At 41.4% G+C, this 54,260-nt stretch overlaps 2 protein-coding genes across 2 annotated transcripts; both read right to left on the bottom strand.

Annotated features, from left to right (window-relative positions):
- Positions 1-6,025: 6,025 nt before the first annotated feature.
- ipo9 (importin 9) lies at positions 6,026-18,455 on the bottom strand. Its single transcript, XM_061069388.1, has 24 exons — positions 18,207-18,455; positions 15,335-15,396; positions 15,107-15,193; positions 14,800-15,001; positions 14,415-14,503; positions 13,876-13,962; positions 13,603-13,722; positions 13,260-13,360; positions 12,777-12,835; positions 12,529-12,680; positions 12,349-12,447; positions 12,167-12,273; positions 11,297-11,436; positions 10,896-11,058; positions 10,455-10,681; positions 10,059-10,207; positions 8,899-9,027; positions 8,544-8,819; positions 8,047-8,213; positions 7,663-7,796; positions 7,397-7,516; positions 7,057-7,164; positions 6,871-6,947; positions 6,026-6,568 (listed from the first exon to the last, which is right to left on the bottom strand). Exons 1-24 carry the CDS (start codon positions 18,364-18,366, stop codon positions 6,458-6,460), a joined length of 3,126 nt encoding a protein of 1,041 aa, XP_060925371.1. The 5' UTR covers positions 18,367-18,455; the 3' UTR covers positions 6,026-6,457.
- A 4,864-nt stretch (positions 18,456-23,319) lies between these two features.
- LOC132999710 (guanine nucleotide-binding protein G(s) subunit alpha-like) lies at positions 23,320-48,608 on the bottom strand. The gene is made up of 12 exons (XM_061069456.1): positions 48,416-48,608; positions 46,246-46,318; positions 42,758-42,812; positions 42,264-42,383; positions 36,434-36,531; positions 25,603-25,657; positions 25,338-25,411; positions 25,102-25,160; positions 24,795-24,915; positions 24,207-24,337; positions 23,764-23,831; positions 23,320-23,504 (listed from the first exon to the last, which is right to left on the bottom strand). Exons 1-12 carry the CDS (start codon positions 48,552-48,554, stop codon positions 23,358-23,360), a joined length of 1,140 nt encoding a protein of 379 aa, XP_060925439.1. The 5' UTR covers positions 48,555-48,608; the 3' UTR covers positions 23,320-23,357.
- Between the last annotated feature and the right edge of the window lie 5,652 nt (positions 48,609-54,260).

Here is a 54,260-nt window from a genome sequence, read left to right as displayed (position 1 = left end):
GGTGGAGCTAATATCAGGCTCGGATCGAGAAGTGGGCAGGGGTGGGCAAAGCCCAGCCGACTCTGTCCAATCAATTGGTCAACTTTATTCTGTGCCATTTGAATCTGATAATCACGTTTATTTCATTCACACAATGCCTGTTTGAATTTATATTGAGATGCGTTCTTTTTTTGATACATTTTATGGTACTTTTGGTGACTTTTTAGTGATCATGTGCAATATATGGAAAGCATTTGTGTGCATTAGTTTATGTTGTGATAGTTCACTGGTCTTTGTCTTTTATTCTGTTGTCACTGATGCACAATTTTCTTCAGGCACATATATACATAAACAAGTCATGTATTCAAAATTGTAAATATGCAAGTAAAAGTATAGAAGTATATTTATAGCGCCAATAGTAAAAGCACTCATGGCGTCACTCGTCACTTATTAGCCTCTTAACAATGGCTCCCAGTATGTTTTAGGGCTGATTTTAAGATTTTATTGATATCTTATAAACCTCTTCATGGCTTTTATCTCCCTCTTATATATCTGACCTTTTAGAACCCTAATCACTGGCTCATACATTGACATCCTCGGGCAGAGGCCTGCGATCTGTCCCAGACTCCCAGCTGAAAACTGACAGTGACAGAGTCTTTGCCGTCCAGGCGCCGAGGCTCTGGAACAATCTGCCTGAGGAAATGAGGTCAGGTGACGCAGTAATTTCTTTCAAGTCACTTCTGAAGACCTTAGTACGGTTTTAATTTGCTAAAAATGTTGTTTGGACGCTCTTTTAACTTTTATAGCCAATCTATTCCCTTTAGTTATAATTCCATATTCATTAAATATCAGAAAATATTGTTATGTGTCGAGCTGTGTTCTGCTAATATTTGCAAAGACAAGTGATACTGTGGGCTAAGCCTCTTTGTCCTGACATGCTGTGTGTTCTGTCTGTTTCTCGCTCCATAACTACTCTTGCACATCTAATCCAGTTAATTCTTATTGGCTGAGAGGAAACAGAATTACCCCAACACTGCTGGCATGAAATCGCATCAAGTGAGCAGGAGTAGATGATTTAGGAGCTTGTGGCACGAAACAGTTGACTTGCATATTATACGGTTAACTGTTGTCAGTCATGATGAGCAGAATCTATTTGTATGTCAGGTTTATTCCAGATGAGTGTTGGGATTAAGGATAAATAAAAGACACATTTTGGAAAATATACTTGTTTGCTCTGTTGCTGAGAGTTCGATGAGTTGATCGATACCACCCTGAGGACTGCAATATGAATATGAAACTAGCAAGTTTAATGTACCACGCTGTTTCTTAGCTGGGTGAAGTTACTTTCCTGGCGTGTGAGATGTTGCTTAGAAACCCCACAATGATGAACAGACTCCAGGAAGTAACTTCACACATGCAGCCAAGAAATAGTACGGCACATTAACTCCTGCAAAATTAGGATGTACCATTTCCATTATTACACTTTGGGTTTTCTATGGGTTAAACTAATATATAGTATAATATAGTAATGGGTTTAGATGGTTAGTTATGTTGCTTAGTAACCTTGCGATGAGGAAAAGACTCACAGTAGTAACTTCATATACCCTACAGATGTGAGAGTGGTTTGAACAAAGGGCACAAGCATATTTCCCAAACTGTCCTCCAACCTGTAGGACTTCAGAACAGTCTCTGGTCTTAAATCAAACAGTCTGGTGTCAGGTACTCAAACCACAAAGCAGCAACACATAGCGGAGTCTTTTATAAAAAAATGACTCCTCTCCAGAAGTATATTCAGACTGCCAGCTCTACAAATAAGATAAGCCTGAGGGAAAGCTGGGGTCCAGAGAAGAGGTCTGACAGAGGAATTTCTGTTGCAGCACGAATCAATCCAATGTGACGACATCACAAGCTGTGACTTCACCATGAGGTGAGTGCGTCCTTCAGAGATGTTCAAACACACAGGCCCTGCAGGCTTCTCCCAAACACAACAACGTCCCCCTAGCTCCAGTCTCCCTTCTCTCCCCTCTCTGCCTTCAGCCTTTTAGAATTACAGGGGCATTCCTCAGTTTTATTTTTTTTTGGGGGGGGGCTTTGCGAACAACTGACGCTTAGTGCATTTGACAGGGCCCAAAGGAGAGGAATCAGCATTTCTGTGCGCACACATGCACACAGACTATCTCTGTTCCCCTCTTTCTTTCTGTCTCATCCGCACATACAAGGTGAACAGGGGTGGGGGGAATGGCTACAATTAGAAGCTCTTCTGATTGATACCTCTGTGTCCATTCGAACCCGCAGGCTGTGATAGATTTTGACCTGTAAAATGGTTCTGTGTGACCGTGCACACATGTTGTCAAAGTCAAAATGCTGCCCATCTCTCCTGATTTGTCCGAATCAACGTCTGAATCACATTATAGGGGAGAGGAATGTCTATGCTCCCAGAGAAATCATTAATGATTGTCCATTATCTCACTTATAGATAGATTATTAGACCCTCTCCGTCTTAACAGAAATCAGAAAGAAATATGAATTCAAAAACATTGTTAAATACAAATATACATCCACCACTGTATCTCATGTTCTGCACCACAAATTTCCATTTAGAACCACAATTTTAAAAAGATCTAAAATAATAAGTTAAGCAATTTCAACAGGGTCTTCGCACTGATTGGTGCTCGGGCACTAAATATTTTTTTACAAAGTAAACATTTGATATATGTCATATCTACAATGCATGCAATGGTAAATGGACTGTATTTCTATATAAGCTTTTTCCAGTTTTCAAGTAATGTGAAATAGGTCAATTAATTTTTTTATTAGCGTTGAAATGTCCATTACTCCTCTCAGCTCCTATATGTGATTGTAATCACTGTCCTGTATATATGGCTGCTGCAGCAAGCTGATGAGTTGGCTCACCTCAGAGTGAGTTTAGATTTTTAACAAAGAAACTCTCCAGTAGCTCAATTCTACCAACGCTGGGTTATAATCCAAGCTCATAACTCAGCCTATAGCTGCACCATTCAGCTCCCATAAATCAAACAAGAGGATAAGTTTGTTTCTGTGTCTGAGTGCTGTGTGTACTCACAGCAGCAGCCTCGAGTTGGCCAAAATCACATCAATGTTGATGTTTGATTTACAGGAGCAGTGTATGAATCCGGAGGCAGTTTATGACAAAACCATCACTAAAATAAAAGTGTCTTTATGAGACAGATGTAACATGAAATGTTTGAAACGCCATTTAATAAAGATGACATATGAAATGAATACAGAAATAATAACATTTTCATCTGCAGACCTTGCAGTGGTGAAGAAGCTTTCAATTTCCTACATGAGCATGAGAGGAAAAGAAAAAATTTGAAGAAGTTAAATCCTTTTTGAAACCGTCTACTTCCCAATTTAATGAGAAAGCACAAACTCTCCTCTGATGCCCAGAGACTCAGGTTATTTTTCTTTTTCCGAGACACTACAGTCATTCAGCTGAGTGATCTTTAGGTGAGACTGACGCGGTCCACAAACAAACCTTTCAGAAAGCGTAAAGGCCTGGATGAAGGATGGTTTCATTATTAAAGGCTGGTGTATTGATCATGCAGCCTGTGTAGGACTCGCGAGCAAACAGATCAAGACTGTGAGTGACAGGTGAGGGAGGAGAACCTAAGCATCCACTTTCCCCCCTCAGTCCATTCATTTGTCATTTGACTCAGCAGCCTGTCTGATGTCAAATGATGGAGGCTGTGGGTGTGCTTTCTGCTGACCTCTGGTGGTGAGGTAAAACACAACACAAGTCGTGTTAATCTCTCCAGCCTTTGAACTACTTTTCCACATCAGAGAAATCTGTGAGTCAGTTCACTTCTGGTCATGTGCGAGAGCAGTCTGACGGTAGATATGACAAATTCAATAATTTATAGGTTGAGTGCACCTTGCTTCTGGTCATTCTCTGCTGCTTCACGTCATCCACCTCTCTCTTCCCGTCTCCTGAGGATGAGTCACAAACTGCTTCTCTGAGGTCATTGCCGAGAAAAAATAAACCTCAGGTCAAGGCTCCCATCATGCCTTTCAAAAAATAGATGAATGACAGAACCCCAATCACATTTGAATGACTTAGCTTTATACCCTTAAAGCAGGGGTGTCCAAACTACGGCCCGCGGGCCAACTGCGGCCCGCCATCCATGTTTAATTGGGCCGTATCAAAGTCTAAAAATATAATAGACTATGGGCAACTGTATTGCACTTTTCAGTTTATACACTAGGTGGCGCCAAACTTACTCCTGACCTGCCAGCTGTCCCTCAGACCGCTGGCGACACCGCCGCCACGCCACCCCCCCCCCCCCCCCCCCCGTTTTTATCAATTTTTTTTATTTTTGAAGAAATTGTCACCCTTTACTTCAATTGTTTTGTATTTGGCTGCAATGCTGCTACTTCACTCTCCCCTACATCAATGTAGTGGTGCGTAGATAATGAGCGAGTTTCCATTTTAGGGTGAACTATCCCTTTGATGTAAGGAAGTAAAATGACAACAACTCATAAATCAACCTGATGATTACAAGCGTCTACCTGCTCAGTGGGGGACAAGAGGAGAAGCCTCTATGACCAGCAGCAAAAGGATAAAAATGTAAATTTATTACAATAGAGTTCCATAGTATGAGTTGGGGGCATCAGTTTTATATGTATCATTATAATGTTAAATGTGCCCCGTCAGATGAGCCTGGAGTTAAAAAGATTGGACACCAGTACTGTGGAGTTGGCTGCTGTGTTGGCCAAGCAGTAATAAATCTTTGTTAGAGTAAAGATGGAGCACTTAAGACTTCACGACCCTCTCACTGACGGGTCACATCGGTTAATGGAAACAGTTTAGTGATGTTTTAACCTTTGTGGAGTTATAATTCGTTCGGCTTTATGAAGACGGTTATGACACGAAGCAGATGTATGAATTTTTCTCTCAAGAAGGACTTAACTCTGAGTGGTACAGTCCAGAAGCTGACATCGTCACACAACCCAGTGACCCTCCGTTCAGTAGGAGAGTCAGGAGATGGATTATTTTATCCTCCTACTTCTCCGCTTTGTTTTACTGTTTTGAACCAGTAGTCATTATTGATCATTTCAGATTCTGTGGAGAGGTTCTCACTCACATATCAGCTGAATAACACGGTTTGATGTTCGGCTTGTTCTTGCAAGTAGGCTCTACCCCCACTAATGCGGGCACTCCCGATCGGTTGTTCCAATCCCCGAGCTTCTATGACCTTCGGAAGGGAAAAACCCAATTTGTGAAGTGTTAGGGTTGCAATTAGGGTTAGGTTTTAAGGCTAGGGTTAGGGTTATGGATAAAGAAAGGTTGTAGAGACTTGCGAGTAGGCCCTACCCCACTAATGCGGGCACTCCAGATCGATTGGTCCCATCCCGAGTTTCTACAACCCTAATTGCAACCCTAACCCTAACCCTAGCCGTAAACCCTAACCCTAACCGCAACCCCAACCCTAACACTTCACACATTGGGTTTTTCCCTTACGAAGGTTGTAGAAGCTCGGGGATGGGGCCAATCGATCGGGAGTGCCCACTCTAGTGGGGGTAGAGCCTACCCGCAAGTCTCTACAACATTTCTTTATCCATAACCCTAACCCTAGCCATAAACCCTAACCCTAACCCTAATTGCAACCCTAACCATAACACTTCACACATTGGGTTTTTCCCTTCCCAAGGTCGTAGAAGCTCATAGAATAACTAAGTGCTGCGAATAGAGGCACTGTGTGAATGTGTGTGTGAATGTAAAACTGTACTGTAAAAAACTTTGAGTGGTCATAAAAGTCTAGAAAAGCGCTATATAAATACAAAACCATTTACCGTTTACCTTAACCCTAACACCATAACCCTAACCGAAACCCTTACACTTCACAAAGTGGGGTTTTTCCCTTCTGAAGGTCGTAGAAGAGAGCTTTTCCTTGAGTCAGAAACAGTCAATGTTTTCTGGAATAAGGCCTCCAACGTTTCCCTCCCTCTCCAAAGAGCAGGATGTAAATGTTTTCTAAACTTTCCTTCAATCAATGGTAAAGTCTCGTTTTCCATGTTGCATTAAACTTTATTTATACAGAAACACCAAAATAACGGGCTTAGTTACAAACTGAACATGTCAAAATAGTCTGTTTATATTTCATTGTCCGACTGAAGCCTCTGAACTCTTTATTCTGTCCTCACCTCCCATCTGAAATGACTCCAGAAAGGGGAGACCTCCGACTTTCAGTGCTGTCTCTCACCTCTTCATCTGCAAATCCTTCCTCCCAACACGTGTGTGGAGAAACGGAGGACTTCTGGGTAAGTGCATGTGTCTCTTCCCACCCCATCCACTCTCCCTCTGCCAGGACCGACATCCCAAACCTTTTATTTTGTAAATTCGCAATGAGAGCATAAGGGATGGGGCAATAGAAGAGTGTCGGGGCGTGGTCGGTGGAGGATTGTGTCTTGGAGTGGCAGACGAGGCGGGGGGGAGGGGCTAGAGGCCTATCGACTGCAGGGTTTGTCGCTCGGCGTTGTTGAGGTGGCCTGAGAACATGCTGTAACAGGGCTGCTGGGCGAACTGCGTCAGGAAGTCTGTCAAGTAAGCCTGCGGACAGACGAGACGCACACTGGTTAGGAGTTTGATACTTGATGATGTAATAACAGCTGTTCATCCACAGCTGGAAGGGCAACATACATGGTTCCATCTTTAATAGATCATATACACAATCTTCCTTTTCACTAGATATCACACAAGCACCAAGACAAATGCTTCATCAACCACACTTCCCCCTTTTCCTTCACGTTCTAGGGAAGATGTTGCTTCTCCTGATTTAATAATCCACCTGGTTGACCCATATGGTCATGTTTGAGAAAAGATACGTGAAATGACAAGTTTAGGGAAAGTACCTGTAAATCAATCTGATAAATGGGGTCTTTCAATGCGTCGGGATCATCCTCATCATCATCCTCATAATAATCATCGTCTGTAATAAAAAACAAAAGGATGTTTAGGAAATCTTCAATTATTAATCTGGAGTAAAACTTCATGGTTGAAATGTAGACATTGCTGATGCACGGTGGAGATTCTCGTACCATATTTGTTGGAGGCAATGAGATCAGAAAGCAGCTGCCCTGCTAGTCCGTCATCTTCCTCCTCGTCATCCTCGGCCTGTTCCTCCTCCTCCCACATGCCGCTGGAGTCTGAGACAAACAACAACGGCTGGTGAGTGAAATGTCAGCTCACACATTCTTTAGGTTTCAGAGCCAACTCCAACTATTGTGTAGCAAAACTTGACCAAGCGTGAACGTGTGACACCCTGAGAAACTTTATTCAGTCCAAAGCGGTTAATGCTGGCGACTGTGACAACCTGCAGTCCCTTGGTGATATATACAAAATGGATGTAAGAGAAGCACTTGTAGTATCTGTCCTCACCTTGAGTCCAATCTCCTGCGTTCGTCCGGCTGGCGTTCGCCTCCACTACTGTCGACAGCTCATTGATGATCAATTTAAAAATCTTCACTAGCAAAGGAATGTTGGTCCACCGCTCCGGGGCTGGGGAGGAGAAACACACAGTGCACGTGGTCAATATCTCTATCATATATCAACACATACAAACATCGCACCACTCAGAAGCTTCGTTTTCTACATGATAGATCAATGTATTTGCGTAAAGTAACAGGTTTGTTTTGGTGCTTTACTTTTGGCAGATTTGGAACGTGTTCGGATGCCGTCCTCATGACTGTAGATCTCCTCTCCCTTCACCACGATGTCCTGGAGACGTTTGTCGTCAGTGTTGAGGCCGTGCTGTAGCAGTTTGCACAGCGCCACCGTGCTGCAAGGAGGAAATACAACCCCACATTGACGGCAGGGGTTTAGGAAATGAGACAAAGGTTGAGAATAGAAATAAATTTCATCCAACAAAGCACGGCCAACTAGTATTATTTATTTTCAGAGCCACAGTACTAGTTGCACTTGATCTATTGGCAGGACAAATAATAAAGTAAACTAAGTATAGGTTACATCCATGTTATTGCAGGGGTTTGAAATAAAAATAACTACATGACATGAAGATGTTTTCTGACCTGACTTTACCCTCGTACTGTCCATAGAACAGGTGCTGTCTGCTCATCCACTCCGTCATCACAAACTCCAAAGCAGGTTTCCCCGTCGGCCCAGGCAGACTGCACAGGAACTCCAGCAGAGGCTCCAGCTGGGAGTGAACCAGGTGAGCAAACACCATGATCAGGGACTGCAAACAGGGAGGGAGGATAAGAGAACCGGGGCAGAGGAGGAGAAAGAGTGAGGTGCTGGAGATAACTGTACCTGTTGGGAGCTGTAAGCGTAAAACATTAGCAGCAATACATAAAAACCAAGGTTGTAAACTATTATTAATTTCAATTTTAACTACTTTTGATTTAGAGCAACTCCTGAACCAGCGCATCGACACCATTTGGTACAAAGATAAACATAAGTCAGCATGTCAGTGTTCTCTCACAGGAGGAAAAATAACCACCAAAGTAATTGTTATCGTTTCTACATATCCACCTGACGTGTATCAGTGTGTGTCTCCTCCTCCTACCTGCATGACGCTCAGAGTCTCGGCTTGCTGCATCTTGCTCAGAATTGCTCGGAGGATCTGGTCCAGCTGTTCCCCGAGCCTGGTTCCTGCCCGAGAGATCAGAGTGGAGACCAGCCTGCCCACGAAGGCAGCTGTGAACTCAGAGGTGCGGGGGTCCAGCAGTTGGTTGACCACCTGCATGACGTACCAGAGGCCACTGTTCCCCTGCTCGTCCCTCCACTGGGCGATCTGCTCCAAGCCGACAGAGACGTACGCCCGCAGGCACTCGCCACCGTTCTGGAGAGGGGACGGCAGCGATGTGTGAGGAGAGCGGTATTAAAAGGTTTAAACAGATCGTAGATGTGCCGATGTTCACCTGCATTATTGTGTTGTCATCGGTACGTAAGGTGCACTGTGCCACCACAGGGAAGGCCTGGCACACCAGCATCTCTGACGGGGGGGGTTTGGTGTTGCGTACGACTGTGGTCAGGATGTCTATGGACGTCTGACACAGACACAGAGAGGGGAGGAGAGACAAGTGGTCAGGCTCTATATCTGTCTCTCAGGAAAACAACTTGACATTACAACACGGAACAGATTGAGCCCGGTCCTTTCAAAGTTTCAGATGTGTACGATCTTGACAAACTGAGGCTTTAGAAACAGAGTGTTAACGTACTGAGTCATTAAAGAAGGAGAGGGAGAGAGGACAAGGAAGAAAGTGGAAATGAGTCAGTTCCTGTTTTTGTGTGGCTGAACGCTGATTAATTACTAATAGTAGAACATATTGTCATGTATGAGCAAATGTTAAAGAAGCACAAATGATAACATAACTACACAGCACTGTGTTCATCTGATGCAGGGTTGAATATCACTTTCATTGCTAAAGTTAAGATTTTACACACAACAATTACATTTATCTCTTGCTATGTGTTTGATGACTGAGGTAACTGCTTACAAACCAAGACATGTTTCTTTTTCAGCGACACACAAACACGCAAACACACACGTACACATCCATGTCTATTAAACTACACACTGTGAAATTTGATATTAACTGACAGTGTATGCAAGATGGCCGACATGCCCATGCTACTAAAAGTCTGCCAACTGCTGCAAATTCTGCTTTGGAGAAAAATAAATAGGCTATATTAATATATTTTTATTGGGATGGGTTCCTAATTCACTGTCTCAGACTGCGCTTTCCTCCTGCAGCTGCCACAGGTTTGATTCAGACAGTACATGCACACTCTCTCCTCACCTTTCACACTTAACTGTCCCATAAACAGATGCAGATTTGAGGATTTCTTTTTTGCAACACAATGTTGATCAAGGAGGAAAGTTTGACTTTTATTGCCACAAGACGGGGTCGTTACATGATCACATTCAATCTCATGTCACTCCCACCAGTCATTTAGAATAATTTTTCTGGACCAAATTGGACAAAGGTCAGAACTGAATTTAGGTTCATAAGTTCCTGCGGCCGGTGTAGAAACACAGTCTTTCAGAAACCTTTGTGCCTCTTTTCGAACCACTTACTGCGCAGAGTCCAGATGGGATCTTGTCGGGCGGAGCCTGCATGATGCTGACCAGCGTGGGGATGAGACGCATCTGCATGGGGCCCTGGCAGCCTTCGATCTGTGCAAGCTCCTTAAAGATGTCCTGAGCCAGAGACGCCACCACAGGGTCTGAGGAAAAGAGAGGGAGACAAGTTCTGAGAAAAGACAAGATACCAACTCAAATCTAGGTCTTTACTTAACACGTTTGTGTCCTCTCTGGGAAGAAATGTGGGTTTTTTGCTAATAACTGGGAAATGTCTATCCTCTAAGCATCCATTAAAAGATCAATAATTTAGTTAGAAAAGTTAAAGAGCACAGTATGAGTGCACAGTGACAATCAGAGGATGTGGTTAGAGGAGCTACTGTGTGTCAATACCATTGTTATATTTAAGGAAAATAGCGATGGTGAGGGGGCAGATCTTGTTCTCGGCGCTGGTGGTAAAGGCCGGGTCGACGGTGCAGACGATGCACAGCGTCTCCATGACGAGGGTCAGCACCTCTGAGCTGAACTGGGCGGCCAGTTGGACCAGTCCCTCGAGGATGCTGGGGAGGAAGGGCTGAAGGACGTGGGTGCTATCCGACAACTTCAGCTGATCACAGTACCTGCGGGATTGAAATTACAGTTATTGGGCATCCAGGAACATCCGGTAAATTAAACTTTTCATCTACTGTAAAGAGCAAGGCTGAGCAAACAGTCAATTTGTAGGTTAATGGCAGAAAGGTTATGATTGTAGTTTTTTGATGTACAAAAAAACAACAACAACAACAACAACAACACAGCACAGCACAGTGATGTTAAAAAACAAAGCCTGCTCACCCCCAGATGGCCCTGACCGCAGAGATGCGGACGGAGGGCGGCTGGCTGTCGTGAAGCCCGCTGACGGTGGCCTGGAGGAACTGCTGGATGAGCTCAGGAGACATGGCTGCTGTGAAGCGACTGGCGGCCCACAGAGCCCGACCGAGCAAGAACGGAGACGCCGCTGAACAAAAGACAAAAACAATAGACAGCAGTGAAGACCAAGATATGAGAAGACACAAGAGAGAATAAATATCATATAAATTAAAATGATTTCATTTTTTTAAGGAGTTTCTTATAAAGGAACTAAGGAACTTGGAAGGGAAAACATCAGAATATAGGAAATATAATACTATGGAAGAACATTATATATGTCCTCAAATACATTGTGAGGCGTCTCTTACGGTATTTCTAAGACTCACCTGTCAGGTTGAGATCAGCGAGGATAACGCTGGCCAGGAACCCGTGCATGTCAAACTGGATACGACCGTTCTTCACGTTCTCTGTGATGATGGTTTTGACAGAACCGAGAGCCAACATACAGGCTTCATGGATCTTCCACCTAGTTTCAAAAAGCACAACATGACATTACGGACTTACAAGCACAGGGTTTTAATATTACAGTAGAATAAAAAAAAGTTGAAGCATCAGCTAGAAAGACAAATGTTCTCACTGACAAAAGCCCCAGATCAGAGTCAAATTGGTTTGATCAGCAGTCGCCAATTGCTTGTGACACGTCGCCTCCTCTGATTTTAAGCGGGCTAAATATCTGGACAGGTCTACAACAGCTATGTGTGTTGTTACATTCTTTACCTGTCAAAGTATCATCGAGTGAACAAGTATTGAATACTGTACAGTCGAATGGTATGAACTCTTTACAAGACTCCTGCTCAAAGTCATGCAATTTGAACTGCAGTGTGATCGGACGGCTTTGAAAGTTGTTCAGTGTGAACTTGGCATTAAGAAACACCAAGTTCACTTTTTGGCAAGTACAGAAGATCATCGTGCAGAGAACAAACTAACCGTCAAGCGCCGAGTTTAATTTAAAGCTGCTGTCAAGTTTTTCAGAGTGACCTGTGTCGGCTGATGTGACGCACAATCTGCAGAGTTTGTTATTCTACCCGGGTCAGTACACGTCTACGTGTCGTACTTGGCAGCTTGAGGATTTTTCCACTTTTACTGTCATTAATTACAGCTGGAATGTGGAACAAATTTGACAAAGCTTCGAGACCAGACGTTAGGATGCAATCAGAAAGCGAGAGAGAAGTGTTGGTGCCGAGTCTCTCTCTCACCAGTGCTCGTTGCCACTGTTTCGAGCTTGCTCCGCCTCCTGCAGGTGTCTGGTCGCTGCCGCTGCCAACGCCGCTGCGCTCTCATTCTGAAACTCTGCAGCCACAGCCTGCAAGCAGAGGTCAAAGGTTACCACCATTACACAGGACCCCACGTCTCCGGCCCCAGTTTTACATCATCTCACCAGCAGCAGGTCCTGAGCAGAGATCCTGACCGAGTAAGAGAAAGTGTCGTCGTCCTCATCCTCCACAAACTGCTGCGGGTTCGCTGTCCACACTTTGATCTAAAGAAACAAACGTGCAAACCATCAGGCCTGACGCCAATTATTAGACATAAATATACATTTGTTTTAATAACCCCTCACCTGGTCCTCAGTGATCTGCATGTACAGTATGACGTAGTAGATGAGCTCAGGCAGCGCTTTCTTCACCGTGCTCTTGAACTTGTTGTTTTCCAGCAGCGTGTGGACAAACTCAAAGATGCTGAACACAAGATTTTCAAAACCCAGAACTTCACCTGTAAAATAACAATAAAGAACCATTAAACACCAGAGGATGGATGAGACAAGTGTTTCCTCAATAACTTACGTGCAGCAGTGAGAGTGCAACTCACCATCTGAGTCCACTGGGTCGTCCACTTCCTCTGTGTAGTTGACTTCTGTTCTTACATAAGTGAACATCTGGTTAAGGAAAACTCCCAAAATAATCCAAGAACAGGTACGACGGAGAAAATCTCATTATTAAGCCTATAAGGTTGTGAACTTTCCGCTGCCTCATGATCACAATGCACCAACAATGTACGTGACCACACATCATCCAGAGACCAACTCGTCCACAGGAGCTCAGCTGGGTCCAAGTGCATTTTCATTGACAACTGTCTCGGTATGAAAGTAGCTCATTGCAATACTTGTTTCTCTTTGGATTTTACTGAGTGAGCAGGTGAACTGCTGCAGTGTGGTGGGACGGTGGTTTGAAGAGGCTGCTCTGTCAGCACAACCACAAAAGTGTCCATAAACTGTGTTCTTTCACCCAAAAACAGAAGCAACAGCGGTTTTATCACACATGAAGAGCAACTGGTTGGCTTTGTGAAGGATATAAAGCTGCACTTTCAGTCAGTGTGTTCCACACGATGGGTAATATCTGTTGCATGGAGGACACCATGGGTTTGGGGAAGTTCTTAACCAGCGCTGTCACAGCCTGAGAGAAAAAGAAAGACAAAATTAATAAGATCTTATTACAACACGTTTTACTTTTAACACTAAATACATTGAGCTTCCCAGTGCCTTATTCCTTCACTGTAACAGACAACTACATCGCTGGAATTACAGTACACTACATATAAAGACATATTAGATGTAGAACTACCACCTCGTTTACACCTGAATTTACAAGTTTCTACTGACGATATTCTGAGGTTCCCGCTAACTTCAGTTTCTCACCTTGAGCACTTCCATCTTCAGACCACTGTCGGATGAGGGTCCATCAGGCATCTGCAGGGCCAGCACAAACGCCTCCGTGAACTGCTGCACCACAGGGAAGATCAACGCTTTGGCTGCACCCTGAACACACACAGGAGGGAACGTTACAGTTATATCACAGTACTGACAAGTTACTCAAATCTTTGAAAAGCATATGATCAGCTCTGACCAAACAAAAATAATTATATAGTGTTATTATTCATAATGCATCTAAAAACAGTATCACTAACTCACCTTCTCCAGCTCTTCAATGGCACAGATGAGATTGGCACAGGTGGTAAATATCTCCACTGCTCTGGAACGGGTACGAATACTGTAAACCTGTCGCATTAGAAAACATAAAAAAGGATCCAAACTTAACTACAACTACAAAAATGGTAGAATGAATTACTACAGGAAATACAGCTGTATTCTGAATATAGTTCAGTCTTGTCTGATTCGTCACCTGATGCCTCATTCGTAGACATTTGGGTATCGGCCTTTATAATTGTCAATAAAATGTTGTTTTATAGAATAAAAAATGCAGCAAAGATGTGCCTTTATGTTGACACGTAATATAGAAAAAAAATTCCGTAATTCAAGTTCTATTCATTGGGTTGTTTTGGGTTAATTTTTTGTTTATAGCTGACTATGAGATGAAAAACATGATGTCAGTTTATCTCTGTATCAGATACTAACGCAACTTGTTTGGGACCTAATCTGCCTTATCCTTTTTTCTACAACATATCGTTACATATTCAGTGACCAGAAAAGGTTAAAAGCTGGAGCCGCACCTCAGCCATGGTGAAGATCTTGTACATTTCAGGAAGGATGACAGGAGCCACCAGCGGCATCTGTGTATCTGTCACCTCCCGAGTAAACTCTGGAAACATGTCAAAAGGTTTCAAATTTATAATAGGAGGAATGTGGGGGAGGTAAGAGCACAAATAGGACAATAAAATATACGAAATTTAGATCTTTCTAATAACGATGAAATCTGAATTTTGGCATCGACGATAAAGCTGGAAATGGGTATAATGTTTCATATCAACACAGTCGCTAAACTCAGGAAGAAAAATTATGTATATTTTTCCCTGGGCTCTAGTTTCACCAGAACATTCTAAAAACAACGTATTCTGAAAAAACTCCATGTTTGTTGACATGCATCTCATCACACACCTGTGAGGACCCTCATGGCCCCGTGCACGGCACTGACGTCTCCGCTGACCAGCATCTCCATCAGCAGGGTGAAGAGCTGCGGCCAGGCCTCGGGCCAGTCCCAGTGGGCGATGGCAGACACTGCGTACGCGACACTGGAGCGGACTTTGCTGATCGACTCTCGCAGGCCGCCCGGCAGCAGCTCCCTGATGGCAGCTTTAGCCTGGAGGAGGAAAACAAGAGTTGGGCTGTAAACAGTCCTCAGAGCTCAAATTACCATTTTGTAACAAGAGGATATTTGAATTGTAGAAGTTGTGGAGTTGTTTACCTGATCTGTTGTTTCAGGAGGCCGGAACTTCTCTGACTGGGAACACCAGTGAGTCTCCACATACTGCTTCAGGATGACTGATGCTAACTGCAAACACGCACAATGGGGAAGCCATATTTGATCATGCAACACAAAACTGATACAGGTTGGAGCACTCGCGTATAGATATGTGATAACCGCATAATGCCAATGTAATACTGTTTACGTCTACAGTTATTTTCTCCTCACCTGTCGGATGGCGAGTGCTCCCTGAGGATCCACTGTGAGTTCAGCCAGGTGGACGCCAAACTCTACAACATCAGCAAGGATGAGAAGAAAATGTATCATTTCATGGAAAACATGTTTGTATGTTATATTATATTGTGCTTTAAAAGAAACCTTTCCTGGTGTTCTTTATAGTCTTTTCATAACATTGAACTAAAGTGGCCATAAAGAGGATTTTTAGACTATTCTTTCCAGGAATTCATTTGGGGCGTCATGGTTTATTTCATGGAAACTGCCAGTATGATAACAACAAGTCACTGTGTGATGCCAAGTGAAAAGCAATCAGGTCCCACCAATTGACCAGAATTCTCTTTTAGATGTGGGTCAAAAAACAAAGACGCAAAAATAAAAGAATGTGCTGTAATTGTCAGTCTGTGCCAAAATAACTGTAATAATTTGGTTATTCAGGATATCAATGGTGCAAAAAATCATTAACCCAATTCATCACTGCAGGACAATATGGCAGAATGTTAGATTCTGTATAAATGTTCATATCAGTGGAAATGGATATCTCAATGAATGTCATGTTATTTCTTTCAAGTGTAAAAGCTGAATTTGCTTCCAGGGGGAAGGTTGAGGTTTTAAACTTTTCTCTACGAGCAGAGAACGAAACTTGATAAAAACAAAACAAATCTGAGCTGTGCTTTTGTTACACATCTATTAATGAAAATTACACTACGATAGATATTGATATGGCTTTGTTGCCCAGCCCGACATGCTGACAACATCCTGTTTGAACCTGGCCTGGCAGGCATGCAGAGGGTGAGCGATGAACCCAGAGTTCAGGATCAGCATCAAACCTCAGCTCTGTCCCTCTCGCTGGGTTTTACTAAGAGTGACATCAGGCGCCAGAAGACAATGTTAGTGCTGACGATCCTGCATCAAACGTCTGCCTTAGAGAGGGGCCAGCGGAAAGGGTCAACCTCGCAGCGGTGCGGCCGACAGACACCGTGCACAATTAGCCTTTCACCACGGGCACGAGGATCGCTGCACAGACAATGGGACTATAAGCTACGGCCGCAAGTTACTGTATCCGTCAGTCCTGTTTAAGTCCTGCATCACAATAAAAGTGTTTCCTCCAATACACCGATCGTTTACAAGCGGTAAACTCACAGTTTCACTATCCAGGTGAATCAGGTATTTTAAGAGCTTTCGTTAATATTCAATATTATTAATGCAGATTGAAAAAGAAGTTAGGCGAATTCTGTTACAGTAAAATAACAGAGGGCAGAGTGTTTAACTGGTTTTTATTTATCATCAGATGTCAGGCCGTTGAAAAGGCCTCCATGACACTTCATTGTTTAAATAACAGTAAACCTGAGACCAAAGGTGCCACTGTTCTAGTAGGTCTCACATGTTATCATTTCAAATGACGGACATGGGCTCCAACATTAATTAGAATTCAATCAACGCGACTTTGAGGACGAGAGGAAAAAGAAAGAAGTCTCTATGGTGTGAGTTTATAATGTGAAAATGATTCTGTACTGTATGATCTATATGAATGGCAAATATTTGGGGGCTTCAGGTGTAGACAGCAGATATGGGGGCAGAGACTCCATCCTCCATACAGCGTTTTCAGTCCGACTACTTTCTTACATCACACAAGGCAATCGTTGCTCCACACAAAACAGTGATACTTATTAAATGTGATTTAGGTCCAGACGCAATTGGGCTGATCTCCATCAACAAATATCTATGAACTCAGATCAATTTAAAAAGCTGAAAGCCGGTGTATTTCTTTTTTGCTCTCCACACTGGACTGTTTACCTGCTGCCAACCAACGCCTGCTCAAACATGAAGGTTTCCTGGCCCAGAATCTTGTCCCTTGCTATATAGGTTAACCATCATGTGTCAGAGTCTACATACAATAACCTATCCATCTATCTAGCAAAAAAAAACAAATATTGATCTCTGGGATTGTGATCTCTGGGACTGGGACTTTGTGTATTCTGATGATGCTCAGGGCTCGGGTACAGATTATTTACATCTACTACCGAACATAACAAGGAAAAGCCAACAAGCTGAAACTACATAGAGCTCATAGATGGTTAACTACCGATTATTAAAACTGTTGCCGATCCATTCTCTTCCCATCAACTGCTTGATCTATAAACTAAGCGACCAACATCTATCGCAGCTCCACTGATGATGATGGAGGATGATGGATGAAGCTGGGGCCGGTTGGGCGGGATCCGCGGGTCGCATCTTCGCGGGAAATTCTGTCAAGGGGGCATCACGGTGGTTCCTATAGCGACGGCGAGGATAAAGTCCTAAGAAAAAGTTAACTTCTAAATGACGTAATAACACGTGGGTTGTGGCGACGCTGCGCTGGTTCATGAAGCGCTGATGTCGTTGTTGCCATAGTTTCAGAAGTTTTAACGTACATTCCCAAAACACACGACCCTTGCGTTAAATGGACGTGTTGACCGAGGGGACGACCCGGGGACCGGCGGTGGAGCTGAGGCCGGCGGAGGCTCCACTCCGCCCCGCATGTGCTTCCCAGTTCCCCCGGTGACTGATGGGACTTGTTAGCCGCTAGCTGTCCGAGCTCGTCCGGGTCGAGCGATGACACCGAGCCCGGGGCCAGAGAGAGAGAGAGATCAGCTCGGTTCCGTGAGTCCATTGTAAACTTTGTCACGACTAACTTCTCCGGCCTAGCGTCAGCCAGCCCCCGGGAGAGGAGACACTTCCCCCCGGCTAACGAGGCAGGCATGACGGCTAGCTGCGCTTCAGACTAGCCGATGGAGTCAACAGCCAGCACCGGAGGCCCGTGTCATGAACGCGGGAGGACACCGGGGGATCTCACCCTTTCCCCCCCGAACAGACCACCACTCACCCTCCGTCACTTCCAGCACTTTGACCTGCTCCTCCGCGGAGGCTCGCACCTCCTGCACCGGGGACAGGATGGCGGTCAGCGTCTCGATCAGCGCCTCCTTCAGGCCCTGCTGGACCGGACCGGCCGCCGCACCGGACCGAGCACTACCCGCCGCACTCATGCTTTCACCCGCAGCTCCACAAGCGAGTCAGTCCGCCGCCACCAGCACCAGGAGCCGGGGAGGAGAAGCAGCCGAGAGCGGAGGGGACTCGCGCCAATGCATGGGAACGTGGAGGCGGGGCTTCGCTGGAGGAAGCACACTGTGTCGTCCGGTTCGGCCCACGTGTTTTTTTTTTTTTTTTTAATGTTTGTCTTTGTTTTTAAAGTCTTGCTCCCTCTCGTGGAGCGGGGGGGGACGTGCATCTTTCAGTCTGAAGGATTTCCTGCTCACTCGAGTTTTTATAGTTTTTAAAAGTGACACAACTTCGAATTGACTTCAGATAAATGACAAAATGTGTGTTTTGTATATCTCTCCATCGTGATATATCTGCCTCGTGTTAAGACCAACTTGGGGAAGACAGCTTTCTGTTATAAAGCACCCTACATTTGGAATGAGATCCAAAAATCTTTAAAGTTGCGCTCATTTGTTTCATTGACGGAGTTCTCGAGTCTGGTCTCATGTACAGCTGACTTCTCCAGCAGTGACTGTAACTGCTAGTTGACTTGGCCATAGTATTTTATTGACGAATTGTTTTATACCTTGTATTACTGTGTATATATATATGCATATTTATTTCTTTCCTATTTATTCAAGGTATTAACTTTTAATGTATCAACTTTTTTATTGTACCCTCGGCACCATTGTAAATGAGGGTCTTATCCCTCAATGTGTCTTCCGAGGCTTAAATAACAAATAATACAAATATAACACCAGGAACGTGGATGACATTTCCACACGCGACATCGTTCCTGCACCAACTTGTGGAGAAAACCCTTGAAAGCAGGGACGAGACGCTTTTCTGAATGTGAGTGAAGAGTGGGTAAAACAAGTGTTTTGTCAAGTTACTAAAAGAACCTTGAATAAAGAATAGAAATCTAGCTGTTTTATAATATATGGCCAAAAAGGACTTTCCACACACTTTTGTCTACTTTGGGATGTTTCTCATGGTAAGTTTACATTGAAAATTGGCTGAACAGAACAAGTCCAGCAGCTAATTTACAACATTTTCTGCAAGGTTTTTCCTGGAGTACGTAGGCTGTTATAGCTGCATATGCATGCCCCCGGTTTTGGGAATTAAATGTTTAACAATCACAATTTTAATATTCTGGTGTCATCGTACCTTTGCTCATGTTGTGTATTTGGAAGTTAAATCAACAGAATGACACCTCCTTGACAACAGGTGTAGTCTCACCTGAGCTTTCAGGGGAGCGTCACCTTTCATCACTCACTTCTCCGTTCTTTGCATTAACGAGAACATGAAATAACTGCTTTGAAACCACAGTGCAATTCTCTGTTGAGGTGTGACCCTGGAAGTGTTCAGTTGATCATGTTACCGAAGGAGGAATTATCAGCTTCAGCTCATAAACCTGCTGCTCCAACGAAAATAGAAGTGGTATCAGCAAGATCTCTGTGATGACAGATGAGCATGTGACGTGCTGTTCCTCTACTCTTCAATCTCAATGTTAGCACTGTAGTTTGTTTTAATCTTGCAAGGACACACTACGATCCTATCAGGTGTCAAGTCTCCTGATCCAGGAGGCTTTTATCAAATCTTAGCAGAGTTTGGAGCATTTTGTAAGTCATTTACATCCGGTTACTGTAGAATATTGGTCTACAACCTCATATTTACACACTTTAAACTTCAAAGTAAAACAGCAAAGGTTGAAAACTACTTGTTCTTAATTCTTTCATTGCGTACCCCTCTCATGAGTGTTGTATTCAGTATAAAGTGATCTACGATATTCATGTCAGTTCTGTCAGATCAAATGAAATAACTTGTGTTCAAACCAACTCTTGGAGAAATAAAGCTGTGGTGTCTTCTTCATGACTGAAACCATATTTGCATCTTTATAAACCTTCATGGGGAAACTAGTGTGTTTAGGGAACCCGGCTCTGTGACAGTTGTGTGCTTCACTGCTGGTGCAGTTGACACTCAGTTGTCAGATTATTAGGTATACCTACCGGACACTAATGCAGTCTAATGCTACAATATGTTTCAGAGAGAAATCCAATTGAACCTTACAGATTGGAGGCAGCAGTTTGTTGTTAGCAAACTCAAGAACATCATCCTTTTGAAAAACTGGCATCTGAAAACATATTTTTTCTTCTTTTACCCTATTCCGAGTAAAGCACTTTGTAATCTCTAGTTTTGATAAGTGCTAAAGCCTAGGGCTGAAAGATATGTCGAAAAAATAAATAAACATAAAAGTATCAGTCTATATCAATAATTATCATGATAAATGTCCACTCATTCAAGGTGGACACTTGATTAACAGCACTCTACGAATCTAATGTAGAATATTTAAACTCATTATGTTATACTTGCTCACTGTGCTTGTAAAATGCATAGACAACAAATAGATGTATAATGGACATTTGTGATATTACTATCAACGAATATTGATACTGTTTATCTTCCTACTTTTACCTATAAGTAAATACACATCATTATTTGCATCTTGCTTTACTGGGAGGTGTTTCTAACATTGAGTTTGCCCTCATCATAATAAAGTCAGACTAATTGCAGGACTGTAGCATTAGACTGCATCAGTTTTCCCTGGGTGTTCCTAACAAACTGGCCACTGAAGTGTGTGTGATGCGTTTCTCAGGTGAGGATCTAGTGAACTGAGACTAGGAATGAACCAAACACTTAATACAACCTTTTCTTCTTGTTTAAGCAAAAAGAATTTGGTTTATGTAGAAACAAGCAATGCTTTGCAATTGGATATTTCCCTCTCCTTCAAAAGAGTTAAAGCTAAAATAAAAAAAAGAAAAGAAATTAATCCCCATTCCACTGCACCCAGAATCGCCACCTTCTGAAAATGAATGCAGATGTTACTGACAGAAAGCAAAGGAAAGCTGGGGGGGGGCAGCTCACAAGGGAGATAGATATAAGTGTACAGTACATATATATAAAATATAAAATCTCAAATATATTTTATATATATTAAATTGTGTTAGGGTTCAGTATCGTTCACTACACAGCATTAAGGTGGTGTGTCTGATTATCTTTTTTTTTTTTTTTTTCTTCTTCTTAATTTTTTTTTTCTTCAAATCCTATTATATGAACCAAAGGAGAGTCAAAGCAAAACAAATGAATCAACAGACAAACAAATGTGTGGGGAGGGAGGGGGGTAAAACAAAAAATAAGGAAACTCAGCAACAGACAAAAGGCCGCCGCCCCGATCCGATGCCCCGCCCCCCAGCCCCCAGCCCCCAGCCCCCAGCCCCCAGCCCCTAGCGGAGGGGTGAGCTAGCTCGGACGAGGTGGGACAGACCCGTCCAGCTGTACAGCGCAGTGAAACATAACTTACATATTAGCTCATTTTTACATGTACAGTCGTGATCAAGGCACAGGGATCTTCTACAAGTTAATTTTTTTTTCTTCAATAAAGTTGTACAAAATAATACATTTTACAGTCTGTACAAGAATAATAGTCCAGCAGTAAAATAAAGACAGACGTACTTAAAGCCAGGAGGGGGAGGAGGGAGGTGTGTATGGGGGGCGGGGGGAGGAGGGGGTGAGGTGAGAGAACAAGACGACAGGTGAGGGGGTGGGGCTTCGTGTGGAGAGAAAGGGTGCTGGTGAGGGCTGGAGCATGTTGGTGTTGGTGTGTGTCTGTGTGTGTGTGTTACCAGGTAAATATGTTGCATCCAGTCTTGTTAAGTCGTTTCTTTTACTTCATGCTTTCCATTTGTGTTGATCTTTTTTTTCCTTATTAAATAAAATCTTTCGTCTTTCTTTATTTTCCGTATGTCGAATAGCAGCAGGGGCAGGGGGACAAGGATGTATATGTGTGTGTGTGTGTTTGTGTGTAGTGGGGTTTCAATGGTGCACAAAGGCAGATCACACACACAGTGTTCACCAACACTCAACATGGGGTAAAAACTAACAAAAACGTAAAAGTTGAATTGTGTTATTACAGGAATATATAATATTTATATATATATACATATTTATATACACTCATATATAAATATCTATATATATATATTTATATAGCTTGGATTTTTTGCACTGCATGAAGTTCACTGGTATGCATGGATTTATGCCTTGTATGGTATTATTCTTTTTTTTCTCCTCCTTTCTGTTTTTGTTGTTTTCTGCCACCCCGCCTCAAACGATTTCCTGAAGAGCAGGTCATGTGAGCCATGTGGTCGTATGTCCGAGTCACGCTCACGACCGCAGGCAGCCGTTAGTCAATTAGTCCGTCCTCGGGCACGAAAAGAAAAAAGGATCACAGCCCTCCGCTGTGTCAGTTTACCACCCTCCATCCATTTTCATCTTTCTCTTCTTCTTCTTCTTCTTCCTGTCTCCTCCTGGATCGTCGTCAGCACGCGGTGAATAAACTACCTCTCTCTCAGGATGCATTATTAAATCCAGCCTCTGCCGACTGTTAAAAGCAGGAGGGCTTGGTATTAAAAGTGTGTGTGTGTGTGTGTGTGTGTGTGTGATATGAGACATTAAAACCTATTTAAGGGCTCTGAATGTCTAATGCTGTCGTGTGGGTGTGTGTGTACCTGCGAGTGTGTGTTCATATATCCGAGAGAGAGCGTGGGAGAGAGAGAGAGAGAGAGAGCTAAAAGGAGGAATAGCCTGCACAAAGATTCCAGTCTCGACCCTCTTTCATGGGTCAAAGTGTGGCTGAGTACAGGAATCAGTCTTGGATAATAGTCGATGAAACTGTTGTTGGTGAATCCATAAAAACAAAACATCTTTCCACGATGGGGTTCTTCTGAAACTGTGGTAGCGGCAGGAGTTGTATCAGGGTGGAGGGGAGGGCAGGCGGTCAGTCGCTCGCTCAGTCGTTTGGTGAAGTTGATGGAAGTGGAGAGGGGGGGTGATTGGCTAACTGGTCGTGTTGGTGGTGGGTGGGGTGTGGGGGGCTGGGGGGCTGGGGGAAGATAGGTAGGACGGTAGGTAAATAAGTCGCACGGGCGCTGCTTCCCCATCACAACAGCTCGTACTGCCGTAGGTGCATCCTCTGTATGATGTCGCGACAGTCATTGAAGACGCGGCGGATGTTTTCTGTGTCGACGGCGCAAGTGAAGTGGGGGTAACAGTAATGCCGGCCGTCCCCGCTGGCTGTGCTGATCCTCTGCAGGAGACACACAAGCACAGAGAAGTTAATGTCAGATGAACTCATCAACATGTCATCAACACCGCCCGTCAAGTTCCAAAGTTAAAATCCTTATAACGTTGGAAATTAGGTCCTGTTTATCTTCACTGATTTTTGAACGAAATAACGAGGAAAAAGTTTTCTTAAAAGTAAAATGGATCAGGCAAATAAACTTATAAAAACGTTCAATGTACAAGGAAACAAACTAGAACAGGTAAAACTTGAGGTGTGAACGTACCAGAAACTCGTCCCGGATAAAGTACTTTGCCCTTGTGACGCGAGGATCCTCACCTGGCTCTGGTATTGCTGTTGGAAAACAAGAAATCTGGTCAGATCTAGGAGACTTTGCACAGTGTGGAGCATCAGTGCAGCTCAATAACAGAAACATAAACTAACAGTAGCAGTTGGATAAAACACAGGTTTTAAATTAAGTTGTGCCTCAGTCAGATGATCAAAAACATTTAATTTGAAGGTTAAAACTGAGTATGACCAAATATCTGTAGTAACTACTCAATGCACAGAAACAGTCTCTGTGTTTTTAACTTACAGACTATTAATAACGTTGTTGTATTTTGAGTAAATCTAGCTCATTATCTGCACTGAACCATTTGAATAAAGGCGCTACACATCAAGATATATGGATGTGTGTCGGACACACAGATATCAGCGTCAACCTCTCACCATCATCAGGTGTAGTGTAACGTGCAAACTCCGGGAAATACTCTTCAATCTTAGATTTCCCTGCCAAAACCTTCTCGGCGAGCAGGTCCTGCTTGTTTAGGAAGAGGATTACCGAGATGGTCCGTAGCCACCTGTCGGGGGGGAATGCAGAACGAGTTCAGAGTCAGATTTCTTTGTATGTTCATTTAAAAAGGATCCAAAAGATGTGACGCAGTGAAAAATTCGAAACTGCAGAGCAATCAGTAACAGTCACATTTACACTTATTGTAAGTATGATTACATTGATGGGGTAAAGTGTATGTGTACAATTGCCATCACAGCATAGAGAGAGAATATAAAGAGGAGTCAAAATTCTTCAATACATGTTAACTTCTACTTTAACAGCTAAACACAGCATTACCTGGCACTTTACTGCTGTAATAAATGTATAGTGAATGTAGTGTAGGAATATAAGTGTGAATACTGTATGTATTTTTTTTAAAGAGCTTAATTTCCTCCTTTTGTCTCCCTGTGTTGAACAGATTGTGATCTTATAATAATTTGTTTCACGTTTTAATTCTTACAATATCCAGAAACAAAAGCTCTGACCTGTTGTTCCAGATGTTCTTGAAAAGGTTGAGAGCTTCCTGTAGTCTGTTGGTCTGATTGTCTTCTCTGATCACCATGTTGTAGCTGCTACTCGCCACCACAAAGATGATGGCTGTCACATCTGTATCGCACACACACACAGACACACACACACGAAACAGAAGAGGGTTAACAACGACGTACATTCCACAACTTTAAATAATCAGATGTACACACAAGAAACAATCATCTCATCAAAAATTGAGAGTCAATCATTACTTTTAAATAATTCATTTTAAAAGATCTTTAGAAGCAACAAACATCCTACCGTTAAAACACTGGATCCATTTTCTACGCTCATCCCTCTGACCTCCAACATCAAACATACTGCGAGACAAAGGAAGTTTAAAGTTTAATTTACACTGGATGTAGACAAAGTATCCTGAAGATATTTTTAGGGGGAAATGTAGTTGAACATGCTCTATTGTAAAATCAGTGTATCTTGCATATTGTAAACATTGGTATGAAAGTTCTTCATCTGAAATGAATTTGATCTCATCTCACTGGAAATTGACTTTGTCTATTTGAAATCTCGTCTCGAAGATCCCGGATGTCAGAACTCGGCATCTCAGCAGGTCCTGGAAAGCAAAACAGATAAGAAGAGAATAAGTTAAGGAATCACAAGAAGCACAAGAGAAGCTGGAATAAGTGTATATTTTCGATTAAAGGATTTATTGTCTCAACACTACAGTTGGCAGATGCAGTCAGAGTTGTGTTAATGATACAGAGTGATTCAGTATGAATGACTGGAGGAGTTTGAACATCTCACCTGATCAGTGGGTGTGTAGTCGTTCTGCCGGACAACATCGATCCTGTCTAAGAAGCTGCAAAACAAAAAGGAAGAAAAAAAAAAAACTCAGGTTACATCCCAGCTGCTGTAAAGTCAGCAACATAATAAACACAATAAAACAGCAATTTATAAAATATTCACTATAACACAGTAAACACGTCTTTCTCTATTTGTCATGTTTTGTAATCAAAGCAAAAATATCATACAGGCTAAACTACAGTGTAATGCTGTGTTAATATCACACACACAGAAAAATGGAGGATAAGGGTCTTTAAACGGCCACCAGGGGGCGTGTGTTCTAATTCACAGTGAGATCTGAGGCAGTCTGAGTCACCAGCACACCAGAGAAGCCTCATCAATGGAGCCGCTGTAGTAGTACTTGCACAGAAGGAGAGGTGTGTGTGTGTGTGTGTGTGTGTGTGTGTGTGTGTGTGTGTGTGTGTGTGTGTGTGTGTGTGTGTGTGTGTGTGTGTGTGTGTGTGTGTGTGTGTGTGTGTGTGTGTGTGTGTGTGCTTGTGTGTGTGTATGCGCGTGCATGCGTGTGTGTGTGTAGGCCACCAGTGGCTTCAGATTAGCAGAGCTCCAACCCAAACGCGTGTTAATTATTCCAATGAACTGGCCTTCGTCGCTGTTGCTTTTCAAGGTGTGTGAGTCGCCCTGATGTTTTCATGATGACTGTATCAGGGTCACCTGCTGCAGGCGTCTGCCGCAACAAGTCGGCGCTCACACAAACAGGCCTCGAGAAAGACGACACGACTGCAGGCTACGGCTCCGTGAGCATCAGACGGGGAAACATTTGTCTTGTGGCCAAAGAAGCTTGAGAATAGAGAATAAAACCAAATGACGAATACTCCCTCCTCCTTCATGTGGGCTCCTGACAAACATGGAGGTTTTAAACGTCCCAGCTGTCCTCGCAGTACTTTCAGATGTAAAGAAGAAAAAAAAACAGTATGGAGGAATAAGAGCAGGAGTGGTTGTGCTGCGGCAGTGGAAAGAGGAGTGGTGCTACACTGGGAGGAATTTGGTGATTATCTTTGGGCCACAGCAGCAACTATCATAAGTGTCCCACTGGCCTGCATCGATCAGACCAGACAGACCAGAGCGCTGCAGGTTTTCTCCCACCACGGCTCCTCTGAAGTTTGAAGCAGCAGCACATTGGCCATAGGAAGCTCTATTGTGAAGTGAGAACAGTGTTAATATTATTATTTCTGCCAAGGATCTAATGTTTTCACCCCTGTTTGTTTGTGAACAAGTTTACATAAAAAACAGCTTGAAAGACTTTCACGAAACTCGGTGAGGGGGATGTGACATGGGGCAGGAAAGAACCCATTTCATTTTGATGTGGTTACGAATCAGGGGGTGAATCCAGGAATTTTTCTCACTTTCTCTAACATAACGTGATTTTTCAACATTTCACTGTTTTCCTCAAGGATCTTAAAGTAAAAAAGCACATTTAGGGAAATTGTATTGGTACATGATTGGGTTTAAAGGGACAGCTGGGCCTTGGTGGAGGGTATTACAATCTTATGAGCGCAATCAATGCCAGTTAAGTATTGTGTAACTTTATCTCACTATAACTATTAAAAATTATATTTCTTTTTCTATAAAGTTTGGGGTTTTACAAGTTTAAATGGTTGGGATTTTCTGATGTAGACTGTCCCTGCTCACGTGTCTGCAAACACAGACACATTTCCCTGCCCGTGTGTTTGATACCTGCACGGACGTCTGTTTTGACTGATTCGCCTGCTCACAGTTCTTACAACTAGAAAGGCAAGTCGCTCCCTAGTAGCTGCCTCTTGGGGCAAAGGTATGTAACCCCCTCTGAGATAACTAGGAATGTGGCAGGCAGGGGTGAAATGTGACAGGAGGGCTGCAGGTAGCACACTGAGAGAAACAGGGGGCTGGGTCCGCAGAGGGTACTGCACTCGACAGACAGAGACAGACAGGAAACAGACACTGACTCAGGGAAGAGGAGAGAGCAGTCAGTATGAGACTCAAAGAGAAACCGAGTAGGACAAACAGCTCGGGGAACAAAGACAAGCCCATGTTCATATCTCCACACAAACGCACACTGACACAGATATTCATATAAAAACACACACGGACGAGATGAAGGAGCCAACCAGTCTGGTACCATCGGCTCTCTGCAGGGGCCGAGTGGCTCAGCTGTTCCCACTCCACAGCCTCCTCGGCCATGGCAGCACAGCCACAGCCCTGCTAGGCCCAAGCTGCCTGTTTCTGCCCCGTGTCCACAGGTCAGACCCTGCGAGGGTCTAACTACATCTCACCACAACATCCCCATGCTGAGCTCCAAAATAAGAAAACAGGAATATTCAGGATGTGACAGAACCTAGAAGCTGCAGCTCAGATGATGACAGAGTCAACATGGCTGCCACACAGAGACATCTGCCGAGGCCAAGTGTGTTTGTCTACAGCTCTGGTCTGAGTCGTCGACACGCCCAGGACGAGCGCTGCTCAATTTTTAGTAGTTCTCTCTATTAATAGGAGAAGTGCCAATAATAACAGTGCCTAGTAACTTGAACTAAATAATAGTGGTGGCTGCCCCAGTAACAGAGAGGTCTGCGGTCTCATGTAGAACCTGTCAGGGTTATTCTGAGGTAGCAGACAGGCTGACTGAAACTCTGGAAATACACACAGGACACTTGTCTAGTGATGGAAATAACTCTGTATTTACAAGAAAAGATAAAGTGGTTATTTTAAACCTTTTGTTGCATTTGACTTTGGTTTGCATGTCCAGCGATTGGGAAGAGCATAAACATAGAGGCAACAAAAAAAGCAACACAGTACATGTATATTCTAAATCATCCATTTATTTAGTTTTGTGATAGGGTTGTTTTCATAATTCAGTTATTTATGAGTAATTGAGCCCGACTGACATGGATCTTCTTCTGATAAATATAAGATATTATCAAACCCGTAAAACAAGGAAATGTAACAGATTTTTGATATTTTACAGATTAACCATAAACTTTATTCTAAAAAAGTATTAATGAAAACAAATTCCAACAAATCTGTCGAACTTGAATCAATAAAATTCACAAAAATAGGATCTTTTTGAAACATTAAAACATAAATGAATTAATATCTTTTCATATTGCAGAATATTGACGATAGGTCTGTAAAAGGATCATATTGGTTTATATTTCTGGGCATCTGCATTGTTTTGTTTTTCTTTATTCATTATTTTAAAACAATTTCAAAAAAATAAAAAAGGCTTTGAAAACTAGTTTAGCAATTTTCTTCATCTTCTTTATTTGCTACATCTTCGTCTCTGCAGCTCCCTCCAAGCATAGACCTGAAAACGCTTCCAGAAGCTCCACAAACACCAATTCAATTATGCCCCTATCGCACTTACAGTGAAGATAACAACTGAACCAACATGTATGTTAAACACTGGCCTACATCTCAACAACAGCAACAATAGCATAAAATTAATTCAGACTTAGATCTCCACATGCAGAGAACAGCAGCATCAACAGCAGCACACTGACCCAACACGGCTATTAATTATAATAATAGTACTCACGCAATGTATTTTGTTAAAGTGGCAGCAGTGAGACAAAGTATTACCCAGATCATGAGCTAGTTTACATCTTCAGATCTACACAGGATTAAGCAGCGTTGAACTACACACTCACAGCTGGACTGGAAAATGTCCTCGAATTATGAGCTTCGTTTACTGAGATAAAAAACATCGTAAATAATCAGGTATCCTGTGTAGGAAGCAGAGGAGTTTCCCATTTCTGACCTGGGCCTTTTTCGCTTTAATCTTAAACTCATGATGTTAGAATTGAATATTAACTTTGCATGATCATATTAAAACTGTCTGGCCTGAGAGCATTAATCGTTAGAAGAGCAATTATTTATGACAACAAAACCAATAACGATATGTTAACGCTTTTGACAATTTTATAACTATCATAGTTTATGGTTTAAACTTTAATGTGATGCAGACACAAAACATCTGGGGACCTTCGTACGTCGCATCCCAGCGGCGACACACACACACACGCACGCAAACATTAATTTGAGCTGGCCGACAGGATCAAGCCCCCAAATCTGGTTTTAAAAAATAATTTATTATTTCTGTCAAACTCTCATAACTTAAAAGCAGCAAGAAAATTGATCATGTTAATGTAAATAAACTTCTGCAACAGGTAAAAGTGTTAAAGAACAGAAAATATAACCTGAGATATCGGTGAACAATCAATATTCAAAAAACTACTTTAAAATTGATGTTACTATTAGGCTACTAATGTTAATATAATAAGGATATTTACATGGAATGAATATAAGGGTATATACTGTTAATTCATTTCATTATGATCTAAGACTCTGAAAGAACTGCTATGACTTCATATTTCTTACTTCATTTGCATAAAACTGTATCATCTGAAGAGCATAACTTGAACATTTTAACGTAAAACTCTGAGCAAACACTGACTCTTGAACCACTTATTTGTCAAAACTGGATCCTGAACTCAAACTCTGCACAAGAGAAAAGCTTCACGAACAGCGTCTGAAATGCAGAGTCAAGTCAGAAAAGGGTTTTGGCGCTTCCTCAAAAGAGGGAAAAGATCGTGCGCAGTCCACCGAGCGGAGCGATTACTGGTTCTTTGTACTTTCACATTGCAAGGCGACCAAACCAAAGGCTTCACCAGCCAATCCTTAATCAAACACAAACACAAACACAAACACAAACACAAACACAAACACACACACACACACACACACACACACACACACACACACACACACACACACACACACACACACACACACACACGGAAAGAGAGAAAGAGGAGGAAAGAAAAGAGAGAGAAGGCTGTGTCTGACATTACAGCGTTGCTCCAAAAATAGCTCCCTGGCGCCCTGGCCTCCAGCTTGGTTGTCATGGCGACAGAACCACAGGCACTATAAATAGACAATCGGCTCCAAATCTTGTGCGACTGGAGTCAGGCCAGAACGAGGGAGAGACAGACGGGGAGTGAAAAGAGAAAGAAGGGAAGACAGAAAGAAGGAGAAAGAGAATGACAGAGGAGAAAAAGAAAGAGAAAGAATGACAGAAGAGGTGGAGAGCAAGCAACAAAGAGATACACAGAGAGAAATGCAGGGAATGAGAGTGGGATAGAGAGAGAGAACGAGAGCAGAGGAAGGAAAGAAAAGAAAGAACAAAGAATTAATTAAAGAAGTTAAGAATGAACAAAAAGAACAAGAAAAGAAGAAGAGAATAAATAAAGATTTAACCAATGAAAAGTCAGAAGGAAAGCGTGAAAGAAGACAGAAAAACAAAAGAGAAAAGAAATACAGTTGAGAATTAATGATAGAATGAGAAAATACAATATATGCTTATTTTTTTGTTTGAATACTTCCTTTAATCATTAAACCAGGAACAACATTCATTGTAACTGCGTTGTTCTTGTACAATGTAATTAGGTTTCTTCAATCTTGAATTTTGAAGAAGAAGAAAATTTGAGAACTTCAGACCAAAAGAAGAATGGGAAAGAAAGATTTTGTGAAAGAGACAAAAATGAATACAAAATTCAAAGGACAATAAATTCAAAAAAGAAAACAAGGAAAGTAAGGTAAGGAGGAAAATAAATGATCAAATAGAAATAGAGAAAGGAAAGACCGAAGAGTAAACCTTGTCCTGGGAGCAGTGGCCTGTTGAACAGCAGCTCAACACAGGGAGCGGCACAATCACTGAACACACACAGCGCTCACAAAATCACAATACAGTGACATGACGGCGGCCGAGTTTCTGCACACGAACTCGAGTACCTGACTCACGCTACACATCAGCACAGATGTTACATCTCACCTGGATCACACACCAGAATAAGTAATCACACAACAAGACCCCCCCACACACACACACACCAAACCCCTTCAAAAAAGTCCCTCTTTCTCATTCTCGTTCTCCTCCTCCCCCTCTCTTCCCCCTCACTCCCTCATTCCTCGCGATGACTCAGAGACTCAATCCCAGCCATTTTCTGTCCCTGCAGAAACACCACTACACATCACAGAGAGGCGGAGAGAGGGAGGAGAGGGGGAGAGGGGGAGAGGATGTCAGAGGGGGGATTCACACCAAGGCACATTATCCCAGGAACAAGATTTCAAAGAATCGACTGATGATGAATATGCCTCGGTCGGTGTCAGGCGACACTACACTCAATGCAACACACACAGATACAGGACATGTGGAGTCGTTCGGTCACATTCCTCCTCCTGGACCTGGATACGAAGAGTTAGGGCAACTATTAACCCGTCACATCTGTTTATGTGGTTTGAAGTCCTGGTTAAAAACTTGGTGCAAGGTTTAAAAATCATAATCAGGCAACTCCTGAAGGCAATACAGTTTTTTTTCCCGGCTTTGCTTTGACAGACAGAGTAAAACAGGTCCTGAGGTGACAGAAAACTACTGGTTATTTTATTATTGGTTGAACTATTATTACTTATAATCTATTATATATATGCGATGCGATGCAATGCGATCTTTAGAATCACAACAGCTATACAGTAGTCAAGGCTGTGATGTAAACTGCCTTGCTTTAGGAGACTGTCAAAGCTGCAAATACAACTAGCTATCATCTATATTGCTTTTTAACTTTTCCTACTAAAAGTAAAGTAATTCGGCCACTAGGGGTTTCCCATCACAACAATAATGAAAAAGTCATAGTTTGATGCAACATGCAGCAGCATGGGATTTGTCTTCATCACAACTGCTGATGAAAATCCAACTGTCCAAATCCAATGTAGTGAATTATCGTTTTATTCACGTTATGCAGCAATGAATAATCGGGATCAGTAGTAAAGAAACAGTGGAAGGAAAAAACGCTGAATGGCTAACTAGCTAACTGGCTAGCTGTGTGTTTTTCCTGCGGACATTTTACACATCGAGCAGCTCTAACTGAACCAATCACAACAAGACACCACGACATAAACACAGATGTATGAATATCATTTTGTTCTTGATCCAGTCGTTGAAACTGATGCACACTGTGTCACGGTTTCAGTTCCTCAAACCCACCACTGGAGACAGTTGTAAAGGTGAAAAGGCCATGCCGCATGTGAACCGGCCCACTTCATACAATTTCACTCACTGTCTACAAAACCATAACTGTCTGCCACCAGCCGGCAACGTCTCATGACCGACTGGGCTCCTCACAAGTTCCCTTTGGGCCACGTGTTTGCATTTAGTTTTCTGTTTATTCCACATTCCACTAAACAGATTTTTCCCTCTTATTATTCAAAGGAAAAGTTCAACAATCTCATGTTCGTACTTTTTGATTGTTTGTGATCTCAGAAGTGATTTACAACCGGGAGGAACGTGTGAAAATTGCAGGATCTCTGTGGGGATGAAACAACAGAAACCTGACAGACAGGCCTCGTCTTCTGGGACAAAACAAACACTTCACCCCCGTCAGCGACACACGGGAGACGCTGCTCGGACTTATATGTAAACTACCTACTGTAACAGCAACCTGCACATCCATTTGAAATCAACACATCTACATCTAATCAAGGACCAAAATGTCCTCACAAACACAAACATAACAGCAGTCAGGAAGTGTTGATAAGAAACAGCAACAACAACAACAAAAACCCTCCATGCAGGAGTATGACGGAGCAGAAACACTCCCAGGGAAGCTACAGCGACTTCCTCCTCGTCAGAGACAACAAAGCATCACCAGCCTATCAGTTACTTCTCTCTTTTTATTCCCATCACGACATGAATCGGATGATATAATTAGATTTCTCGACCAAAAAAAGAAAAGAGAAAGAGAGAGGCGCGGGCTATGTGGGGTGGCCCTGACTTTTCCCGCGCTGATCGAGGGTTGACATTTTCATTTAATGCTAACAACCGTCATCAATAATGCTGAAGTTGCCTCCCTACGAACACACTCGCTCATTCTTTCTCCTTCTGCAGCCTGCCCGGGTTAAAAATAGCTCTCCCCTCTCTCTTTCTCTGCTTCTCCGTTTACATAAGCACACAGAGGGGGGAGGGGAGCACTTCCGGTCTGGCCACCCAGCCCAGCATCTGATCCATAACACTGGGGCTGCTGGGTGTGGGAGAGAGGAGAGGTAGGAGAGAGGAGAGGAGAGGTAGGAGAGAGGAGAGGAGAGGAGAGGAGAGGAGAGGAGAGGAGAGGAGAGGAGAGGAGAGGAGAAGAGGAGAGGAGAGGAGAGGTCCCGCAATGCAGGGAAGCCCTCTCTTTTTCTCTTTCAATCTGTCTCTCCATTCCTTTCTCCTTCTGTCTCTCCATTTGCTTGTAACTGTCTGTCTGTCCACAATTGCATTTCTTACAAAGAAGATTTTTCTTGATCATCTTAAAGAGATGGTCAACCCAAACCCATCTCCATCGTCATACAGCAGCAACAAACACCTGTGGCCAAGCATGCAATATAAAGACACTCATAAAGTCAGCCTACAGATGCAAGTCATCATTGAGCCTTCGTTTTCATTATCAACTCATCTGACTTGATTCAAATTTGGTTTATAAAATGTCGGAAATCTCCAATCCTGTTTTTGAAAGTCCCATTTTGTTAAACTAACAGCCCAAAACTGAATGATGTCCAGGTAACAATCACATGACATTATTGCTGCAATGATAAGTCAATTGATCAATTATTTAATTAACTTGCAGCTATTGTGATGATCGTTATCAGTTTAATGTTTTCTATTTGAATGCATCACCTGGACATTTATATATGGGCTGGACATTTTGTTGAAAGTATAGGAAGAAATTTTGACCCTACGGATCAATTACTGAATAACTGTATTTAATATGATTTTGAGGTACTTTACCTGAGTATATCACATTTCAGAAGAAATTATCCTACTTTTTATATCCACATACAAAATGCTAAATATTGTCAAGGATGGATTCAGCTTGATTCCAAATTATGTATATTTTGTCCCCATCATCCAATGTGTTGTGACACTGCCACTCAACAAGGGACCAACTGCGAATGCGTCCTATAAGTGGACTAGAAAGGAGTACAATTGAGAATAAGTAAGCATCCATGGTGTTGGCAGTCGTCTGTGTCCATGTCCACAAGAGAGTTCAATAGCTCAACCCTGAGGTTGGGAAACACTAAACTGCAGCTTCTCAAACAGCAGGATTTGCCTCTTTTCTCCACCATATACGAATTAAATCAAAAAATAAATCAGTGGATTTGTGATCATCTGAACGCTTTTAGTTTGTACACTGAGTACTTCCTCCACCACTGCATAAAGTCACATGTACAGAAAACCAGACAACCTTACACATGCATGTCGATGCAGCAGCACAGACTGTACACAAACACACATGCACACATGGAAGAGTCAGCAAAGCCTCCACCCTCCAAGAGCCCCGGCTTCATGTGACCACTGCATGCCTCATAACAGAGGCCGGCCTGACCGAGATAAAGAGGCGGATAAGAATGAAAGACAGGAGAGAAAAGAAGCGAAGGAGGGAGGAAAGAAAGACAGAATGGAGAGAGGGAAGGAGAGAGAGAGAGAAAGAGAGACATGTGTTCAGAACAGAGGGAGGGAGAAGAGCCAGACGGAGGAGGAGGTTCAGGAAGCTGAGGCTTTGGGGGGAAAAACTAAAATGTCTCAGCATGTGTGACAAATAATTTTGATACGCAAAACATTGGCAGTGAAAACATTCAGGAGTCTGTGGGGCGAGGATACGGTCTGAGCTCGCTGTCACCGACAACACACACGAACCACGAGGCTAGTTTAGCAAAACTGCTAACTAGCATGCAGCCCAATAGAAAAAGCCCAATGTATTGGTCAACACATAAAAGTGCAACCGTTGCTTCTGCTTCATACACAGAAGGACATATGCAAAGAAGCACCACAACATCTTAAAGGATAAGTCTGGAGACCATTTTCATAAATCCCACTGAAATACCAAAACGAACACATACAATAAACTAATCAGGCCTTCGTTATGTAGCCAAAATTACGACAATGCTAATGTTTAGCAGACGTTTACCATTTACCATCATAGTTTAGAGCTCTAGCATGCTAACGTTTGGCAATTGGCACCAAACACAATATGCAGCAGATATAAACCAAAGAATTTGACCATTTGTTACTTTTGATGAGATAAAAAAAAAAAAACTCAAGGCAACACCACATTTATTAGAATCCTCTGGGGACCATGAAAGTCTGTAACTTATTGAATCCAAACAAAACCCCAGAGAAGTGGTAGACAGATCGACAGACCAACATTACTACATCCACAAAGCCGCACGGCAAGTTTCCTCATTACGATGAACATGAGTTACAACTATGCACCACACCCACAGCTGGAAATAGTCCCTAACAAATGCACTGTTTACTCATGTTTAAGCAATGTTAGCTAACAACTACAGTTCACAGCGGTGTTAGATAGTTATTAAGCCAGGTTAATAGGTTTCGTCGTATTGCCAGGGCCTAAGTGCCACATGGTGAAGAAATCTAAAATGTAGAGTCATACTAATGTAATGTTGGTTCTGGTGTTTTCAGGGGATTTGCTGACAATATAAAAAATACTCAACAGCGTATTTTATTTAAAGTAATGTAGGTTTTATTCCTCATTTGATAAACCAAGGTCAAAACAGATTCTGATGAGGTCCAGTCAATAGGACTTCTGGTCTGGGTGTCGTCAGTGTCGCCTCATGAACCTTGACACCTTGCACTCACACAAACCACATGGCAAAACACCCCGACACCTGCCAGCGTGCACGCTGAATGGTTGTGCCCTTAGAAATATGTGTAATCCAAAGTATGTGCATAGGAGGTGGAACTTACTACTGTGCACAGTCGATGAGCTGATATTCGTTGGACCTCTCCCAGCAGGCACGCACGCCATCGTCCTGCCAGAGCATCTTTGTATGGTCGTAAAACTCCTGGAGAGAGACAGAAGGATACGGATCAACATTATACCACACCTACTAAGAACAGTAAATCAGACTCTTGTGCTGGCTCCGAAACAAAGATGTGATGGGACAGAAAGAAGGTTGGGGAAAGGTGCGGAGTGTGTGTGAGTAAAACAGGAATCTTTACAAGGAATAGCAGCTGTGAGTCTTAATGTGCCACCTTTCTTCTGATATATCTTTATTATTTCTGGCCTTTTCAGAGAAGAGAGGATCCACTGACCCATCAACAGATATTCTGATTACTAAATACAATGATTTTCTGTTTCCAGCTCCCCATTGATGCTTTTCTTCATCATATATGATTGGAAACTCAAAATGTGTTTGTTTTAGACTGTTAACAATTAATCAAGAAACCAATGAGCAGATAAATCCATAATGAAAGTAATTATCAGATGTAGCCCTAAAGAGAAGGGGATAACTTAACAAACTAAGTTATCAACTGTCTAGCCTGCTGGAGCCGTAACAAATGATCCCCTTTAAACATGTGTCTCTGGCTTACGACCATATTTCTCGCCTGGGCCTCGACGGTTGAAAACATTTAAGGACGGATGGAAGGAGGCAGCAATATTCTGTGGATTAGTTTGGAGTTTAAGGCCGGCGTGGAGAGGAGCGGCAGCAGATGAGCGGGCTCCAACAGAGGCAGGAAATACAACAGTTCACCGAGTTCATGAAGAAACGGAGAGCTTTGTACTGACACAGGGCTTGGCTGTCACTGGACGGGGGCCTATCTCCTCGCTACGATCTCCACTTGATCACTTGCAAATGCCGTCAGGCACAAATAAGCCATTATGAGCCACAGCGTTGAAATATCTTGAAAATATTTAATTCAGCCGAGAGTAAGCAGGATTTAGCGATGCCTACTATGTCAGTGACCGATATGAATAAATGAATGGGACGGTGTTGTTGGTCAATAAATACAATTAGACATGTCGTTGAGTAGCAGCCTGTAATAAGCAGCAGAAATGATGGAACACAAGGAGTCTGGAGGAATCGTTTGTTCCTTTCTTTAAGGTTTTTGTGTGAGTTAACATAACGTAGAAGTTCATCCTTTTAGTAAAAATCTACTTTTGTCTGGTTTCTCCTTGTTATTTAACTTTAGATTAACTTTAGATAGACAGTAGATTTTTTGCTGGAATATCAGTTAGCACAGAGTGAATAAATTAACTGGCATACGGTCACTAGTTTTTTACTTCCTGGAAGTGTTAATCGATCATCAGAAAATCTAGTGGGGAATAATCAAATAATGACTCTTTCATTGTTCAAGCTGACAAGGAGCTTTTCTATACTTTTTGTGTCTTACATTAAATTAATAGAATATTTGGGAATTTTACAGACATCAACTGATTTTCTTTACAAAACCAACCAATTATTAATTTAATTTATACTGAAAACCATTGTTAGTTGAAGCCCTAATGACAATAATTCATAATATTATTATTAATTAATAATTGAACATAACTTGCACTTGGATAAACAGCAGAACATTCTTGGAAAAGTTTGGATTATTGTTCAACTTTTGTTAAAATCAAGTATGAAAAACTACTATTTAAACTAAAAGACCATTTGGAATAAATAATTTAAAAATAAAAAATATTAAAAAAAACTTTACAGAATTTACATTAAATCTAAAGAACCAGACTGCAGAGAAGAGACTTTGTGACATAATGTGAGAACTGTTATTTTGAGTGCATAAAATATGAGTTGATTAATCGCTTAAGAACAGTGATTTTAAAAATCAATTTCAGTCAAATCTATAGTTATATTAAACATACTTTATATTTAATAATCCCAAAGTAGCAAAAAATATATTAAGTTAAATTATAATAAATTATATGATACGCAGTGTATAAATAAGCTGTCTAAGTAAGAACTGTTTAAAGTTTCACATACAACTTTAAAGAACAAACTACTTGTAATTAACTGATCAACAATTTAAAGATAAAAGACGCTGTTATGTAAACTCTTATATTGAGTTATGTATTCTCCCTACGTTCAGAAACCATGTGATTTACCTACAGGTAAATTCCACAGAATTAGGTTGAAGAAAGGGTTTTCTGAACGATCCACCATGTGACGAATCAGAAAACAATCTGTCGATATCGCTGTGCTCTCTGATGACAAATCTCGTACATATCTCTGTGTTATTTAAATAAAAGTATAAGGATACATTGATGTCATATGATGAATCAGTCGCGATAATGACTGTATAAAGATCAGGTCATCTGTTACTAGCTTTAGATTAAGTTCAGCTTTTCAGGAAGTTGAAAGGTGACATTTACATTTTTAAGTCCCATATTTTCCAGTATTTAGCTGTTAATAATGAGTGTATATCCCAGAAAGGCTATTTGGTACTTATTAGGAGGGACTTGAGAAAGTGTTTGTTTTACACATTTTTAAGTACACCCTCATTATTTTATTCACGTTTAAAGGAAAAGTTCCAAAAGATTTGTAGTAGCCGAGTTAAAAATAGTTACATCAACATTCATCATCGTTTCCTAGAAAGCCTATGAAACAAAGACTATAAAATTATACGTAGCATTGTAATCCAAATCTGAGGAATTTCCAGTTCCGCTGAAAACTACATTTAAGGAATAAAAAAACTGCATAAATTCCGTTTTTTTTCCTTTTAAACTAATATAACAAGCAGTAATTCACAAATAGGTATCAAAATATGTTTTTATCAACTAAGCTCTATTTCACCTGAAGCCAAAATCAACTTCAGATTATTTTAAGACAGAAAAGCAAAGTTTTATTTGATGATGTTTAGTTAATATAGTTAATTTTGCAAGAGGAAAAATCTGCAGTACATATAAGCATGAAGGTGGTGATTTCTAAAATCACATTTGTGTATATCAGTTTTGGAGTGAATTTGGAAATAGTGTCTCTTTTTTGTGGAATTCCAAGTGATTTTGTAAACATCTTAAAGAAGTAGGCTTATGCTTTTATATTGTCTACGAAAAAAAAAATCAAGAAAAAAAAAACTACATTACATATAATTAGTACAGTATGCTGCAGTATGCGGAGGGTCAGGAGATTTGTCTTTATATACACACACAACATCTACAGCCTGGAAGAGGGATTCTTCATCAAAATTATTTTTGGTCCTATGAAGTATGTAAATTCAAAGGTTTTTAAGGAGAGCAGACGTCATCACTGTTTGTGGAGTAAGAGCAGGGAAGCTGAGGACAGGTGAGCATGGCAGAAATCAGTCTGCCGGGACTGAAAGGGCCTGAGTAACTGTTTTAGTTTTTTTATCTTGCAAAAAGACATGCTCCATTTTATTATTAATATATCCTGAAAAACACTCTTGTTGAATAATAACTAGGAGGATAATTGATTAGACACGAAGCTTGAAAAGAAATTAAGAAGAGACTGCAGAGATTCAAGCCAGGCCTTGTGCTCATTCTCCCTCCCTCTCTCTTCCTCTCCTGCTGAAGGCAGCGTCAACCAGTCCAACTGGTTTCCAGTAGGCCCTGAGGCCAGGAGCGGCGGAGTGGGAGGAGGAGGCGGAGATGGTGGAGGAGTCAGATGAGAGGATGAGCCTATCAGATATTTTCTCTACTCTACAGCCGACCGCTCGCTTCTACGGCCAAGAATCTATGAAGCTGAAGCCAAACGTTGTGTCTGTAAGACTTAGCCGTATCGTTGGTGTACTTCAGCTTAACACCAATGTTTAAACCTGTTCTGAGGCTCTACTACCCCACATGAAAAAAAGACCAAACTCAGTATCAGATCAAGGGTCGAGTGCTGGTCTCCCCCCCCCCCCCCGAAAAGACCCTGCAGGTCGTCAGCAGAAGTCTGGTGAGTGACAGTGAGGGAAGGGTCAGCTCTAGACAAGCCTGCATAATAAATTTGCCATGACGTGGCAGAGACGATATCAGGAGACTTCCTTTTGCTTACACACAAATAAGCAGACTGTTCCCTGGAAACTCAGCTGCTAGAGACAAATCTAACTGGTAGAAAAAAATGCACTGTTTTATCACTGAAGCCGTCACATTGGAAAAACACCAGACAGAGTTTCCTCCTCATCTGCGTCACTTTTCCCGCATCAGAAAACAATTACAATACTCATGAACAACTTAAATAATAACACACCTGTTAGGTCAATTTCTGTTTTAGAAGCATTAAAGTAAGAAATATATAATTTCCCAACTTTCACAATGTTTGATTAAAGCTTTTTTTTATTTTCATAATCTTTCTTGAGAAATGTTATGATTTTCTAAAAAAATTGCCAAGAAATCAAAAAAGTTACTTTAAGATCTCAACTATATCATCTCGATCAAAGAGATTTTAAATACCTGCATTATCTTTGTTTAAGCATTGAATTAAATCATGTATGATCTTTCATTGATATAATGAACATGATTTACTTTTGAAGATGAGTTCGAAGTAATTCAATTTTAATATTGATTATTCTGCAGAATAATTTCTCAATTAATCCACAGGACTCCTTCCATAATTTTTAAAGAGCAACTTCACATATCTGCAAATTATTCTCAGGAAACCCGATTCTGTGCCTCCAGATTACAGATCTTTGTCCCTGCAGTGTTGAACCTCCGATGTTACCTTCCTAACAATCTAAAACAGGATTATAAATTCTTTGATCGGCTCGTCTGTGATGTTTTAAAACAATAAAAATGCAGCAGAAGACATCAGTAAATGAAAAAATAAGTATCTGGTGCAGCGCAGGGACCTGCAGCGGCTGCCTGACAGGTCACTGGGAGCAGACGGCGGCTCAGGGGGAATCGCTCTGAGCCGCTGGGTTTCTGCAGGACAGGTCCCTCTGGACACATTTAGGGTTATTACAGACAATCAGTGTTAATGGGCGCCATGGATCTCTCAGGTGAGAGCCTCATTCAATTGACGGCCTCCCAAGCGGGAGCACACCTGCTAATTACTGAATCCGAGCACAAACGCACCATCAGGCAGATTCATACAGGATGCTTGTACGAGGTTCCTCACTCACCTATAGAGCACCTACACATTGCTGCTCCAGCAGAGTGACATTTAATGCAGTTATAATCAATTCTTAAAACTAATTTAACACCAAAACACTGAATAAGAATGTACTGAAGAATTAAGTGTGCTTAAATGTAGCTGACTTTATCAGCATGAAACCTTAAAGAAGGAAATAGGTACAAACCATGTTGTAATTTAGATTTGCAACTTTTGAAAGTCCATTTTTGGAAATGGAAAAAAGATTAGTCCTGCAGCTAATTTAAAAAGACTTTCACTATCAATTTATCTGCATATTATTGTCAGGATGAATCATTTGGTTGATGCCGGTAGCAATTTTTCTTATTCTTTGTCTTATTTTTTCCAACCAAGGATATTTTAGTTTGATTGAAAACCAGAAAATATAAAAATTTTAAAAAGGAACCGAGGAACTGTAGCCGTTTTTGTTTGTTTTAGAATTAATAGATCATTACAAATTCTGCAGATCTATTCTTAATCAATTGAAAAACTGTGCACAAATTGCAGGACCAGTTAATCCCAAAATTAATGAGCTATAGGTTTTGCTTGCTTGGTCAATTCATAATAAACTGTCTCTGGTGAAAATATGCAAAGACGTGAGGACAGAACACTTTCATAGACGTCCAGGTGACATCAGACCGAAAGCAGACTGAAGCAGAAAGAAGGAGAAAACAAGCTGCTATCGAAGTCAGAGACAACGCATGGAAGGAAAACAAAGTGCAACTTACTTTAGGAAACTCAAAATCCTTCTGGTTTGCTTGGTGCATGACATATTTGATTTGGCTTTTGTTTGCAGGACAGGCTAACTGGCATGGCGGTGTGAGCGTAGTCATGGCGGCCACGATCGTCTGCATGGAGAGGACAGACGCAGAAAATGTTATACGACAATTAACAGAAAAAATACACATTTTTCAATATTTTTAAAACTATTCTGAAAATTGTCATCAGTTGTTAAGTTAAACTCTAGTTGCTGCGTAAAAAAATCAGAATAGGCTTATTGTGACTCTGGCTTTTATCCTTAGAGATTAATTTATATATACAAGTAATGCTTTTGATTAAATGATTAACAAGACAGATTATACATTTAGTCTTATAATTCACTGATCTGAGTAGGAAATGATCAAATCTCTTCATCATTGCGGTCACCATGGTGGGAAATGTGTAACAAGCAGTTAATCAAAATCTCAGACATCAGACTTTATCATTGAAAATGGTTTCTTACCTCTATAGCTTCTTTAATGTTGTTTTTAATATCATGAATTTTCTGTTTTTTCTCCCTGTGAAGAACAAAGAAAAGTTTGAGTCATTTTTCAACACAAAACAATTTGACATCATTCACTGCGAGTATTGTTTAACACTTTCCCTAAGTTCTAATTAAAACCTTGATTTTTCCAAAATATGGCTCCACAGAGATCAGTGAAAAAAAACTTTTCCTAAACTTGGCGGAGATATATCCGCCGTAAATCCAAGTATGGATAATGTACAGGATCTGTTGTTTTTATGAGAAAAACAGCTTTAATTATACCAAAAATAATGGCAAAGAAATGTTTTATTTCATAGTTAAATCGGTTTGGTTGGAATGCGCGACATATAATAAACTTCTCCAGCTTCTCTTTGTCATACTGGAGATAAATGATTTCTGACATCAGTATTACAGCCGTTCCAGAAGCACAGATAGCTTTATTTTTGCTGTAAGTCCTGAATTTGTGAACTTCTTGATGCCAAATGAGAACAACAGAACTCGTCTTCATTTTGTCTATGTGAAGACAAACTGAGTTTCAGCATCACCACATGAGGCCCAGTTGTGGACTTCACTGATACCAGTGGTGAAGGTTTAAAGTCACACAGGTCTTTCAGAACCTGGAGCTGCAGATTGTAACAGTTCAATTATTTCTGACAAAAGAAAAGTTTGACTATTGAATCTCAGGTTTGATATTGACTTTCCCAAAATGAATTAACCTCGGAGCTGTTTACAGAGTCAGGCAGCTGCATGGTGTTATTTCTTATCAGAGCAACAGGTTACAAAGTATAACATCTACATATGTGTCTTTCAGTCAATTCTCTTCACATTACATCAACAGTGCAGAGACTGAAATCAAACCTGTAATACCCATGTTCAGTAGAGGGATTTCAAAGTAAAAGCATAGAGGAATATCTTTGGATAATAAATTTGTTTTTGCCAATGTGACTTTGCTGAAAATGTGACAGTGTCAGCATCACAGCCCGCTGCTGTAACCGAGATGTTACCCTGACTTAGGATGTTTAAGAGGACGACTTTGAAATGCTTTTTAGATATCCTAACTGATATCTAAAAATTCCCTCTGTGTTAGTGAACATGAAACGTTTTAAACAAACAATGACAGTGAAAGTAAAAATAAGTGACTACTGAAGCTTTAAGAACGATAAGTAATTTATCATTCAAAAAAAGTAATTTTCTCATTTAGAACCTGAATGCAGGAAATAAATATATTCTAATTAAAAATCTTAACACAAATGCAAATGTTTTCTGTATTGTCGATTCTGGAAAATAACTGTTGGTATCATCAAACACAAATGCAGATACTGATATTAAGGCTCATATCATCGGATTATATCGATCAATCCATAAATCTGTCAGGCTGTGAAGTTGATCAGGAAAAAAAATTCAACTGGCAAAGGACGACATATGCATGATGCGTCTGAATTTCTAAATTGGACAACTTACTTTTCTCCTTGGTATTATGTTATAGTAAATTTAATATTTGGGGGTTTTGGACGGCTGAATACACAAACAAGATAGATGAGAAACATTGTCAGAGGGGACAGGACGTTTAAACTCTAAAGACGGGTCTGCTTCGCTCTCTGCTCCTTTACTTCACTCAGATCGATGGCAGTTCAACCAGAGACAGAAAGACTACATTCCTCACACTAGAACCCCCCCCCCACACCCAAAACATAAAACAAAACAAAAAGGTAACACCCACTTGCCACACCGATCTCGTTTCACCTCAACCCTACAGCTCCTCTCACTCTTTTCTCTTAACCCTCTGCTACTATATATGACTGTAGTGTCACTCCCCATCATCTCCTCCTGTCCTCATCTTCCTCATTCTCCCAGCACCTTGCACAGACTGGCACTGGCCTGCACCAGGAGGGGAAACCCAGTAAGGTTAAACCCCCCGCCCCATTGACCACAGAGAGCAACAAACCCCAGAGGCTAAACGCGACCGGGGAGTCGCAGCCGACTATGGATTTGTCATAACTCCAGAGCGTCTGAGTCTGTGAGGAGCATCTGTTCGACATGTCCCAAAAATAAGCACATGATGATGCTCCTACTCCAAAAGCCCTTTCTAGGAAACAGATGATGAAGAATAGAAAAATGTGACTTTTGTTTCCATTGCATCAACGTGGGATTGAGTTTTTGGAAATTCACGAGACAGGGTGGCTTTAAAACACCCGGAGCAATGTTTCCATAAAACCTGAAACAGATAAAGCATTCTTCTTGCGTCACGCAACTTTGAGGATTACATTCGACTCCATCCTCTTCCTCAGACCAAAGTGATAGTGGACGGTTTAATACAGTAACAGGAGTCCGCCCCTAACATGCCCACGAAACAAAAATATATAAATATACACTGGCATGGAAATCAGTTTCATCCAAGAAATTTCTCAGAATTCAAAATGCGTTTTCATATTAGTACTCAGTTGGATTACATATCAACTCAGAAAAGTGGGAGAAATATAATTGATCTACTTCCTGACTGAAGAATGACAGCTGCTAATAGACATTGTATTGTCAAAGAACACATTAAAACATATTATCTGCTTCGTGTTTGAACAAAACAACTAAAACCACCTCCAGAAGCCGCTCTATTAAACTTAAAAGATAATGTGCTCCATAAAGAGAGACACTGAATTCACAAGAGCAACTTGTACTGAAACAAACTGGTTCATCATAAGCTTGTTTGACCAGCCAAAATTTACTATGATATTTTAATAATCATATTAAATTATATTAAAAAGCATATTAAAAGCATATTAAAAACTGGAAATAACGACGATCACCACAGTGACACACGTTTATTAATCATCTGAATATGGAGAAAAAGTTTTCACAATTTAAGAATCCAGTACCAGAGAATGATTATTTCCTGCTTAAAGATTTATTGATTATTAATATGATATGATATTAACAAACTAAAAAAACACAAACTTCATAAGTGTTTTCTTAGTTTGAACACAGAATATTATAATTTCTGCCTAAAACAAATATATATATGTCAAATTATAAAATTGTTTGTCAGAATATTTGCTGATTCATTTTCATTTATTTGCAACAAATTGTTTCAGCTGTATTTTGTACAAACTAAATCTTGCATCTTGATTATTTGCAGGATGATAATATTTTCCTGAGTTTATATCTTCTGAAAATCCCCCTGTTTGTTGAGGATGTTTCCTGATGATTTTGTTTACTAAAGTTCCACATCGTTGACAATGAACTTCCCCCCTCACTTCTTTCACTTATGCAGCTGAGGGAAGTGCACAGGAACCTGCTGAGGTTCAGCATCTCTAAAAATCTAAATGCACAAATATTCTTCAGAGAACACCACCACATCATCAAGGTGTTGGGTCGACTGAGATCTTCATATCTGATCCTGTCAAAATGTGTCTGTTAAGTGAATCACATGTGCTGTGGGTGTGTGGAAGTTCCGGCGTGTGACTGACACTTACTCTGCATTGAAGCCATTGACATGCAGTATTCGCATCTGTTTGACTATCGTGCTTTTCCCGGATTCACCGGCCCCTGAAAGCAAAAAAAAGGACAGACAGACAAGACAAAAGAGGTTTACAACTGTAAAACTCAAAAATAGCATACGAAAAATCCATGTGAAACTGGTGAATAATGATTGGAAACATGTCACTGGACTCTCTGGACCTCAGAGGAGAAGCTACTTTGCTGGAAGATCGGGAAAGAAGATGACTTAGTGGAAGAGAGCGACAAACTTGATGCTTCAGATTTCATCCGTCAGGGCTCTGTTTCCAACTCAAACTACGGAGGTCCTGGTTGAAGGAGCAGCAGCCACACTGTCCCGCACCTAAGCTCCTTGTCCCTTCACGGTTAGCCATGTTATACAAAAGCAACACTGCTGGGGCCGAAAAAGGACGACGAGAAATGAGGCAATCAAAGCAACGGCTGTGGCTCGATTGTTCTTATCTGTGGCCGAACATAACCGTGTATATTTACTCAGGTACTGTGTTTACTTATAATACTTCTTCCCTGTATTTAAGAAGGAAACGGTCATGTTTACTTCACCTTATTTATTTAACAAATGCACTTACTAATTAATTTCTGATTAATATTTTATACAAAAATATCCTTAAGATATTTAACACGGTTTCCAAACTCAATGGCTTGTGACCTCTTACAAAAAAAGCTGTGTCTAGTTTCAGATGTTTATGAATTATCTATAGTTCCACCAAAGAGACGTTCCCCCTCTGAACGTATGAGATGGTTTCATTCAATAACTGTTTTCATATAAAAGTGCAAAAAGTTTCCATTATCTTACGATAAGAGGACACCTGAAACTTCAAAATTAAGAAACACTAACTTTTTTGACACAGTTTTCATCTTATGATCCCCTAGATATATTTGATATTACATATTATATACAATATATTTTTTTGCATACAGGAAATGAAATGCTACTTTTACATTGTAGTCTTTTTTGGGGTTTATTTTTCAAATTTAAAGTGTGTTTTGCGAATAATAATTGCTTCTTTAGGTAGGAGGCAGAATGCACTTGAACACATGCTGTACTCGTTGGCACATTGTCTGAAATACAGATTGATCTGTAGAACCCACGGCATCACGGCTGAGGAGACAAAGAATCGGCCTAACTGGAAGACAACGTTTTGGGTGAAAGAGAAAAAGTCTTAATTCTGAGCACTCTGAAAATAAAGTGAGCCAGGCCATAACTACATCCTAACCCAAATACTACGAGCTAGCTCGGCTGCAGGCCTGCTATTTACAATATGAGCCCGAGTGCTCGAATCTAGGATCAATTTCAGATTACAATGAATGGGACAGTCATTCAAGGGAAGCTAGTAATCCTAATAGTAATCCTAATTTGCACTCCGTACATACTCCAGGAGGCTTTGTAGAATACCCGGTTTTAGCAGGTTCATGTTATAGCGTGAAACGAGGGCCTCAATGATGAAGCTACAAAAGAGCATTATGAATTGAAAAAAAAATAGCAGCGGTTTCAAAGATTGATGAGAGAATATCCATTTCAAGAGTGCCTGGTCTGGAGAGGATTATGCAAAAGGTGAGACTTAAAAAGAGAGCATCAAACATGAAGTCTATAAGCCTGAATGACTCAAGGTGAAGGCATCCGGCATCTGAACCGCTCCTGCAAACACAACACATCACAATTTCTGCAGTTTGCATGTGTGGAGACAGAGAAACTACAATGCAAAACGCCTATCGGTGGCCTCCCAGCCTCTGCATGGTGCCTGTGAGTCTGTCTGCCTCTGCCTGTCCACCATCTCTAACATGTTCTGTAACCCCGCTCCCTAATAACCCACAAACGCAGGGAGACCGGCCTGATTTCCAGCCGTCCTGCTTCGAGACGCTGTGTGAACCAGTCGGTGTAGTGACTTCACGTCGTTGCATCATTTGTTGTTGCTTCGCTGTTAAAGGCCGAGGACATTTTCATTCAACATTTGTTTCTAATGACGAGTACGATCTGTAACAATGGCGATAACATGTGGATAAGCAGGTGATAACAGGTTTGTGTTATGTTTGTGGGTGCAGCAATTCAGCAGTAAATGGACTTTCTGGCCTAAAATGAACACGAACACACACACACACATTTAAATGAGGAAATTGCACAAAACCTACCTAGTAGTAGTAGCCGGTGAGTCGCCCGGTATATCTGTTTGTCTTTTTGGAGCTGCTTCTCTATCTTCTTGTTGGCTTCCCTCTGTGCCTTTTCCTCATTTCGCTGGTCTTCGGTCTTACTATTGCCAAGACAGCCCATCTTCCCAAAAACCCAGTGACAGGTTCAGGGGGGAGGCAGGGTGGGTGGTTGGTCGGCTGGGTGGGTGGGTGGGTGCAGGAAGGGAGGGTGAGGGTGTTGATCGGAGGAAGAAGGGGGGGGGGTGGAATCAATGGATCCTAAATTCCTAGACTGGCCCAACAGAGGAACACCTGGCTCAAAATGGGTGACATTTATGTTGCCAGATGCAGACGAGACAGATGTAAACCTGTTAGCAGGTAGGAGACGCTGGGGGCCCCAGCAGGCGTGTGGCACAGTACGTATGGATGGATGGATGGATGGATGTGGCTATTTACTGGCAATTAATCAACCAGAGATCAGTCAGAGATGAGCAGAGCAACGATGCCGCCCTCACAGACGCTGGATTCCTGTGTATTTCACTGTAAATCCGCAATGAAGTCATCAACACTGATATGAGAGTGGATGTGAGATTTCCAGCCTGGCGATGCACATGAATGAAGGTCGGCGGTCCCCCGTTTCCTTCCGACCCAAACGCTGGCTTTTACTTCTTCTTTGAAATCTATTTATTTGAACGCTTTTACAGTTAATGTTCTCAGCAAATGTCTCCTCCTGTGCCCATCTTCAGCAGATTCCTCACACTGCCATTCATTTCCACTCACAACCCCAGCGCTATTTTTCCTCCACCTTTTTTATTTGTTCCTTTAGATATATAATTTTTTTTTTAGGTTGTTATTTGTGCAGGATTTTTTTCAATCGGTGCTGATCAAAGCACATCAAATGACAAATAGGGGGGGGGAAATAAAAAATAAATATTTCCTCTTAAAATGACGGCATGTGAATCATCAGGCTACACCGGGGCTTCTTCCTCTAACGCCAATCCTGCACATTATACACCTTTTTCTTTTTCAGGGTGGTGGTGGGGGGGTGGGTTGATGGCAACCTTATCAATAATATCCTGTTTTTTCAGCCGATGTCAAAATGATTTCCTCCCCTCGTCAACAGATGCTAGTGCTCGCCTGCTCGGAGGGTTTGACCGGACCCGCAGAAAAAGGCCCCTTCTCCGTCCTCCTTCTCTCGGGAACGTTGATGTGTGTTTCTCCTCACATCGGGGGAGCTTCTCCGGACGAGCTCAGGCGGGGTCTGTCTCTCTCTCCCGGCAGCTGGACGTCCTTGAATCAAACGCCCCAAAAAAAAAAAAAATCCAGGTGATCTTCGTTGGAAAAATCCGCCGCTATTTGCCCGTTTGGCGCAGGTACAGCTCGCTGTCAAGTCCCTGGGCTTCTCGTATTCCCTGTGAATCCGTGTGGCAGATCACGGTTACATGTGCATGATACATGGACGTACCGCGGTGTTTTCAATCACTGGTCCGGCGGCGACACATCTCATCTCCGCACCGCCGAGAGGCCGCGTCCGCTCCGATCTACCGCCCGCTGGGGAAACCTCAGACCTCCGCTCGGAATTATCGTTGCCCCCGTTTTTCTCTGAGAATCGTACATTGAGAGAGATAGCGCCGAGGAGGTGGGGTGGGGCAAACGGCTCTCACGGAACCCTGGGAACGAAGAACGCTGGTCAAGTTTTCCGGGACGACAAATTCGGTTTCCGGTTTGAACTTTCACAATGTAACGCCCTCTCCCTGACTCTCTCTCTCTCTCTCTCTCTCTCTCTCTCTCTCTCTCTCTCTCTCTCTCTCTCTCTCTCTCTCTCGCCCTTATGAGTCCCACCATGGAGAAAAATTACAGTAGCAAGAGTCAAAAATAGGCATCTGTACGTAATAATAAGTAAAATGCAATACTTTATATCTATCTATTTCTCCCACCACTTCCCCAGAAATCTCTCTCTCCTCTCTCACCTCTTTTCCACCCATCTCTCCTCTCCTCCCCATTTTTCTCCGCTCACCATAAACGGTCGAGTCAGAGGTTTCCAGTTTATGAAGGAGTTTTTCTCTACAAGGTCACCAAAGTGCTTGCTCATTGTGGGAACTGTTGTGTTTGTCTGTAATTTTCAGTCTTGACTTTCTATGTAAAGTGTTTCATGAGTCCATGAAACACTTTTGAGTCCATGAAACACTTTTGGAGTTTCAGGGGTAGACAGTGTTGCAGCCAAATCCAATGCAATTGAAGTGCTAGTCACCACTTCTTCAAACGTAAAAAAAATATAATAAAATGCCTTAATACTGCTCCTGGGGAGTCATCCAAGTGTCCCTAAGCTCCGACATTTACATTTTTTAGTTTTTTATACAATTATAAATAAAGTAATTTTCAATTAAAAACTCATCCCAACTCCTGAAAAACATTCAAATGTAAATGTTCCAAACATAATATCTTTATTTTTATGAAAGTATTGTGATATATGTATACTATGAGAACCTTTTTATCATTTATAAACCTAAATATTTATGATTGCAGATGATATTGATGAAGTATTATTTGAGATTAATGTGTGGTTTGTGTTGTTTAACAAAACAAGACAAAACCTCACTGCCACCTAACATTACATTACACTTTTATAATATAGGACTATGAATAGAAAGAAATTATGTCAGATGTCTCAAATTGAAGAGGTAACTCCACAAACAATCAGCATCTTTGCATTCATGAATGCCAGGGAAATGTGATGCTTTTAGTTTGAAGTTGAGCTGAGGGTGTTTCCGGTTCTCTCCTCGTTGGCGCTTGACGCAGGGACGAATCACATGATTGCCCGGAGCGTCATGAAGCAGAGGTACAGAAGGGGAGAGGCGCCCTCTTTGAAGCATCATGATAATCAACCAATACACCCAGAAAGCCTTCATCAATAACACCGAAAACCTGTCAAATAAGTTACAGAAAATATCTGTAAATATGTACAATAAAAGTCAGTATTGTCACATACAGTTAACTGGAGTAATGCAAGTACTAAGACAGGTAGTAGGACAGGTTCAGGTTGAGTAGGATATCTCAGCTTCTAAATACTTTACTGTGAGAGAGTTGATAGCGGACACAAAAACAGTTTTATGTCTACAAATATATCTTGAACAGTATTCAGATGTATTGATCAGTGAAGTCTTAGCTACGGGCTTGTAACTCACCCAACAAACCTGCTTGAGGTTTCTTCCAGTTAATGAGGGAGTTTTTTCTATTAGTCACCAAAGTGCTTGATCATTGAGGGAACTGTTGGGTTTCTCTATAATTATTAAGGTCTCGGCCGTCTTTGTAAAATGCCTTGAGATAATGAGTTGGCGCTATACACATCAAATTGAATTGAATTGAAACCTCATGCTCAACTTCCCAGGAGCTGAGGATTCCCAGGGGCCACAAAAGTCTCAGATTTACTCTCTTTAATTTCAACATGATACGTTTAAATTTCAATATAAATTTAAAAAGTACAATATAATCCATGACCCCTTGTACCTTGGTCTCGTAGAGACTTTGTCAAGATCTTGTTTTAAAACGTATATTATAGACAGAAGTTATTTTCGATAATAACATATCACATACTGTTCAATGTGTAACCTCAACAATGTCTTTGGTTGGGTAGAGATGAACCTTGAAATAGTTTCAGTCCCACAAATCTTTGGCTTCATGTATAACACACAGTATTCATATTATGGCTTGTAATATTTAGGTTTAATTGACTGAAGAGTTTCCATGAACTCAAGTCTATTATTAAATAAACATGCATTACTTTGAATAAAATCCAGATCTCCTGTCAGCTCAACCCAACCCTGATCTGAATATAGTTTTTCATTTGTAAAGTCTCTGTGGCTTTTCCTCCTTTACCTTTAACATGTCAACATGCAAACTGTTTGCATCACAAATCATACAGTCACAGATGCATGTACTGTATGGACTAGCAAACAACTATGTGCACATGCACACACACACACACACAAATGCATGCACACAAACACCTCCCTCCACAAAAGACACGGGAAAAAAGCTCAGGGCAAAACACACAAAGGTCATCAATGACAGCTTAATGCTACTGTGGCTGTCAAACGAACCCCACCAGACACCTGAAGGAGTAAAGTCAGAAATCTGTTAAATCCGAGAAGTAAGTTTGTTTTAAAAAATGATAATCAAATCTTCAAGAACAATAATCTTAATCTATTGAACCTTCATCTGCTCAGAAAAGAACGTTTGTCTTCTCTCCTGAAGGACTCAGTCTGGTTAACTGGTAAAGTTTCCCTGGTTTACCTGGGAACACATTAGGTTTATGAAATGTCTTGGAAACTATAAAAGAAGTTGGTAGTGAAAAATAGACGAGCATTACTGTGGCTTTAATGGAGAGGCGGTGGACTAGTGGCAGAAACTTGGACTATGGGCAGAAAAGGTCTCTGGTTCGTCTCTAGTTCGACTCCAAGGAGAAACAACAAAAAGACGAACCTGGATTGATCTGTCCAAAAAAATCCAAGAGGATTCTCCCTACCCTGTCTAGTGCCCCTGAGCAAGGCACCTTACTCCCCCAACATCTGCTCCCCGGGCGCCGTACATGGCTGCCCACTGCTCTGTGTGTGTCCTGCACCAGATGGGTTAAAAGCAGAGGTTTAATTTCCCTCCTTGCATGAGTGTGCTTGTGCATGTCTTTGCATGTGTTTGGGACAAATAAATGTATCTTAATCTTAATCTTCAGAATAAACTTTGTATTTGATAACCATAGATTAATCTCTGAATGGCGCGAGTATCTGTTTGAAGTGACTGTCGAAATTTGTTGTTACACAGTCAATCAAGTAACTGCAACGCCACATAAAACAATAATAAAGAAATGCAAACCAACAACAAAGAAGCACAAAACTACAGAATGACCACAGAGATGCAAACCAACAACAAAGGGAAACAAAACAATGACAAAAAGGCACAATTCAAATAACAAGTGTTAAATGGTACACAAATATATGTAGAACTTCTCAAAATAAAAGGTTACAAACCACAAAAATAAGTTTTAAGTATCAGGTTCTACACTATGTTGTCTGCAGTTTGTGTTGTTTTGTGTCTCTTTCAGTCTGGACGTCTTGCTCCTGTTTCAGAGGGTTGTAAATGTCTGTACCTATAATCATACTGTTCTTAGTGTTGGATTACTTTGTCAGGCACAGTTATACTGTCTTATCTTTAACTATTGTTAAAATAAATTATGCTGCAAATACAAACAGACAGAAGATATAGACATAAATTCATACAGAGAGTTATATGTACTTATTTAAATCCTGTTTGAGTGTTTTTCTACCAGAAAAAAATCAAATCAGATAAATTGCTGTGAATTTTAATTCCTTGTAAAATATACAATGAACCTTAATGTGATGATACTGTAGGTAAGCCTCTAAGGCCATTATGCTTTTCGATGTGATTATCATAACATTTTAATTTGTTCATCTATAGACATATTTAATCCCTTTAAATAAATGCGAAAACAAGGACATGTTAACATTTACAAATGAAAACGACCACCTGTAGATATTCTAAAATCCAGTCATGTTATGGGTCTGTTAGTCCTCTAGGTGGTAGCATCCCTCAAACAGAACGTCCAAACAACTGTCCATTTTAGGGCAATTTAATGCAAATGCATCAAGAGCTAAGATAGAAATACTGATTATTTTATTATAAGTCTAATTAAGTATGTATATTATACAAAGCTATAAATATCCTGCTGTGATAAAGGTAGAACATTGCACCATTGCAAATTTTGAAACAATTTCAATCTGAGAATTTAAAAACGTTCATTTTCAAGACATCATTTAAAATGAAAAAGACAGAA

This window comes from Limanda limanda, chromosome 4 (genome assembly GCF_963576545.1).
Source record: "Limanda limanda chromosome 4, fLimLim1.1, whole genome shotgun sequence".
Classification (NCBI taxonomy): Eukaryota; Metazoa; Chordata; class Actinopteri; order Pleuronectiformes; family Pleuronectidae; genus Limanda; species Limanda limanda.
The sequence above is the reverse complement of the archived record's forward strand: the minus strand, read 5'-3'. Positions and strand labels throughout refer to the sequence as shown.

What these genes read in the sequence shown, in the direction of transcription:
- ipo9 (XM_061069388.1), bottom strand. Translation starts at nt 18,366, where the DNA reads ATGAGTGCGGCGGGTAGTGCTCGGTCCGGTGCGGCGGCCGGTCCGGTC. An exon ending in TCCCATCTGGACTCTGCGCA is followed by an intron (nt 9,028 to 10,058) that starts GTAAGTGGTTCG and finishes TGTCTGTGTCAG; the next exon opens with ACGTCCATAGACATCCTGAC. An exon ending in CGCAGGAGATTGGACTCAAG is followed by an intron (nt 7,165 to 7,396) that starts GTGAGGACAGAT and finishes TGTTTGTCTCAG; the next exon opens with ACTCCAGCGGCATGTGGGAG.
- LOC132999710 (XM_061069456.1), bottom strand. Translation starts at nt 48,554, where the DNA reads ATGGGCTGTCTTGGCAATAGTAAGACCGAAGACCAGCGAAATGAGGAA. An exon ending in GTCAATGGCTTCAATGCAGA is followed by an intron (nt 42,813 to 46,245) that starts GTAAGTGTCAGT and finishes TGTTCTTCACAG; the next exon opens with GGAGAAAAAACAGAAAATTC. An exon ending in ACATTAAAGAAGCTATAGAG is followed by an intron (nt 42,384 to 42,757) that starts GTAAGAAACCAT and finishes CTCTCCATGCAG; the next exon opens with ACGATCGTGGCCGCCATGAC.